General features: G+C 41.3%; 4 protein-coding genes across 8 annotated transcripts in view; all 4 read left to right on the top strand.

The window, feature by feature from the left end:
- The window catches only part of LOC135257092 (protein c-Fos-like), a 3,494-nt gene extending 2,054 nt beyond the window's left edge, over window positions 1-1,440 (top strand). For both annotated transcript variants that reach the window (XM_064339516.1, XM_064339517.1), the window contains exon 4: window positions 12-1,440. In XM_064339516.1, the coding sequence (XP_064195586.1) occupies window positions 12-683 (672 nt within the window). In that variant the 3' untranslated portion in view covers window positions 684-1,440. The remainder of the gene's footprint in view (window positions 1-11) is intronic.
- Window positions 1,441-13,849: 12,409 nt separating this feature from the next.
- Window positions 13,850-28,396, top strand: LOC135257091 (jun dimerization protein 2-like). The gene is made up of 4 exons (XM_064339514.1): window positions 13,850-14,012; window positions 24,970-25,185; window positions 26,456-26,560; window positions 27,304-28,396. Exons 2-4 carry the CDS (start codon window positions 24,985-24,987, stop codon window positions 27,487-27,489), a joined length of 492 nt encoding a protein of 163 aa, XP_064195584.1. The 5' UTR covers window positions 13,850-14,012; window positions 24,970-24,984; the 3' UTR covers window positions 27,490-28,396.
- A 6,020-nt stretch (window positions 28,397-34,416) lies between these two features.
- Window positions 34,417-42,829, top strand: LOC135257090 (basic leucine zipper transcriptional factor ATF-like). 2 transcript variants are annotated; one of them, XR_010330590.1, is made up of 4 exons: window positions 34,417-35,602; window positions 38,036-38,140; window positions 38,501-40,137; window positions 40,826-40,967. XR_010330590.1 is itself a non-coding variant. In XM_064339513.1 (3 exons), exons 1-3 carry the CDS (start codon window positions 35,537-35,539, stop codon window positions 41,030-41,032), a joined length of 378 nt encoding a protein of 125 aa, XP_064195583.1. In that variant the 5' UTR covers window positions 35,254-35,536; the 3' UTR covers window positions 41,033-42,829. The 2 variants fall into 2 exon arrangements, 1 of the variants encoding a protein (XP_064195583.1); XM_064339513.1 differs by lacking the exon at window positions 38,501-40,137 and having other exon boundaries at window positions 35,254-35,602; window positions 40,826-42,829.
- A 1,115-nt stretch (window positions 42,830-43,944) lies between these two features.
- Window positions 43,945-66,999, top strand: LOC135257089 (heme transporter FLVCR2-like). 3 transcript variants are annotated; one of them, XM_064339511.1, is made up of 11 exons: window positions 43,945-45,289; window positions 49,016-49,157; window positions 53,295-53,435; window positions 57,008-57,075; window positions 57,248-57,351; window positions 60,440-60,550; window positions 61,593-61,698; window positions 63,711-63,822; window positions 64,349-64,404; window positions 65,516-65,627; window positions 66,686-66,999. In XM_064339511.1, exons 1-10 carry the CDS (start codon window positions 44,711-44,713, stop codon window positions 65,582-65,584), a joined length of 1,488 nt encoding a protein of 495 aa, XP_064195581.1. In that variant the 5' UTR covers window positions 43,945-44,710; the 3' UTR covers window positions 65,585-65,627; window positions 66,686-66,999. The 3 variants fall into 3 exon arrangements, 2 of the variants coding, with proteins under 2 accessions (XP_064195581.1, XP_064195582.1); XR_010330589.1 differs by having other exon boundaries at window positions 43,946-45,289; window positions 64,349-65,627; window positions 66,686-66,714; XM_064339512.1 differs by lacking the exon at window positions 65,516-65,627 and having other exon boundaries at window positions 43,947-45,289.
- Window positions 67,000-71,532: the final 4,533 nt, after the last annotated feature.

The following is a 71,532-nucleotide window of genomic DNA, read 5'->3' as shown; positions in this document are numbered from 1 at the left end:
CCTCTCTGCAGGAAACAGACAAGCTGGAAGAAGAAAAGGCAGCTCTGCAGGCAGACATTGCTAGCCTCCTGAAAGAGAGAGAGAGGCTGGAGCTCATCTTGGCTGCCCACAAGCCAGCCTGCAGAATTGCTGATGATCCAGAGGGTGAATTCAGGGAACCTTTGGGGTCCCCCCAGCTCCTTTCTGTCCTAGAGGATGGCAAGCTCCCAGAGGGCAGCACATTGGAAGCAACATCACTACAAGAGCTAGATGGATCCAGCGTCCCCCCGACCACTGCCATCTCCGGAAACTCCAACATCCTCTTGTGTTCTAGTGTGGCTGCAAGCGCCAGTGACCTAGAGCCTACCCTTGACCTGAAAGAAGAGCCCCTGGACAATCTGCTTCCGAGCCTGGGGAAGGTCTCCATGGAGACAGCACGGTCTGTTCCAGATGTGGACTTGAGTGGGTCCTTGGGGGCCACGGATTGGGAGACCCTCTACAAATCTGTGTCCAATGACCTGGAGCCTCTGAGCACTCCTGTTTTGACTTCTACCCCCTCCTGCACCAGCTACTTGTCACTGTTCTCGTTCACCTACCCTGAGTTTGACTCTTCTGGCAATGAGGATGAAAGCTGCAGAAGTGGAGAGGACAGAACCGATCTGGTGATAGATATTCTCAATTCTCCCACCCTCTTGGCTTTGTAATGTTGATGTCATTAAAGGTAATCAATTGGATTGCACCTGGAAATGACTTTTTATGGGATCTGCCAATGAGATCTGATCCCACCTAATGTGACATTGTGTTGGTTTGATGTGATCAAGCCTTTGATCCAAATGTTGCATTCATGAAATGTTTACTGTGGTCAAACCTGTATTAACTTCTTCCAAACACTTTGGTGTAGATAAAGCATGGCTATTTATTTCCTGTACAGATATCTTAAGTATACAGATGTATTACAAGCATGCAAAGAGGTGGCATAGAATTTGAAAGTACCCTTATATTTTTGCTTTGATTAAAAAACATTTTTTATGTTAGATCTCAATGTATTGTGGTGTCCTGTTTTGTGGTTCCATTCAATTGTATATTAATGTGAAAAAATTGAATATAGTGTCCAAGAGTAATCATGACATTTACTGAATTTGCATGGATAGCTTTTACTGTTCTGTGATTTACAGTCATTTAAACTCTTTAGTTTTCCATGAAAACATTTTGTCTGCTACATTATCTGTCAAGATAAATTTTATGACATAGTTTATTTTTCTACTTTCAAAGTTTTGACTTGTTTGTCAAATGCAACAAAAAATGAGCATTAATTGCTTACTATCATTAAATATATTTGAAGTGATGTTTTGTCCCTTGTTTATCTCTTTTTTAATGTCTAGAGTGAAAACTAAAGTTGTTTATGTCCAACCAAAGAGAATAGATTATGCTCAATAATGTACTATCAGGGTCCTGATACTGAATATAATAAAAACTTAAACATAAATTAAGAGTAATTGCTTATGACTGACTGAAATGAAGGAAAATCTCACAATCTGACACAAAAACCCCATGTGAAAACATTTCAAGAACCTTTGTATAGGAAATACCTGTCTGTGCCCTTTTCTTTATGATTGTCTACATAGAACCTTATGCAAAGAAGCTGCACCATCAAGCTTAAAGTGACCAGCTCCAGACCAGACGTGCAGGATGTTACAAATGTTCTACAAAATCATGCAATATGCGCAAACAGGACAGTTTGACATGTACACTATTTCACAATCAGTGTATTGGTACATTCAAGAGCAATAAGAAATGCCAGGTGAAAATTTTCCTTTGAGAAATAAAAACAATATGTGGATTGTATTTGATTTTTCCCCTAATAATAACAGGTTTTTTTTTTAATTAAACGTTTTTTTTTTACAGTGAATGCAGAAATACAGTTCAGTTGTTTGGGTTACTTATTCCTACTACATAGGATTGAATTAATTATTTGGGGCTGTAAGTAATATCTTGAGGTCAAATATTTACTTTCTATGTGTCTATTCTTAATTTATTTGGAATTAAATGTACCCATCATTCAGATTACCAACATTTCCAAGTTTTCTAAATGATATTAGTGATATGAACGTCCTTGAATTATGCTGACCTATAAATGTAATCTGTGCTGGATCCAAACGAAATGTCAGGAAAAGATAAAATAGGCAGCTGATATAACCGCGGTTATGGGTCACTTTTAAAATTTATTATTGGTGGACGTGGACGTTCGGCAAAATATCAGTCTATTTTCTGTCAGTTAAGCTACCCGATTGCTTGCCCCACAGCGTGAAGTGAATTACGTCAGAGCACGTTTGCATTCCTACGTTGCATGGCACGCGATTTCGTTTCACTTCCATGTACATATATGGAAGGGGACGTATGCGACTGACACCTTGACACGTAGTCGCTGGTTGGTTTTGGGCGGGTCGCTCCGCCTGAAAGCTGAAGATCGAATGGCTGTTCTGTTTGGTCTCCATGGGGATGTGCGGAATAGGGTTTCACACTGGGCAGGGAAGCTTTTCTCGGAAAAATACAAGGGAAAGCCGACAATCGGACTGCTGCCCTGTTTACGGGAAATAAACAATTAGGGCATCCAGTTTATTTCTGGAACCGCAACGTTAGATTCTCGGACGTTTGTCGCTTTCTTGTGCGAACGAGTCTTTTTTCCACAAAAGCAGGCTAACCTAACATAAGCTGGCAACTTGCTAGTTTTTAAGCTAACGTTGTATGTGCGAGAATAAAATAATCGTAAAGCTGTGCATGGCTGTAGCTTGATTGTAATCGTTAATTTAAGTATTTTTTTATTGTTGTCTATTAAACCTAATATGACGGGGCACACCAAGCTTTAGAGAATAGTTATGAGGATTGGAGTTAGCTTGCTAGTAGCCAACGTTAGTTAAATGCGCCGGGCACTAGACATTTTTGGTGCAACACATAGGCGTTGAAATAATGGCTGTTGTCATGGCGCCGATTTGAGTTTGCTTTAGAATGGTTTTAGATTTAAACGTAGCCTGCGACAATTGCACAACGTCATAGTGATACAATCATCACCATCTCACGAGCTACGCATCAAAAATGCTCTGCAGGTTAGTAGCATTGTCTATGACAGGTGACGTTCAGGTTGTTTTAAATCAAAAGAGCAATGGCGCAGCAGCCACAACTTGCGTGCACAATGGTCTGTGCTAAAAAGACTCATCGCCATGATTATTAGAGCTTTTTCACTGCCAGTGTGCTGATGTCAAAGACAGAACACTTATTAGTGTAGGATTGTACAATCGCGTCATTAACCATCACAAACCTTTTGAGCCAAGACTAAAGACTTATGATAATATTAAACATTTTGTAGAATCGGTTAAGACGGAATCGTATGTCGTGACGGGGGTGCACATCAACTGAGGCAAGACTGGCGTGATTTTCTTCTAACATAAGACTGAAATATTGTCTAGTGTAAGGTCACCCTAGAGAGCAAAAAAAGCCCAGTGTGACTGAATCAACACCAGAGGGGGTTGTGAGACATCTAAAATAGCTTTGTCCCATACTAGTCAGTTTGTCTTAGCCTCTTCTCTGGATGGTATATTCCTTGTTTTTATTTTTGGTGCAGTTTAGTACATGTGGACAGGCAAGCTCTAGTTTTTGCAGACTTACTTTCAAGATGGTAATCTGTCTTAACTCATAACATAACCACATCTCAGAAATAAAAATAAATAAAAAAACAATGAAAACATTACCAAATAAACCAAGAAATACAAGTGGAAAAAATTACTAAATGAACAAACACAGGAGAAAAAAGTAAAATGCAGAAAAGCAAAAGGAACATTTTTATACTCTGTTCACACCGGTATTATGAACAACAGACCAAGGAAAAGAGATGATAGTGAGTTGAGGTGTTGGAAATGATCAAAAGACACTTGAAAGGCCCACAAAGAGTCAAGGGAGAAGGTGGATTTGCTGACACGGCCTGAAGTCCTGAGCCATTTTGTAGGATGGTTGTGGTGTATGGTTAGTTTTATACAAACGTTCTTTCCAGGGGCTAATTCTTCCCACATCTCTAATGGCAAGTCATTGACTTTTATGCAGTCCAGCAGTGTACCATCATGGGTGAGATTTTGAAAACTCCTCATTTGCACAATCAAAAGTGTGGTGGCCTTTTGGTAGACACTTACATTCATCCTCACTTCCCACAGGCCTTGTTTCATGTTGATCAGGGCAGATTCTGGGTATAGGTGACAAGGGCAGTTTCTAGGGTGCCATCCACCTCATGGGTGCCAATGAAAGTGCAAAGAAATGCATACAATGTGTCCATGATGACACCCCCCCCCCCCCCCCCCCACCATCCTCAGTGTCGCCAAGGGTGGCAGAAAGGTCAGCACTATTCCTGGTGTTGGTACATTGTCCAGGAGGACTAGTGAGGATGTTCTTAAATGTCAAGGAGGACACTGGTAGCAATTTGAGGAGTTTGGAGGCGAACACTACCAAAAAAAGATCAAATTAAAAAAAGAGTTTAGTATCAGCAGCTATATGGGCGGTCCTCAGTAAGGAGCATGTTTCGCGCTATGGCTCTACTGTTGGGACTGTACTGCCTCTAGTGGTAAAATGTGATTACTGGTCACTCTGTGAGCAAACAGAATTTGCAGATTCAACTGAAAATGTCACTTCCTGTAATGAGCTTTATGGCAAACATCTTTCCGAGAGGGGTTTCATTTTTAAATAGATGCAATTGTTCTCACAGGCAAAACCAGAGGGGTCCTAATTGCTGAAATTGTGGACACCTACTTACTGACACAAAACCATTTCTGGAAAAGTACTTAGACAAAGCAAATGGAATGAGCCAATCCTATATTGTTAAAATAGGTTTATATAAAAATGGAGCATAACATGTTTTCAATTACCTAAATAAAATAGAGTTGCTACATTTGTTCAAATAATTCCATCCTAATTGTCTACATTTCCAGGGCTTGACTTTATTTATAGTGTCAGTGTCAAGTGATTCAAAACAAGTCAGATCTTTTCCACACAATTTCAAAGTAATTGGAACATTCATCAGGAGGTGCTGCAGATGGAATATATATGTAAGGATAAAATTCAACTGGAGTGATATTTTGTCACCTGATGTGTGTGATGACAGCAAATGATGAGTATTTAGTAGTGATTTAATTAATCTTCCACTGGTGCAAGTCATGTGACAAACAAGGGCATCTTATCCTGTTTTAGCATGAGGCTCAGTATGACCAGACATCCTGAATTATGAACATTTTCTGTCATCCCCACATTTATATATAATATTATATATAATCAGGACCCCGCATGGCCTGATAAAAATGTTAAAGGAGGCCTCTTGTAATTTGGTCACCCTCATAAGTGCACAGAGCAGCAGTATATCACCACATTCATAACACATAATCAATTTCTTCAGTGCAGAGTGCCGAGAAGGTACTGTTTTTGGTGGTCACCTAGTTGGGCACTGAATCCACCATGTTCCGCTGTCAGAGCTAGTGTTGAACCACAAAGTTACAATAGTGTGGCTATACATTCCCTTTCCAGACAAAACATTTTCTACTGGTAACCTCATATATCATCAGAGTCATTTGCTGTGCCACAACGGGCAGATGAATGGACATGGCAGCGGGGAACACGTTTACTGGTGGTTGCTGTAGTGGTGGAACTGTCTATTGGCTATATGATGTCTCTCAGAAATACCTTCTGTAACGCCAGATGACAGTGCAGCACAGCTGATGGGACATGGGAGTGACAGGCAAGGACAAAAGAGCCAGAGGCATTATTGGGTTGAATGGAGCCACAGGTCTACCAATCTGCTGCCCGATTGACCTGACTAATCAGTACCACCTGCATGCTGTTTGTCACTGCTGTTTGTGTACTTGTGTTCTTGTTCGTGCGTGGATGTGTGTACATGCAGGATTGTGTGTTCTGTGTATGCACATGTGTATATGTTCCTGTATGCACATTGGTAAATGTGCTTATATATTTGTATTTGCCTGAGAGACAGACGGATGGACAGACAGGTAGACAGAAAATAGAAAAAGGGAAGGGAGGGCTGGGGACCAGAAGAAAATAAGCAATAAGAGGAATAACTCATTAAAAAAAACAGCTGGACTATGAACAGAAAAGGCTGATGTATTCATGCTTTTCCACTGGCGACTCACAGATTCTGGGCTGATATACGCAGACGTGACCAGGCTGCCCTGTATGTTTAGTCTTATAAATAGAAGCCCCAGATGATGCAGATGTTAATTAATTTGACTGATTGGCGACATAGCTCAGGAGGTAAGACCGATTGTCTGGCAGTCGGAGGGTTGCCGGTTCAAACCCCGCCCTGGGCGTGTCGAAGTGTCCTTGAGCAAGACACCTAACCCCTAACTGCTCTGGCGAATGAGAGGCATCAATTGTAAAGCGCTTTGGATAAAAGCGCTATATAAATGCAGTCCATTTATTTGCACAAAATGAAGGACAGAAACACTTAAATAGTGAAGTACAAGCAAACACAACGCGCAGGTGATGTTAAAGAAGCCTCATGGGGCTTATAATGAGACCTCAACATTGCAAGTCGGCTGTTTTCCTGCCATTACAGTGCTGTCCCCAGGACTCCAAATGTGTGTTCCACTTTTCAGCTTTCTAATAGCTCTCGTCAATCAAGTCACCATACACTGTACCCTTGAGCGGTACCTGTAATTAACGTTATTTGTGTTTTTGCCAAGATTATTAGCCTTGTAGTAACTGAAATTGAAAATATGAAAATAAGAACATAAACAGTTACTGGAGTTAAAAACTGCCACATCAAACAATTTGACTAGATTCGAGAGGCAGTAGTTTAATTCTTTCATTGTGATTAGGTATATTTCTTTTGATTTCGGATTGTGATTACATAGATATCAAAGAATGCAATGGCTGTGAGTAATTTTGGCCAAAAGCATCAGATACATGCCCTAACTGTGATTTGCTAATTCAGCAGCTGGCGAGGATGGTCAATACCAAGGCTGCCAGAATCATAGCTATGGCACCAAACGTAATTGATTTTGACAGGCTTGACCCATATGGTGCCCCTGAGCTTTTGAATCCCCTAGTATCTCCAAAATAAGACATGTAGGACTCTGACACAGAGGGGAAAAGTTAATTGTGGTTGATCAACATGAAATACAGCAGGAGAATCATCGCTATGCGTTTTGCTTCCCTCCATTCACAAAAGGCAATTGTGGCTATTTCTGTCAGGGAAAACTAAGCATTGGCAGAAACAGAGAACTGCATTAATACCGGAGGACCCCAAAGACAAGTGGTGGAAGGAACTGGCCTGTACAAAGTGATGATGACTCGTGCACAATATCCGTTTGATGTTATTTTTGACAAAGAAGCCGGGGGGCGGGGCTAAGATGGAGCAACGCTATGTCTGGGTCTGGGTTACAGAAAGGAAATGATTCAGAGCCATCTGCAGCCAGTCCGAGTGGCCCGTTTTGGCACCTGTGCAACTCCACACCTGCCTCTGCACACATGCAGGATGGCTCTACAGTGTATAGACATAGGCACCATACTATTTCTAACATAACATAACATAACATAACATAACATAACATAATGATGAGAACAGGTCATCAGCTCAACAATACTCGCCATTTTCTAACTAAATTTTACTTAGTGCTCTGATTACCTACAGGCTAGATAGTATCACTGTATCAAGCCTGGTCTTGAAAACCCCTAGAGTTTCTGCCTCTATTACATGACCTGGCAGGCTATTCCATTCTGTGACTACTCTCTGCATGAAAAAATGCTTCCTTATGTCTGTGTGGAATTTACCTTTGTGTACCCCTTACCCCTTGTGTCTGGAAGGTGGGCAGAAATACAATCACTACATCACACTTGGCTGTGGATGTGATTCAGATAAGCAGCCAAAGACCTAATCTGCATTCCAGCTTCAGGCTAACTTTAATGGTCTTTAGTGTGGATTTTTGCCTTGCACAAGTGAATTAGATTAATTATCTACATAGCACATTCTGCTGATCCAGAAACATAGGCATTCTTTTTATCTTGTCCATGATTGAAAAAGATCTGTTTTAGAAAAGAGGCAAATGTAAATAAAGCCCTCTGTAGTTCATATTTATTGTCTTAACCAACAGTGCAGTTCATAGGTATATGGAGTGTGACACAATTTTTGTTGTTTGGTTCTGGACTCCAGCAAATTGGATTTTAAATGAAAAAATAAAGATGGTGTTAGAAGTGCAGACTGTCATATTTAATTTGAGGGTGTTTGCATCCATATCAGGGGAACTGTATAGGAATTACAGCTCTTTTTTTTATAAATAATTCCCCCATTTTAGGTCACTAAAGGTAATTGGACAATTGCCTGTTCAGCTCTTTCATGGCAGCTGTGTGTCATTGCATCATTAGTTCATGCATAAGAACACTAACAAAAGGTCCAGAGTTGATTCTAGGTGTGGAAAGGTCTCTCAACATGAAGACCGAAGAAGTATCAATGCCAGTAAAGCAGAAGGCACAACAATCAGAATAAATCGATGAGACATGCCCAAAACATTGGGTGTCAAAATCAGCTGTTTGATAAATTGTTAAGAAGCAAGAAAGAACTGGTGAGCTCAGCAATAACAAATGACCTGATAGACCACAGAAGACCAATGTACTTTCAATTGTGAAGAAAAACCCCAGTGTCAAACAGGTCAAGTACACTCTGCCTCAGAAGCCTCAGAAGCAGAACGGCTAGGTTAGATTGCTTTAAAAAAATAATAAATAAATAAATAACATAAACAACTGTAGAGCAAATATGGCCTCCAAATCCAAATCCCGCCCTGGTTTTCTTCTCCCAGGTAATTAACTGAACAATTAGTCCTTCCGACTGGCCAGACTATCTTCACACCTGATTCCAAATAAAGGGACAATAGAAAAACAGCAGTTCTCAACTCTCAAGGACCATGATTTGAGTAACAGGGCTGTAGAGTCTAATGGACAGATGAGATGTGTATTAAACCTTATGCCAAAGTGACAGAAAGAGGAAAGTGTGGAGAAAGAAAGGAACTCCTCATGATCTAAAGCATATCACCTCATCAGTGAACTATGGCTGAGGTAGTGTTATAGCCTGGACATGTGTGGCAGCCACAGGACCTGGCTCACTTGGCTTTATTGATCAGATGTTACTCCTGGCAGCAGCAGCAGGATGAATTCAGAAGTGTACATAAACATCTTACCTGCCCAGTTTGTTACTTCTGGGAAAAATCTTCCCACTGAAGGCTTGTTTATATGCAGATATGTTTGAGGGTGTGTTAGCTTTAATTATTGGTTGTCCTTTTCAGACAACCTTGGAAACAGAAATTATAACTCTTTATACACAAAAGGGAGAATCAGTACCACATAATCCATTTTTAAAAAATTAGCATGGCCACACTTTTGGGCTTCTAACATAGCGTATGTTTTATATAGGTATTTTCCACTGACACAGTTGGGTATTTAAGTGACTTGATCAAAGTTCCTGTATAAGATGTGGATCTACATCATTCTGGACATGATCCGTGTTTGCTTCAGCCACTCAGCTACAGTTCTGCATTTTCTCCCTGGGCACGTCAATCCAAATTCATCAATCTATGTTTAGAATTGACTGACACATAGTTTCTTAAAGGAACTGGACATAAATCACGACTGGACTCATTTAGAATTTAGAAAAAAAAAGGGAAACAGTGATATATTTTAAAATTGTTTGAATGACACAACTGTATTTTTTCTCAAGGATGATCTACAAAGAAGGTGGAACATTGTTATCTGGATGACACAAGATGACCAGAGATGACAAACTACTAGGGACTTCTGTTTGTTAAGGCGGCAGTGCAGTATAATGGGTTATAAAACTCTTGTAACCTAAAAGTCACAGGTTCGATTCCCCGGGAGGGCACTGGCGTTGTACCCTTGAGCAAGGTACTTAACTTGTATTGCTTCAGTATATATCCAGCTTTATAAATAGATGCAATAGATGTATATGTAAAAAAAAAAACGGTGTGTACGTCGCTCTGGATAAGAGCGACTGCTGAATGCTTGCAATGTAATCTAATGTTAAATTTGTTGAGTTAAGTTGGTTGGATGATTTTCGCATCCAGAGTTTAGTCCATTATCTATTGACAAACAACGGAATAACACTGACTGTGCAGTAAATTTGTCACACAGTGTAAACACTACACAGAGTATGTACCATACAACAGTGTTTTAACATAGTTGTTCAGTAATTATTCCACAGAATATGCAATGGTGTTTACAGGCTATACATGGTGCACATTGTGCCTCAACATTTTATTTCATTGATTTAAATTGGTGTGTACTTGTACAACTTTGATTCAGGCAGCACAGTATATATATATATATATATATATATATATATATATATATATATATATATATATATACATATATATAGTACAAGCCATGTGTGTTTTTTGTTTTATTTTTTAAAAACCTTAGGTAGACATTCAGTTAATGTATGTCTATCGAATAACAAACCAAACTATTAACTTTTTTTTCACTTTCTAGCCAAAAAAAAAGATGAGTTTTATTTAAAATAATCTTAGCCATGACTTTCCTCAAAATAGCTTCCTTACAAATGTACACATTTCTCAGTTTTCAGTGTAACTTCATAATGAATAAAATAATTTGAATATTTGAAAAGAACTAGGCTGCTGATAAACCTTTCTCTGGGAAATTTGTTCCAAAAAGAGTCTGTGTTAGACTTAGATTGTTAGACTTAGATTTTTGGCTTTACTATAAGTACACGCTACACAATAGACTATAAATTGGCTAAATACAATATATATTTTCCACTATTCCATCATAAAATTAGTTAAATTATGCCTGTGTGTTAGTAGATCACTCCTGCAGTTGGAGATCCTCTAATCCAAAAAACAATAAAAATGCTATTGACTTAACTGAATTATAATTACAATTAGGACTTAGTTTCTCAAGATGCACAACTTCATTCCTGTATAAGACACTAACAAAGACGTTCACCCAGAAAAAGAGAAAGGTAAAATGGTCTTATGAATGAATCTGCAATGTCCCAACAAGTCTTTTTGGAAAATAGTTCTCAACAATTGCAACTCAGCATAAATCTTAGTTGACCCATTTGCCACACCAGTTCAATAAACTAATAAATACAGTTTTGAGAACAAGCTGAGAATTATCTGCACTGGAGAGTTGGCATCATCATTCACTTTCCATTCGCATAATAGCCCTACCAATATCATGTTCATTTATATTAGGTGAATCTCATATACCAGCTGAGCTTTGACCAGAGATAGCAGAGAGCGTCTATCACTATAGAGATTGAAGGTCCCTGAATGACTGAATGGAAGCAGCCCACACTTGGCCTAAGCAGTCTAAAAATAAGCACTCTAAAAAAAATGGAGAGGCCTCTGATATGTGTGTTTCTTTTAGACACATAAGGCCTAGCTTTTTATTGCTGTAGCATGGCTACATATTGCCATGCTTGATTCCCAGGCATCTGGGATGAGTGAAAACTAGAAGGGGACAGCAGCAAATGCACGTCGGCACCCCAATGCAAAGTGATTCAAAACAATACTATACGATATGCTATGCTTTATTAACAGTTAAACAGCAGTATTTTCAAGTGATAGCCATAGGCATTATCGTTATTGTGTGTTATACATAAGAGGTATAACCACAGAATGCCTGGCAACGGAAGCAATCATGCAAACCAATGTACTGTACTTTGCATGGCACATTAACTGGAAAAGTCCTATTGGGGGTAATAAATGCTAGCGTCATGTTAACTATCACATGCCTGTTGTTCAATGCAATAAATAATGACAAAGATGAGCCTTCCGTGTCTCCAACAGAATTTCACAATAAAAGCTGAGCTGAGTGAACATTTTTCCCTGCTTATAGTATAAATGAGAAAAGTGACTGGACCAGTCTCCTGCTTGTGACTACAGAATTGCCAGATCAGACACAATTTCTTATTTACTGTAATACTTGTAATTATTTCTCTTTATCAGACAATGTTTTGACAATGCAGTGGTTTTGCCACATACCTAATAACAGGGATTTTTTATTTGACCTAAAATGGATATCTGGGGGAGGCTACAGTGTGATGGTACAGTATAACATGGATTCTGGTGCTTGAGGAAATGGAAGCATTTGGATGCAATCGATAATTCTCTGGAAAGCTTCCCAGTTTGACATTGTCAGATACTGCCAAGATTTTAATTGTCTACAGAGTCAATAAATGCATGTCACAGTCATGTGATGGTAAACACAAATTTTTGGCAAGAACTGCTCACAGACATTACAACATTACAATGCGGAAACTCTCAGCAACAAATGTGAGATTCTGGTTTCACTATTTGCAGAGCATCTTTATTCCAATGTTTTAAGGTATTTGGTTAAGTTTACTATTGTCTAATAAGTTTGATTTGCAGCAAGAAAGCAATTATGCTAAAGTGGAACTCTGTCTACTGAAACCAAAGCATAAAAAATTGTTTGGGAATTCAAGTTGAAGCCATTTAAATCCTTTATTGTAAGCAGATGCCATTGCCTGAAACAAAGTTGCAAAACAAGTGATTCCACAATTTCCCGTTCCAGAAACTGAAAAGATGCATTGATTAATGCACTTCATATGCAGGAGTGTTGTTCAATCTTAAACATACGCACCATGGTGAAAAATCAAATCAAATAAAAAAAGACTTTACACGCTAGGGGGAGACTCTGAGAGCACAGACAAACTTGTGGATTTCAATAGGAATGTACGAATGCGTTGATATAATCTAATTTTGATAAGCCACAAGAGAAGACTGGAAAGGATGGTTGTTCAAAGGTCACTCACTTTTAACCCTAGCTCTCACAGATGGTCTTCTGCGCAAGCCAATATGGACTATATTTACTGCTCAAGTCTGCAAAGACCTTTGCAAACATTTGGCAGGAAGGTAGGAAAATTCCACAGCGCTCTTTTAGGTATGCGTGCTGGTCGCTATTTCCTGTAACTGCTTATATGAAAAAAGGAAAAAATTATGTTCACCAGAAGAAATACTGTAATATGTAGCTGATGTTTGCTTTTTTCACGTTTCCCTCTGAAATGAGTTGTGGACTGCAGTATCATGTTTTAGCCACAGGTAACATTCCCCAGCAGTATGCACAAGGACTTGCTTAAGCACGGGCCTGGTTAGACTGGTAAGATATGTCTTTTGACATCTGAAACTGAATGACTAGCGTATTCATGAAGAAAAGAGCCTGGACCGGTGCAATGTACACACAGATTTCCTGTTGGAAGGTTGGGGATTCTAAGCCAGCATGGGTTGTGGCTATTCATGCCATAAAAGCTGTTTCTTGAGCTAATGTCCCACAGTAAAAATTGCAGTCCATTACCAGTTAACCCTGAGAACCCACTATTCCCACTATTGCTAAAGACCTCTGTGATTGAGTTTCTACAGATCAAACTCAGAAAGGTCCACCTGACAGTCTACACAAACCTAACATTTTATGTGAGGTTTATGTTGTTGAAAGGAAAACTAAAGCTAAATCACCATTCCGTGTGTAAACCGTTAAATTGGGACACAATGCATTATCTCTCGGTAATCATAATCAAACTAATATTGACCAAAAAAGAAGTTGAAAAAAACTGTACGCGTTTTCATAGTGTTAATTAATTTAAACAAAACTATGTATCATTCTCTATCTAGCCTACCATTGCAGTATAAATTACGTCAGGTGCGTGTGTTGATTTTGACAAGGAGTCGCTGGGCATATTAAAAAGCAGAAAGTTTTGTTGTGTGTTTTCTTGTTGCTAGGGGCGGAGAAAACAAGTTTTTTTCACCCTCCGACGTTGAGCAGTATTTTTACACCAGTGCTTACGTCTGGCTGGTAAAAACGGAGTTCCGCATTCTCAACCCTCGATACTATATAAACGGGCTGATGTAACAATTTTTGCTTTCAAAAGTCTGCATGAGAACTTCAGTTGATCGGGAAAAAAATTCTGTAAATCGGATTTAGGACCAACGACGAAGGTAAATCAAACTTTTTTTCTCGCTTGTCTTAACATATTTACGTAATTATGCAGACAGGACTCGTGAGTTTAAATAAAGTTAGATGACTATTAAAACTTTTTAAAACTCCCTATGAAGTTTGCAGCCTTGTTCTTTCGTAAGTTGCCTAACTGAATGCAAATACAAGCTACCGATAGCTTGGAAGTGAACTTACATCACTTTTGTTAAAGGCTTTATGGCTTCGCCAAAGCGCTTTTTTGTGCATTGTTTGCGTTTTTGCTGCTTTTAATGTTGTCGGTTGTCTGCAATTTTACTTACTCGGAATCATAGCATATATAACTAAGCTAACCTTCTAATTACTAACTGACTGGCTGACAAGTTAACCAACCAATGTGTTGCTTCACAAACAAGTTCCCCAGCTAACCTGCCAGGTTACATATGGGAAATTTATTAAATGGGAAAATTGTTACATGAAAGTTTAACTGGAAATCTGCGACAGCTAGACTACTGTACAAGTCTAGGCTAATTAGCCTAGCGTTTGCTGTCTTGTTATGTAACGTTACAGAACCAGTAATATCGCTAACGAGCTAATTTACTGTTGTGAGGTAATCTGAGCTTTTACTGTACTCTGTTCCCGAAATAATAAAAAAGCATCTATCTAACTCCATGGCGCAAGGTAACGATGTGATTACTATCGGTCCTGGATTTACTTAGCAAGTCACATCTTCACCTTACCAACTTGCAGCTCTTTTTCGCTTTGCGAATCAAAACGAAATGCGTTCAATTGTGATAATTGCATTGCGAAAACATGACTGTATTTGTCACACTGAGACGCGACGTGCTCAACGCTGTCACCAGCAGGCGAACATTCTGTACAGTCAGCCAGTTAAACCAAGCTATGACAGTCGAATGGTTATTGTAAAGAGCTTGCTAATTCACAATGTATGGAAAAGGAAGTTACTTTGCAACTATTTGCGTAACGATCTTCTTCGACCAAACGTTCGCGGGATAATTCCTTAATACATAATAATATGGCTAAATTAAATTGATTACAATTGGATGACCAGTAGTCATATGCTGTTTTCTGGGGGGTTGATAGCCAATAGTTTGCCAAGGACATACTGAGAACAGCTGAGTACCACAGTTCTTGGAATGTCCTTTAACCGGGGGCCGATCGATTTTAGGTAATTACAAACAGTGTATGCCGTGGAATTCACCTGGAAGCATGGATCAAATTAAATCCATATTCAAAGGAATTCTCTAATTGTTGTTTTCTTTTATGTGTGTGTGTGTGTGTGTGTGTGTGTTTGTTTGATAGCGTGCGGTTTACTGCCTATCTTTATGAAAACTGTTACTGTTTTCCTGAACTGCGGATGAAATGGCTATTCAATATATTCACAATGAATGTGTATCGAGTAAATGTTTTTTCAGCCTAATACAGAACATTATTTTATTAATTAAGAATTTCATACACCCCATTGTTAATCACAGGTAAAGTAGAGGTGAAAAGGACACTTTAATATCTTTCTTAAAAGCTGCCTTTTCAGTTTGTACTTTACCATTTTTCTCAGTTGACAATGTTAAAACCAATTGCAAGTAAGTATTATTTATTTATCTTTGTCAGTTGCACATCGACCATTCAGAACAGACCCATTATATGTAGCTAATGGAGGAAGCAGTATGCTTATAACCCCTGGTTAGATTTATAAGCTGTTGAGTGATAGTCTTAAACCAAAGGACAGTTTTCATTAGACAAGGACAGCTTGAAGGACATGGGGTGAGTTGCAAGACTTTTATTGGCTATAGCCACAGTTTGGGATGTAATTGGTGACTTTGGTTGTAGAGGGAAGATTCTGGCAGGCCAAAATGATCCTAAGCATGTGGCATAGGGGTCTTCAGGTGATAAAGGCAGAAACCATTTGTGCTCCCATTTTTGCCCATGTATTCATGAGGACAGAATGGCACCCTGGGACTGGTTATGCTTGTAATATGTGTCTTAATTGCTTGTTTCATGCTTGCTTGCCCCAGAGCACTCCCGCTTATCATGCAGGATAGTATGTTCTATGTTTTCTTGTAGTGTTTGTCCTGAGTCGGAGATCTGTTCCTCCTCTAGGTTTCTGTTATGTGAACACACAGATCTACAGTGCTGTGCAAAAGTCAAACGTTTGGTTTATTCATTTTCCAGTCAAATCAGCCCTTCAGTGCAATTATTTTTCAGTGTTAGACATTAATGCAGGAAATGTATTATGCATAAAATTAGAGAAAAACCTCCAAGACTACATAATAGCCTATATCTATCAGTACTTGTGTACTCTCATTTGTGCACCCTGCTACCACTTTAGGTCTTAGGTCACCAATCCTTCCAATCAACAAAAAGTTACAGCTGTGTCCTCCCAACAAATGTTGTTACTAAAAGCGTCAATGACGTTATGTTAGGTGGAGGATCAGTGCAAGTTTGAGGTTGTATAACAACATCTGGGTTTGATGATTTGGTTTTGATTAAAGGCACCATGGATGCTGATATATACAAACACATCTTAACATATCATGCAGTACCCTCTGGACAATGTTTGATTGGGAGCTAATTCGTTCTACAGCAAGATAATGGCCCCAAGCACACTGCTAAGAATATCAAGGTGCTGGCGTTCTCAGAACAATGGACTGGCCAGTGGCCACCCCAGAGTTCAGGCCTCAACATCATTGAACGTGTTTGGGATTAGGCTACTTGGATCGAGAGAAGCAGAAAATGCAACTAATGTCTAGGACTGAACTTGGGAGGTGTTTACAAGAGCTGTGGAAAAAATATCCCTGCAGATTGCTTTGAAAAACAGTAAGTAGGTCTCCCGAAAAGAATGGAAGCTATAATAAAGGTGAAGGAAGAGCGCACTAAAATATTTGATATATACATAGCTGTTTGAGTTTTTGTGTAATTTTGTGTTTGCTGCATTATTTTCTGACACTGAATAAAGTAACTTGCATTTAGTGACCGTTTTCACTGGGAAGTAAAGAAAAGAAAGGGTGGTCTCTGACAGAAGGAATGGTGAATGTAAAAGTTCAGTTAAATGTTCTTTTAAAATTTTATGAACAACATAGACTACAAAAAATTTATGTCCTGAGCTAGCTTGTTTGTAGTTGCTAGAATACTAGAATCCACTGTTTGTTGGAACTATTTTTTTTCAGGCAGAAGCTAGAAATATACAGATATTCATAATAAAATCTAAATACGATTTTATGGCAGATAATTGATTTCTTTGGCAAGTAGCAATCGCCTAAGTGAGAATGTACAGCGAGCCTTCAGCATGAATAAGACCCCTTCACTTTGTGTTTCAGGATCACCACCTTCTTAGGGCTTATTTTGAAACAATTTACTGGCTCTTGCACATTGTCCCTTACATATAGAAGCAACATGACTATATTTTCTTTCTGAACTATAGCCTAGTTCTCAGCATGCAGTTGTGCCCCTCAAGTAAATCTTTACTGTAATTCCTGTGAGTGCTTAGCTTGGTCATGGCATGATTATTTGCACAAAACATATGGGCTGTCAATTATACCTTTTTTTTTTTACAAAAATGAAATTCATTTTAAGTTGCAGTTATCTTTTATATTTTATGTGTATGATCATGGGTAAGAGTGCAGATCTTGTGTTGTGTGCTTTTGGTTTATGGTATAGCCTATAGCCTACATCATTTCCATGTGAAGTGTTACCAGTTAAAAATAAAGAAGTTTCCTGATAGTGTGGGATGCATCATTTATTTTTAAAGGCACAGAAAGAAGGTAGCTTTACTGGATGTGGTTTGGAGTGTAACGGCCTGTATGATGGATGGTGTTCCCGGTTGCTGGAATATATCCCAGACTAACACTCAGGGCGGCCTGCTGGGTGATGCATGCTTGGTACTCCGGCCAAACAGAGGCCGACCTTTTGTTCAATTTGTAAAAAAAAAGAAAAACTAACTGTAATATTTTCACAGAGGACTTTGAATTAAATCCGAATTAAGTTGAATGTCGAACAGTGTGTGTTTGTGCGTGTTTGTGTCACTGCCACAGCGCTTCAGGCATTACTCAAAGGTCAGGTGGGAAGACCACACCTGAGAACCTATTCCGTGTAGCCTCTAGGTAACAAGACAAGCTCCATAACTGCTACACCACACTGTGGAAACATTAATAGCAGCGTTAAATGGCTGTTCTCTTCCGGTTCCTTGAAGCACAGAGTATCCATGCCTGCAAAAGCCTCCAGAATGTCAAAGAGGAGGTGGGAGCACATAGGAGTTTTATTTTTTGAAATGCATTCTAAGGGCAGCTTTAGATGTGACTGGTTCTGTCTGGCTCCCAGTCAGGAAGAGGAGGTGGTGGGGTTATTATTCAGTGTATGCCGGGACAACAACATTGTATGTCCAAGTGGCTGCCTATGTGCTTTGTTGATTTAGTGCAATGGTTAGTGCAGTAACAATGGAAGCGAACACATCTAATGCTGCTCTCATTTGAACGCATTTCAATAAATAAAGCTACGTGCGAGGTGGGATCTGAGTGGCATTCAGGAAGTCATGCACCACTACTGTTTTGGCTATTTATTTTTTCTCTGTTTCCACACAAGCAGGCAGATTTGGGAGATTAAGAACAAAAGGACAGGCAAGGCACAGGCTGTACAAGCCAATGTGGATTTACTGTCAACATTATTGCCCTTCTATGAGGGAAAGCAGGTCCGTAGTTTAGCCTAGCTCCAGCCTATTCTGCTGGGCCAGACACGGAGACCTGCTGGTGTTTGACACAGAAATTGCTACAAGGCAATTTGGCTTCATCGCTGTAACCGGTTGGGGTGCTTTCATGCTTTGTCTTTGTCTTGGTGACATTCTGTGAGTGGAACATTGAACTTCAACATGTAGAAGGGCTCTTAGAAAACATTTGAACATTATGCTATTGTACTCCAACAATTTTGTCATGCAGTTGTGGTAGGTTTGAGATTTTGAGGTTCTTTGCTGTGAGGACTATTAGTGAAACTAGTTTGACATTTACCTGTGTAACATTGCGTACTGGTTCAGCAGAACCCCTTATCTTATGCTATGAGTTGTAGTCTTCAAGCAGTGAGATGGTTCCTTACCCATTACTCCAAACTGCTGCCAGAGTGGCATAGGCCTACTTGGTACATTTAGTTGTATTTTCATTGGTCCTTACGAGATCTGTTCCCTGTAGCACAAATGGGCGCAGGAATGTATATTGCAGCTGAAACAGGATAAATTAGGATAAACAGTTGGAGCTTGGAATGGAAAGTGAGAAAGCTGCTGTGGTCTGTCTAAAGTGGGCCAGTGAGGACACGCTCAGAACATGAAAGCGCACATAACATGGCAGAACCCCCCCCCCCGTTACATAAGCACCACGGCTGCTGTGAATGAAGGCCGCTTCCAATCGACCGTCAACTGCGGTTGCAAATGTGTGACTTTTTACGAGATTGCGTAAATTCGAGTTGGATATTCTCAGACCTTGTTGTGGATAATTTCAACTTTTTTTTCAATTTCATTTGCGTCTTTTTATGTAGTGGTGAGCATTGGTTTTTGTCTAAAATGTCGAGGGCTTTGGAGGGGAGGGTGGGGGAGAATTATTGTCTGAAGTTTTATTTGTCAACGCTTTCCAGTTTTTATAGCCTACTATCCGGCCTAAATGCTAATGAGTATTGTTCACATATTCTGGCAGGGCAGCGCTTGTTTTGCAAACGGATTGTAGGCTGCCATCTTTTGATGCATGTAAGGTTTGAAGCAAGGTGTGAGAAATTTAATTTGCTTCACAGTGGCTGCTGTTTGGATCCAGTGATAAGTGATGACTATATGTGAAAGTATGCTCTTCAGAATTATGCAATACCCGTGTTACACAACTTCGCTTTCTCGACTGGGGCAGTAGCCTCACTTAAGGCTGAACAATGTACTGACCACAAAAATGGTAATGCAACTGAGGTCACACTGGTCATCCTCTGTGCAATACTGCATTGTCTTGTTACAGCCCTGGGAAGATGACTTCCCACCCATACTGCACTTGCTGTAGGATACGTTCATAAATCGAGTGAATGAATAAAATAAACGACACAGTAGATTCCGTAGATATTTAAAGCTCAGAGCAGTTGGTGTAACCTTACGATTGTGTCCTGGGCATTGGTAAACAGTGGTGGTGTTCAGATGTATAACGTTATGGGAATGAAAGCAGGAAGTGATGTTCTGTTCCAGTGATGGATTGTTGAAAGCTGTTGATCGTGGGTCACTCTGGACTGTTTAGATTTATAATATCTGCTACATGACAAGAAGCATGGAAGGAACCCAGAGGGAAAGCAGAACTGTTCTTCTGAAGGGATGTCTACACCACAGGCAGAGAAACCTGAAATGAGTATTTAATAAGTAGGAATAATTAGCCTATAGATTATTTATTTATCAATTAGCCTGTAGCCTTCTATTGTTTGTAAATGAACCTCTCGCCTCAGACACATCAAATGGGAAAACAGATTGCAGACTATAAGCATAATTCTATGAAAAAATGAACCGGCTTTCCTTTCCATTAGAAAAAATATAGAATACACCCATGCAGCAGAAAGACAGAGGGAGAGCACATCATTGGAACAAATACAATTCATTGGAAATTCCTTTTTGTCTCAAGGTAGCATTATCTTCATTCACATGAAATCATTTTCGTGATCAAATTTAGCAAAATCAGTTTAGTCATCATAAACATTTTATCGTGAAGGGATACATTGCCCCATTAACATCCCAATAGCAAATGCAGTAATTCCTAGTGGAAAAGTTCATTCACAAAATGTATGCTTTTTCATCAGCAAACAGAATCAGCTGTTTTAATGCTGAGCTCATTATCTTGCGTTATCCAAAATCCTTCTTGCAAACACTGAATGAATACATCTGAGAAATAAAATGGGCTGGGAACAACAAGTTTCGATTCAACTTCCTATATTTCAGGCTCACAAACTCTTCCCCCCTTCAGGTCTGGGCTGCATCATTAGATAAGCATTTCTTTTGTATTTTCCAGGTCACCCAGCACCCTATAACCTTATCAAAACACTACTTCTTATTTTCAAAGGATTCATAAATTAATTCTTTTTACTAGGACACTTGCATAATTTGAAAGTATTTCAGTATTTTGGCTGTGTGTTGAAATATCTACTGCAAGTTGGACTAGAAGGAAACGAAGGGCATAGTGATATACCAGCCCAATTTACTATTTTTAGCCAAAGCAACTTGCACAGTATCCAGCATTTTAGAGCAAACACTTCTCTATGTTGTGTGCAGCGAGACATAAATATAGGGCAGGAGTACCGCAAAACTGTTTGCAGCGGGTCCATGTGTCCGCCTCACGCGTAGGCGACCTTATCCACTGGCATTACTATGGTTACGCCTCGCTCTGGGCCAGCTTCGCACGTGCCACACACGAGCCTTGAGTTCCCTGTGGGGATCAGGATATTGGGTCAGTGCGTGGGAGGACGAGATTGAACCTGATCCCACGAAACGCTGTCCCGTTCCGCCCCCGACCAGGGATCGCCCGCTGACGTGTTCTCATGTCAGTTAGGGTTTGGTTGGGTTTCCCAAAGCCGGTCATGTCCCGTCAGCTCACTGAAGGGCTTCTGTTAGATTTTTGTCAGTTATGATACCAAGGAGAAGTGAAAGATGAATTGACTGTTGCAATATTTTCAGTTCCATCTTTTCTTCATATTTGCAGTGTCTTAATGCTGTATGACCCTTGCCAGGGCAGGCCAGTGCTGTGGGAGCACTTTTTGTCAAGTTCACTCCTTGTTAAAAAAGGAACACCCTCTAAGATGCACAAAGGGTAACACTCCCCAGCTCCACTGCAACGAATGTGGGAGTTGTTAAAGTGCGAGGCCCATGCTGTGAATGTAGCTGAATCTTTTTGTCTCCACCAGCCACTGTGGCAGCCAAATACATTTTCTACTAGCCACCAGTTTTTTTTTTTACCAGCCACTTCTGAAAACCATGGGGAGAACATTACAGTTACAAAGGCCCTTTTAGAATTCAAATAGGAAATTCCCATCTAAAATAAATCAGTTGACTTTGGGCTTGTTTTTTTTTCCCCCAAAGCTGTTTGAAAAATGTGAAGTCAGGGATTGCATTACATTTTTTGTGCGTGTTTGGAAATCTAATAAGAAATATTTTGGCTGGTATTGCTCATTGGCACTAGCTAACATATTAATTTCACCTCCTCTGTCTCTGTCTCTCTCTCTTTCTCTTGAAAGTTTTGAAAACATCTCAGATGAAACCTATCCATGTATATTTTATAAATGACATATTTCATTATCAGTCAACCAGATGGATTTTTTCCAGGAGCACGTTGTTTGGGTAGACTGTCTCGGCTATCCGCACCTCGACATTTCCACCTGCGGTACAATAATTATAATTTTTTTTTATAACTGTGTGCTTAGTCGTATTGCGGTAAATGATATGCAGTATTCCATATATAATATAACTTGACTCTGTTGCATTAAAATTTGACCTGTAAAACTGCCATTGGGGCTATTGTCAATACTGTCATTGTATAGGCTGCAACCCAGCTATGTACAAAGTGGAGCTGTTTTGCTGCTAGGCTATTCCTGTGCAGTCTAGAGACAATTGTGCAAATGTAAAAAAAGTAAACCTAATTTGAGGGTACAGTGTTTTAAAGAATTGTAATTTTATTACATTTGTGATAGAATAGCATGGTCAGTGTTAGCATGGCGTGCTGGCATTGTGATGTCATACGCGAGGCTGAACGTTCTACTGCAGCGTTCTAATCACATCGGTTTGATTGATGGGCGCGCTCCAGAAAACACTCTAGAATGGTCACACCCATTTGAATGCACACCTGCAAATGTAGCTGGTGGCTAGGACAGTTTCACCCGCCACGGCCAACAGTTTACCCAGGGGTGCTCATTTCAGAGCCTGGTCACAGGAGGACCAGGGCCTGCAGATACCTTTTCACCGGAGGCTGGTCAGCCTGGAGACACATTCATGTATGCGTTTATTAACTCATGAATGCACTGATACATGTGCAGACACGCACGTGGCGAAAGCATCAAATGGGACGGCCCGATGCCAGTTTGCCTTGGGCACGGCTCTGTTCTGCAGCCCCCCCGCGTGGCCCTCCGGCACGGCGCCAGTCTGCGCGGGCCACTTCGCCCTGGGCAGAACTCAGCCACGGCATAGGCTTTTCTGCCCTCACTGCGAGAGCCAAAATGGCGGCATTGCATCAACGAAGGGCAGCTAATCTCAGCCAAGCGTCTGCCGGCGAGAAAAATCCCCTCCTTCACGAGCGGTCATTTCCTTCTGCGCTCTGTGAGTAGTTACAGTAAGAGCTCTGGATCGTTTCTGCCAAAGCCGGAGGGGAAATTTCTGTATTTTTGTTTTTCCTCTTTCCTCACATTCGAGGCTTTGAATACTTAGTGAACTCCCATTTAATTATATATTGTGGGAGGTCTGCTGCGGAATTTTATTTATTTATTATTTATTTTTTTGAGGGATGCAGAATATTTTTTGTACTGATTTGTCCGGGGCTATGACGGGAACTCTTCCTCCTCTTCCGTGGGAGGTGGGGATGGGGGTGGGGCAGGATATTTGGGCCACGAACTGGCGATTCACGGCTGTCGACTTCTCTCAGGCCTGGCCTGTGCTTCGGGGAAATGTTCCCTCTCAGTACAGGCTCTTTGGCCGACGCGGCACGCCTAACACTGGAGAAATGGTGGCAGGAGAGCTGGATAGGGGAACAGTGCCTGCAACTCCTGTGGCCACACAGGACGTCGCGTGTGAGGGAAGCTAATTTGGGGGGATGGGGGGGTGGTGTTCAGTGTTTCTTGGCACCGCTGGAAGCTGCTTTCCTCGTAGCTAAGCGGGGAAACGTGTCAGGGTCTGCTTCTGAGCCTGGCTGCCTCTTTCACTGACGTGTCCAGAAAAAGCAAACGGGCCCCACCAAGTGCTCTGTAAATGAGTCGAGATATTGCCTCGGGGAAGAAAAAAGAGGAAAGAAATGATAAAACGGGTAGATTTTGGACTGGCTCCAGCCTCATCCACCTTGAGTTGCAGACTAACAATTTATGCAAGGGCCTGCCTGCCTGTTGGCCAGGAGCACCTTCGCTATGACTTACCATTGAGCGTAATCAGGCTGATGGGTTAAGACAGAAATGGGGTGGGGCTAGACTCGATGGGAAAACTGACCAATGAAATATTAGTATCGAAGATCCGCCTGAAAGGGATATTGAAAGACTGCACTGGCCACACCTACTTGGAGCATTGGATTGTTGGAATATGGTTATGTAAGGTCAATTCTTTCTTTTTTTTTCCTTTCTGTTTTGGCTTTGGGAGCCGTCTGAGGGTTTACACCCTGTCTGTTTTGTGAAAATGAATTCCCATCAAAGTACTACAGCCAGAATAAAAAAAGAATTTAAAAAACTAACCAAATGCACATGCCCTCCTCTCTACTGGAAATACAGTAGATCATTAAATTGTTTATCAGATACTTAGCCTATGTTCTGGGGTGATCGGCAGTGAACATGCCTTGCATTTTACCCATTCAGCAAATTGCAGAACATTTCCTTAAGTAGTTTCAGTCCGCCAGGGTCAATCCATTCCCCTAACAGCCCCTAACATTGGCAAGTGACCCTACAGTTCTTTCCTCCATTGACCAGCGTACCCTGGAATAAAATTCTACATGGAAATGAAACGGATTATTAAGCATAACAGCAAACCTTTTTTCTGACCCCCCTTCTTTCAGTCCTTCTTTCCAACTGTTCATGTTTCCTCTCTTTGCTTTCCTTCTTTTCTCACTACTCTTTGTACCCTTTTTTATTCATCTGGTCCTCCTTCACTTCATCTCTCTCTCTCTCTCTCTCACTCTCTCTCTCTCACACACACACACACTCTCTCTATGTCTCTCTCTCTCTCTCTTTCAATAGTGGAATGTAGCCTAGTTGTATTAACCCCCCCCCCCCCTTCTTCTTCTCTTCCAGCTGGTCAGGCGTGACATGATGCCGGGTCAGCTCCTGGACCCCTCCCTGACGACCGGCTCCCTCCCCAACCTGGGCCCGCTGGCCGGGATCCCCGCCACCACGCTGACCGACCAGCTGAAGTTGGCCAACCTGCGCGCCATGGGGGGCGTGCTGTCCCCGCTCCAGTTCCTGGGCAGCTTGGGCAAGAGGCCCCTGCCCCTGCCAATCAAGGGGGAGGTGAGGACCTTGGCATGTGGTTGTGGGGCGGTGAACTGGAAACGAGCAGCTCACATTCTTTCCATGGCGAAATCGCATCTGCTTTGGCATCAATAAGTGGACTCTTGAATAATAATAACCCTATTTTAATAATCAGAGCCCCTTTGATTATTAGGCATTACTCATATTAGGATTACAGTTGTTATGCACCTGAACTGTAATTAATTAGTTGCACCAATGCACCAATGTCTCAATTTGTTAAATATCTGTGTACACCAATGTTGGTTCAGATTGGATAACATTAAAGGTTTTAGCGGGGATGTAAGAAATCTTCAGCTTACATTAATGAGGGATACATAAATGGCTAAATGCTCCCTGCAGCACTAAGATGCAGCATTCGTATGAATGACATTTGCAGAAGTGCAGATTGCCTTCAGAATGTAGTTAGACTTGGTTTTGCTTCAACGTGTGGGACTAACACAAGCATCAGGTCCTCAGGGAGTCGCATCCCCGCCTCTCTAAATGAAGTGGGAGCATAATGCACACACACAAAACCTATGTCCCACGAATGGACATATTGATTGTTGCCTGGATTTTAGTCAGACATATACGTAGATTTTGGGCAGCCTATTCCACGCAACAGGAGTAACGCTTTAAGGCCACATGTTTGAATGTGCATGTGTGAGTGCTGTACATTTCCCCCAAGATTCTTTGGAGTGCTGGTCAGAAGTCTTGGTGTTTGGCATGTTCACTGGGGAGGGAAGGCAATGTAACAGCCTTGTTTCATAACATGAGCAATGGTGTCCTCAAGTGGACAAAATTCAGAAGGCACCACAGAGGTTTTATGTAACAGAAATGTTTTATTATGTCATTCAGTGGGAGAGCTGAGTTTATGATATTGGCTCAGACCAATAATAATATATGGACAGATTTGGAATAAATGTACAGTAACTGTATGATTGCTTATGGGCAGGGAGGCAGTAATTTTACTTCCACTGTAGCTTTTATCAGTAGAGGCTGCAGTGCTGCAGGTGCATATGCCTCTCCAGTTGTGGCTGTGTAGGCTGCCAAATTGATTCAGCTTTCTCTGAGATGTTAAGAATTGCCATGGAAAATCATTTATGCAAGGTGATCTCTAAGTGAATTTGAGGTCTGCATTCATATTGGAATTGACAGATGATCTAGAATGCATTTGTTTAACATTTTTCGGTAATTATGGGAAATGCAGTCTGTGGAGAAAACGGTTAATGGTTTTGATAAGTGCGACTGAATGCTTCTCTTTCTCTGGCAGATGGAGGAGGACGAGGAGAGGCGGAAACGGAGGCGGGAGAAAAACAAAGTGGCCGCCGCGAGGTGTCGGAACAAGAAGAAGGAGAGGACGGACTTCCTGCAGCGGGTGAGTCTGGAATGGTAAAGCAGAGTGCGCCCCCTATCTACCTCACTTCAGATATCACGCTCTTTTAAACACACAGATTTGTACGAAGCACACCCTCACAGTGCAGTGTCACAATAGTGCCACCTGCTGGCTGCATAACAGTCTGGCCATAGCACACATTTTACCCCGCTTAAACTCTCCAGTGTGGTGATTTTTTTTTTAATTTTCAGTTGAACTGTAATGTAGGAGTCATGTCAGATTGATTGAGTTTATTTGTGGGGAAAAAGGCATTTCTCTCTATTCAGAGAAGGTGATTTGGAGTCCTCCATGTTGTGACTTAGCTGGTATTACTGCCTTTTGCCATTTTTCAGTATTCAATAATGCTAAATCTATTTTATGTGGTCTATCTTGTCCCAGTTGGGAGTGTAGCCTTTCATATGGAAATCCACATCATCACCCTATGATTAATATTTACATGGAAGACTTGGGTTTTAGTGTAGACCCACACCAGCTGTTTCTCTTTCAAAAGCACGAAAGAACAGCATACCACTTCTGCAGAACAGGATTCTTAAGAACTTCATCACTTCTAACACCTGACCCCTAAACTACGTATACTGTATGTAGTGGTTCCATGTGAAATGGTGGTCTTATCAGTTTAAGCCGCAGAGGAATGCAGTGAATCTAAGTTGCAGTCCCGCACCCCTGACCCGATGCAGTTTGGTACGGACACTCTTTTAACTGCCCCCTCCCCCCCCCGCCTCCAGGAGTCTGAGCGGCTGGAGGTCCTGAACTCGGACCTGAAGGCCCAGATAGAGGAGCTGAAGCAGGAACGGCAGCAGCTGATCGTCATGCTCAACCGCCACCGGCCCACCTGCATCGTCCGGACCGACAGCGTCAAGACCCCCGAGAGCGAGGCCAACCCCCTGCTGGAGCAGCTGGCAGCCAAATGAGGAGGGCGGAGCACCCCCCCCCCCCCACCACCCTTTGCCTCCATGGCGACCATCGCCACGGGGACTGTTTACAGAGCAGCCAGCGACACTCGGCTCAGCTCAGAGCTGCGTGCGTGTGCTTGTGCGTGTGCATGTGTGCGTTTCTGTTGCGGCTCCCACCCCGATGCCTGCCGTTTTGAGGGCTTTTATTTTGTTCTTCCCCTCCCACAACATTTATAAGGGCCGGTTGATGTGATTGACTTTTGGCTCGCTTTTCCTCCCCCAGTTGTAGTTAGCATCTTCTGCCGCGCGGTCGGCGCTGGCGATTGCTACGGACGAGCGGACGGTCGAGAAGACTCTTCCTAAATGGACTGCACCACGCTGTTGTTGAGGAAACACTAAATCAGTACGGCAGATCTGTCACACGTACCTGGATGGAACCCAGCGTGTCACTCTGTTTCTTGCCAATGGTATAACTGTTGGAAATACATGTGTAGTATTTTATAATGCTGATTTGCATTCTGCCTTTGACAAACGGCAGTCTCTGGTTTAACCTGCACTGTGGTGACGCAGGCGTCATGAAAGCACATATATAAATGAGTTGTTTACAATTTCTGTTTTTGTATTGCTACTTCCAGTTTTACACAATACATGTTTTTATATTGGTTTATATATGTATTATATAAAAGTATATGTGTATTCACTAGATGTGATGCATTTTATGTCTGTTACAAACCGATTGTTTTTTTTACACTATGTTAAGTCACCTTTGTTGCATTGTTGCATTGTTGTTTGCACGTTTATAAAAAAAAATGTGGTAAATATCCATTCCCGGCAGAGTGGCTTTTCAGTGCCCACATTTATACCTGTAACATGTATTTCTTTGTTACTCTGTTCTATAACAATTAAATACTGTTTTCAAATGAAACATGATGTTGGTTGGATTCTCAGTTCTCAGCTATGCAAAAAAAAATTCCTGTCGGACCGCCAGGCCTACGGATGTTTGTGTGCCGTTGAGTGCCTCCTCAATGCTAAACTTGCGAAAGTCAGTTGTTCTGGGTTGTTAGCAGGCATTCATAAGAAAAAAATTATTTCAGTAGATTTTACACATTTCTAAAACAAAAAACCAACCAACAAACAAAAAAGGTCCATTCTCTCAAAACAGCAACCACACACTTTCTCTTTTTAAAATATCCCAATCCCGCTGCAAACTGAAGTTCGGTTTTTATTTCCGATAACACATATAGAAACAAAGAAAAAATATATAATCACTCCTTCAGATCATATGGCTCTGTATCCACGAAAGAGTACTTTATTCTTTGTATCAGAATAGTTTTGATTTTTAGTTTAACTGTTTGAGTACCCGTGTTTCATCTGGTGTGACATCAATACCTTGTACCTCTGATCCAAGTTATGGGGAGGCTGAGGGTGGCGGATCACTTGAGTTCTGGCTGCAGTGCGCGATCCCTATCAGGTGTCTGCACTAGCAGCCATAAGCATAATCGTCAGTGCAGCAAAGTTCAGCGTTGCTGCTTGTTTTTAATTTAGCGGCGTATTTAGTAAGACTGGTTATGTAAAACAGTACAGCCGCAGCGAGTTCAAATGCACTGCCCGTATAAACTAAGTACACAGTTTTCATATTTCAGGCTGTTTAATTATTTATTGAATAGCTAACCATCTCCAGAGTCACCACCTCTCAACTTATCTAACAGGTAAATGTTCCTAAAGATGTGTCATGTGTTCAAAAAATATTTTAAAATATTCTCTCCTTTCACAAACGTAGGGGAGAGTCGCCATAAATGTAACGCTTGATAAAGGTAACAGTCAATAACTTAATGTACAATGCAGCTATCGTAGCCATTTCAGGTTTGTACGCATGCAGTTCAGTTCTCTATAGCCTCTCAAAGGAACGGAGAAATGTGATGTGTGACTGTGTGCGATACTAATACTGATTTTTCGAGTATAAGGCTTTATTTTTATTGGCAATCATACATAGTTTAAAAAACGTATCTGTTTTTTGAAAGTTTGTATGGTTTTCGGAGTGTATTCGAGTGGGAATTAGATGCTAGTTGACCAAAAAACGTGATGTCCCTGTTTCTATAAATGTAATGGCTGTTACGGAGTTACCCCACCTACTAGTTGCTATAACAAACGACGTGCTTTTTGCTGTTACATTTTTAGAGAGTGTCATCGAAATAGAAAATGAGAGGCACCCAGGGAGGTCATGGAGAGGGCTTCAGATTTGGAGATTAGGGACACTTTATCGTGTTGAAAATCTACAGTACATGTAGTGTCCTTTTGGGGAAATCTTGGCGATTTTAAATGGTGTTTAATATTTATTAAATAAATATTAAATAAATTAATTTTACTCATCAATGTGTTTTAAGTTCATTCAGTGTTTAATGTTAAATGTGTTCAACGAGTTTGCTTGTTGTGTTGAAATAGCCTCATCTTCTGCATGCTCCAAGTGGTTAATTGAAAGGAAAAAGTTACCTGGTCCAAGGCATTTATAATAAACATACATCACATTGACTATTTGCTTTGTAAAAGTTTACCTGGGTGTTAAGAAACAAACAAAAGCAGCTTCCCTCATCTATTTGGACTTTACCACAACTCACGTCATGGTAAATTACAAAGTTCCTTGTACGTCAATGTTTACACAGTCTTTTTTCAGGATTATAGCCCCATGCTTCATAATCTAAGGATATGGCTGGTCTGACGTTATCATTGAAAATATGATTCCTTGATAAACATATTAGTATGTGTAACAAAAAGCTAGTGTACCCATATAAAAATGATTTATCAAGAACGGTGAGGAAGAACTTGACTGGCCTGCACAAAGTATTGACCTCTACCCCATCCAACACCTTTGGGATCAATTGGAAAGCCAGCTGCGAACCAGGCCTAATCGCCTGATCAGTGCCCGACCTCACTAATGCTCTTCAGGCTGAATGAAAGCAAATCCCTGCAGCAATGCTCCAACATCTGGTATAAAGTCTTCCCAGAAGAGTGGACATTGTTATGGCAGCAAAGCGTGGACCAACTCAATAATTATTTAGGATGAATTGTTGGATGTCAGGTGTCCACACACTTTCGGGCATGTATTGTACATACTTATTAACCCAAAAATGCAAATTTTTCGTTTTACCAGCGCAAGCCTCCGATGCGGCACCTTAGTGAATGTGGAAAACGCTAGTTGTTTTGTTAGTGTCTACAATAGCCCCACAAATCCTTAGTAAATATGGCCCTAAGTTCGGTACTGGCGCATCAGGTCCTCTAAGAACTGGCCCAGGTCGTAAACAAAGAAGGTCAAAGCCCCTGTGCTGCTCAGTAGCGGGATCACGCCTCTGAATTCGTGCTGCAGAACAGTCTGCTGCAGATGCACTGGGACCCAGTCTATTTGTATGGAAACCAGAGTGTCATATTAATTGATTTCTGGAATATAAAATTTAGTGGGTGATAATTTGCCTGTGCCTATTATATATGTATTATATTTAGTGACACTCCGTTGCCTACTGGTAAAAAAAAGGTTTAAATGATGTGTATGCACAATTTGTGTATGTAATGCATCCAGAATCCAGTGGTGGTCGCTGTTTACAGTAAAGTCTTCAGAGTATTTTGGATAGCCAAAACCTGACATGCTCAATTCTAAATCATATTATAACTAAATAAATAGGTAACTGATATGTACAATTGTAGTATTTCGCATGGTTTCAGAGGAATCTGGTTTGTATGTGCATTATTTTACTTACATTACTTTTTTTACGTACATTAGTTTATAATTTTGCAATAAATACACTGGATTCAAAATGGACCTACTAACATTTCAGTTTTACCTGTTATATTTTGCTTCTCAAAATGTGCCCAGAACAGGTAGTAGGCTATATTACAGAGAGGTAGCAGGGATGAGAGGAGAAAGAAAGGAAGACATTTAGATGGATAGTTCACTGAGGCCCCAAAATAGACAAGCTTTCAATGTCATTATGATTTAGATTTTTAATTAGAACTATCAGTCAGGAAATGTTGCGTGCACATAATCTATATTCATGTTTTCCTGAAGAATGCAATGCAGTAATTATATAATGAGGCAAATATTAGGTGCCGGAATAACAGTTGAATCAGTATGGCCTCTGATACACCGTTTAGGTAGGCTAACAGGTTTGACTCATCTGACGTCAGGATTGAAAAGCTGTAAAATCTCGCCTCAATTTTTTCCGGTTGCGGTAAGTGCCTGTCCGTAATCCAAGTGCAGGAAAGCTGAGGCTGATGGGCGTTTGTGCTCAGGAGTTCTGAGCTGCAGTGCACTATGCCGATCGGGTGTCTGCGCTGTAAATGGTGCGTCAGGGGGAGCCTGGGACCACCAGGCTCCCCCAGGAGCTAAGGAGGGGTTGAACCGGCCCAGGTCAGAAACGAAGCTGGTCAATGCCACCGTGCTGCTCATTAGTGGGATTGCAACTGTGAATAGGTGCTGCAGTGCAATACAGAGGGACCCAGTCTTTTTTTATTTTATTTTTTTGCTATGAACTATTTTGTAATCAGATTTATTGTTGCTGGAAGCACCCAAATAAAACGGAAAGAAATTGGACTCTGGAGTTCCTCAGATATTCTGCAGTTTATATTTTGAGTAACATAGTCATTTTCTGAATGACATGCACATGAACTACTGTTCAGACATACAATGCACTGGTTTTCAGGTATTAAGTAACCCCTTCTCCATCTGACTGGCTTTCTCTAAAGGTTTCACTCGTGTACTTAGTCAAAGAAGCCAGCAAGAGTCACTCTCTACACCAAGTTGTAAGGACGATTGTGGACAATGGCTTGTGTGGGACATGGCTTATCTTGTTTTGTGTTACCAGACAGAAATACCATGCACATGCTTGTATATTTGAAATAAGCTGATGTCTGTTAGTAATATAAGAAGTGATGTGACCTTTTGGGGGTTAGTGGGTGAGAGTAAGGGCATATTTCTTGTTATCACACTGTTTTTTTGTGGAAAAAGGTGAAATATCTTGAAATAATATACAGGTTGCCTTGGATGACCATGTCTGCAAAATAAATATTAATATAATGAACAAACGTATGTGATGGTATTTTTTTTTGTTGTAATTTTGATTTCCAGTTATTTATTTTTACACATGTGCTTGTAGAATTACATATGTTTCTGACAAGATTTCCATTGCATCATCGTACACATCCAGCTGTATAGTCTCGTTCAGAAAAAGTGATTTTCCACCTGCCACATCCTGTTATGTTTTCTGCAAGACAGAGGATCACATATGATAATTATGTCATGGTAAACAGGATCAGTTTATTCATTGCAACCAGGCACACTGCGCTGACGCACAACGGAACATCAGCTCAACTGGAAGAACAAACACCAACAGAGTTTTGAACCCTGCCTGTTGCTACCACTGTGCTGTACCAACAGTCTCTTCGGAGGACATAAAATGAGTATGTCTGAATATCTCCAATATTTAAAGAAGTGGTTGTTTAATTTCTTACGGCTTGTGTTAAACAGCTTACAGGGAACTGCACTAACATTTTTTTCGAGGAGCACATGTGCTCCTTTGTTAAAATATATAAAACGAATACATTCCAGTGAGTAGATGCGCTCTTAAATTATTTTTTTCAGTTAGCGGCACACATCAATTTTCAAGAGCAAATACTCCTAAAATGTCAGCACTGTAGAGCACTGGTTTACAGTTAACATCAGCTACTATCTTTGGATTTCACATGTGAAGTTCAGGGCTTTTTTTGCTGAGCAGCACCTCTATATTTGGAGTAGTATCGTTACAGTAAGTGCTACTCACTTGGTTTGCCTTTGGGGTGATATGAGGATTGAAGACTATAGAGAATCATCCAGGGATGCACAGCTTGTCTGAAATGAGTAGCATCTACCAAGGGACAGTACTGTTTCACAGTGACGGGACAGTGAGGTGACATGCACCCCAAAATGAGTGGAGATATGAAATTCTACCAATAGCTCACTGATTTGGACCATTGTGGGGTTTTGCTGTGCAAAAAAATGAACATTAATTAGTTCATACATACCAGTGATTGACAGTGTGTCATGGCTCTGCCAACTATGAATAATGCAGCCATACATTCCCATCACTATGCTTTCACCTTCAGAAAACTTCAAATCCTAGACATATGCTTCTCATTGTGAAACAATATGACATATTTAGGTTAAGTGAAATGTGCCATCATAAATGACTGAATGACTATTGGTTTAAAATGCATTTAGACATAGTGGACTTCCAAGAGATTGTGATTTTCGCTGAATCTATCCTTCTACGTGTTCCTGTCACCACTCCTGACCTGGTGTTGTTTGTGAATGTAAAATATTTTTCCGTGAAAATAAGAGGTTCTCTGGTTGTCCTCTCATCTCAAATACGCATTTCCATTGAAAAATGTAAAACCACCCACTCCAATTTTATCGGAGGGTAGAAACTGAAAGGGACTTTCTTCACAGGGGTTTTTGGCAGAAATGTCATTCAGCCAAATGTGGACTGGACCTAATGTTACTAACTATCATTGCTCCATCAATCTTTGTCTCTGCAGCTTTGGTTTAATCTTGGTAAACAGAGCCGTCAAAACCAAATTCAGCTTGCATAAAATATCTGCCTCCTTCCCTCAGGCAAATTGTCAGATCTAAAATTGTCTTTATTGACAGCACACGTGTTTGTGTGTGGTCGGGCTGTGCTACCAGGCAGAATTCAGTTTTTTTCTGATGGGCGCACAAGGACATCTTGGTGCAATGCCACTGAACGCCAACTCACAGAACATTCAAGATGATAACAACAACTCTGAACCACAACAACAACAGAGCAAGCATGAATAGCAGTCCTTCTTTATGAAGCTAGCCTGTTTTACAACACTGTAGCATATCATTTTCCTTACCATGCAGCTTTATTTAAAGGCATATTAGAAGCTATAACTCAGCAAATCCATTGCATTTAGACATTCAGAAGGTTATTCATAAGTTTATTTTAGTCTACAAACTTGCCCCTCCATTGGAACCTTTCAGTTTTGTGTCCTGGGACAAAATGGCTGCCAGAAATCACCCAATTGTTGCTATTTTCCCCTCTTCTCTATGAAGTGCCTCATAAATGACATCTCTTAATATGTATCCAGTGTGCCCAGTGACCTAGAATCAGAAATGTTCTTGTGCTGTGGTAGGGTGCCGGTGTCTCAGTCACTTGCTTTAAATGTTAGTTGTGGGATCCTGGATGCCCCATTGAGATGTAGCTTGTATGGTAAATGACACTGCTGAGTTTTTAATGGGGAAGTTGCGACCGCTTGGTTCCCCCCTGCCCCTGCGATCGACTGACTTCATCTGCCTTGTTCTTGGCAGATACCACCCATGTCTGACATTACTCTGTTTAAAGGTCAGAGGATCATGTCCCTCACGACTGACACATCTGTAGAAAATATCCGGTTTTATGGCTGTGTATCTGGAATCCTTGGGCCCTGTGCTATTTTATCCCGAGAGCACTGATTAATGAAATGCTGGTGGATAGATACCAAGAAATATCACAGAAATACTGACTCTTGCATTCTTATTAGCCTATTATTTATTTTCATATGGCTGTATAGTAAATGATTATTATGCTAAATGATTATCTTCTCACTCTAACCCAAACAGAAGTTTCAAGCAACTCAAAATACTAAGTGTATTTTTGTGACGAGTTTCCACCCATGTGACTTCCAGTTGGGTGACACTTCTTGTGTGTTTACCAGAAACCACATCAGACGCTGTGAATTAAATAGAGATAAAAACTCACAAAGCTTGTTATGCATGCATGTGTGTGTGCAAGAGAGAAAGAGAGAGAGGGAGTGAGAGAGAGGGAAAGAGAGAGGCGGTGACAGAGAATTATTACTCACTAAGTACACGGCCAAGCTGAGCTCAGTGTGCACACGCGCACGCACACACACGTACACACACACACACACACACACACATACACACACACACATGCACACACACACACACACACACACGCACTCACACGCAAAGGACGCAGAAGTGAAGAGCCCCGAGGGGTTTTAGGCGACGCTGCTGGCGATGGCTCAGGGTTGTGACAGCAACGAACGAAGGTACTCCAAGTCCCCGTCGCCGGGCAACAAGCAGGTAATAAACCCTCTCTTTCCTCTCTCAGCCAATGCAAGCTGAGAATGCTCTCAGGATGACAGCCGCGCTGCAGGCTACCGACAGGTTGTTTCCAGGACTACAGAATGGCCGTGTTCAAACTGAACACCTTTCTGCAACACGTGAAATAGTTTTTTTTTTTAAATAAACGTTACAATGATGTTCCCTCAGGCTTGTGGGAAATGACTGGTGTTGTTCCTCAGTTCTTCGCTCTTTTTCACTCTGGGCGTCGCACCTGAAGGGATATCACAGTTTGGGTTCTCTGTAGGGTCACAGAGCTCCAGATCATAATGCACATGAGGTGCTTAGAAAGTGGCAGGAGGGTAGAGGACTCTGCACAGCTTATCAAGAGCACAGCTTGCCTGAGATGTTGTACAAACCACAGGCCATCTGGCCCAGATCAGTGAAAACTGGAAGGTAGCAGGCTATGATGCCCGTGGAGTCAGATATTGAGTAGGGATGATTATTATTATTGGTCTGGATGAAATTTTCCTGTGCAGTATAAAATGAGTAGTTTTGTAAACACTTATACTGAAGGTTGGCAGCAACTGGTCAGCTATGAACAGGGAAGGTTAATAAGTTACTTTTATGTGATGATCTTTCTAAATCTGTTTTTGATTACTTACTTTGCATAATTAACATTCTTGGAAATTAAGGTGAAAATTAACCTACCATAATTGCTTTTTTATTTTTTTACTTCATTACAATTTACAGCCATAGTTTTGTTCACTTAATGTGAGCCATCTAGTTATCTATAATGCTGTCTACCAATTGCCTGTTGTTAAACATTTGTTAAACTGTTAAACATTTTTGAGTAAGAAGGAATCAGCGACTGGTGGGTGGTCTCTGCTGGAATGGACCATACTGTCATTCATGATAAACAGAAACAGGTTCAAGGTTCATTATCATTTCGCTATGCCAAGGTGGCAATGCTTTCTGTCTCCAGAGTATTAGCAAATCACCACTGCTACTGCAGATTGTGAGTTGCTCTTCAAAGGGGACTGTTCTGTGACTGTTATCTTCAGCGGAGTTAATTTTCGGTGTAACTGCCTGCTATAGTCATAATGCACATGGTGCATCATAGTACAGTAGAACGATGCCAAATCAAAGCAAAATGCTTTTTTTTTCAAAAGTTCACAGGTACTTCACTGGTTAGTGCTATCTAATTGAAAGGCTTATGACCTGTTACCTAAAGTACAATCATTATGATACCGTTCACATTGTGGTGTGTGTTTCTGTGCAGTGCATGATGGGGATAGGAGGTGAGTTCTGAGGAAGTTTTGGAACGGATGATGCTAACTGACAGCTGTTGACAGCCCTGAAGCATCAGCCGCTCCACCTTGCTCCAGAGGCATGTTGTTAAGGCTGGGTACATTGCAGGGACATTGTGGTTGTGAAGATCACGGCTGCAGCAGCTTTTGAATTCCACATTCATTCTCCTTAAGAATGCCGACACGGGCCCCTCCCTTCTGCTGGCTCCAGTGTAGTATATTTCTGAAATGCCTTTGCAAGCCACGGAGTGCATGCCGACTGCTCATAGAGCTGCAGAGAGAGCTTCTGTCTGCAGCGCTTAGGGTTCTCGTCAAAGTTATTTTGTCTGTCATGCCATTAATGAGAAATGGCACACTGTCTCATAAAATTACAGCCCAGAAGTTAGCTACCCTGTAAAACTTGGCAACAATTTGGCAGGATTTTTGTGATTCTGGGCACATTATTTGTTCAGGAAGTATTTTACAGGTACGACACGTTGCCAGCATAGGTGAATTAAGAGAACATTACTGGTGTATTACAGAGGCATTTTGGGACCTTCCAGGGAACGTTACTGCAACAGAGAACACAGCTGCATTTCAGGGTCATTTAAAGTAAAAGGTAAATTGACAGGTATAAAAGAAATTGGATAATACAGCAGCGGGATGTAAATGCATATAAATTACAGAATACTCCAGTGACTGTGTTGGTTGAGAAGGGCATTAATGTGTGTGAGGTGAATATTAACACAATACAAATGGTGCTGATCACACTGTGAATCTCACCACTCACCACTGATTCCTCGCAGGCGCTGAGCATGTCAGTGAGGGAGGGCTGGATTTAGTGGTGCCTCCAGGAGCTGACAATGATACATTAGCAGAGAGCTGTGGGCAGTAAGGAAAACATGGGCTGCTCTGATGAACCAGCATTGCCGGAGGATGATATAACACTGGATACTGACTTATGTGAAACATCTTTGTAGCCCATCTTGGTTTCTGCTTGTCCTTTGCAGGGGCTCTAGTGATGCATTTCAGATGCATTCTGTGCATTAGAGCACTATACTATATATCTATATAAAATATCACTATAGATCTATATAAAATCCTGTCTTTTTCCTAAAATAGTAGGGCCCTGTAGATAATGACCCCTAACCTTTGATGTCACCAGGATCCTTCAGATGATGTGAAGAAGGTGCTGAGGAGGGAGAAGAACCGCATCGCAGCCCAGAAGAGCAGGATGAGGCAGATGCAGAAGGCCGACAGCCTGCACCTGGTGAGGAGCGCACCCACCCCCTTATTTCACAGCCAGCAAGATAGGTTGAGGACATGCAGGCCGCAAGGCCCCACTGGCCTAAGTAATAAGCGCAGTGACACAGCCAGGTATAGCCTATCCACAGGGGTCCACAGAGACTTAAGAGCTCAGATCCAGCTTATTTTGCTGGGCCACCCTTAACTGCCTGTCTGTCTGTCAATGTAATTCTCAGCAGTTTTTAAGTTCAAAATGATAAATGATTGAGTTGAGAAAAACCGTAACTGATATGGATACATTTGATTAACTTGAACGCATGGTCAGTGCTGTCAAGTCAAAAAGATATTTCCTGCCCTAACAGTCTCTCGAAACACCCACTACTAGTTGTCAACCAGGTTGGGGGGTTCAGATGGACTGAACTGGGGGCTGATGTTGGTATTGGTGCCCAGTTTCCCGGTACTCACCCTGCAAGAGTCAGATAAGCATAAACACAAGTTTCTCGCACTGTTCACTGTGACTGATTGCATCTGCAGTACATTTTACAAGTATCCCAAAAAACAGCCTTTGATTTATTCATCATTGGCTTGTCAAAATAAAGAGCTGAAGGTGGAACCAACTGTCCTCTACCAAGTTAGAAAAAAAATCGGACAATCTGTGAACTCCTGGCTCACCGATGATGTTGCTGGTTATGAATTAATCTCTGCCAACAGGCTTGTCTAGTACTGACCCTTGTATTCAGTCAAACCTGCCAACATATGGGAAAATTCTAATCCTACTACGGTAAAAAGAAAACAACATCTCCCCTCAGAAGTATTTCACAAGGTGACTTTATTCTCTTACAAAGGCTTGGTGGATTTGGTTAAATCTGGGCCATAATACAGACTTTACTTAGGCTGTTCTTTTGTTTGCTTGAATGGCAGTTTTTTTTAAGATGACTTGGCTCTTTTCATTGAATCCAGGGGCCTGTTGTAAGACACCTGAAGCCCAAAGGCAGCTTCTTTGTCAGATGTGCCAGTCATTTGGCTTACATTAAAGATGTCTGAACCAGCCCCATTAACATAACCAACCAAGCTTAGCAGAACGTGCCCCTGGGCTGATCCGTGCTATGCTAAGACTGTGAGGGACCATGTGGGTCTGTGTCATCCCCATAGCTTCTGTCGTGCTGGGCACTTGGAACAGCCTTCCCCATGCTTACAGCTGACTTTGGCACTGGTTTTCAAATCGTGAGCACCAGTCCCTTCTGGGCAAAATGTGACATGCTGCATCATTAGCTAGCATGCTAATCCAAAGGCACGCTTCGAAAACGCAACTCTTAGCCAGTACCCACTTCTACCTGAAATGTAATTTGAGATATTTAAAAAAAATTCAATGAAACTTTATAGCTTTGTGAGTGAAGTGAACACTTTGTGTTATGTAGTGATGATTCCATTGGAAAATACATATCACTGTCAGTGATGTCACAACCGACAACTCGGAGGACCGGGGGCCCCCCATCTCTACATATTGCATGACTTTCAAGAATCTTCCACCCACACTTATCGGTGAGGGTCCACTCAAGCAGCGCCAGAGCGAGCCTCAAATGAGAGTGGAGAGCATGAGTGCTTAATGTGTGCTGTGGTTTCGGTCTCTGCACTATGCCGTGATAAACAGGAAGCTCAAATTTCCCTCTGGGTGACACACTTCCTGTCAGAGCAGTTTTACTTGTTCAGGTTATTTTTTTTTCTACAATGAAAATGAGCTGTGGCATGATAGTAGGCGGAAGGGGGGCAAGAGTCAAACATTTCTGGTAAGGGGTGTACCACGAACAAGCCAGGACTACAGACTGTAGAAAAAATATGGACAAAGTGACTGTGATGTTACCCACTGACTTTCCATGGGCTTGTAAAAAGTGTTTTGTAACAGCGCAAGTGCAGTTTTCTTGCCACCATGTAGTACAAATTGGAGCCAGAGACTGTGCAGTACGGAAAAGGGGGGACCCTTATGTGCCTTACATGACCCAGTCTGGATCATCCACCAAGCAAGTGAGATACCGGCCCCCACCAGTAATGTGCAGTGACTTGGTTGTGATGCAAAAGTCCCTGATTCATCCACAAACTATTAAATAGTGTCCAAATTACACAATATTTCAATAAACTGGAACATTGGGCAACATTAGACAAAGAAAAATACCTATTGTGACTACATATTTTTGCAGGGGAAAATAATTGACTTTGTATTTTGACTGTGTTAGTATCATCGACTAATATTGAAACAGGTTGCTGAAAGACCTATACTGGAGCCAACTGCACTGGCGCTAGTAAGCAAAGTTTTTTTTAACAAAACCAGTAAGTAAGCTTCAAAACAAAGCCTGTTTTTGGCCACTTGGCTAGGGTAACCTTGGGTTGTGGGGGTGGGGGGTACCTTGATGACAGTGAGCCTGGTGGTGACATATCCATCCCCAGAGAAACTGACTCTCTGTTTCCCCCAGTCATCAAGCACACCTTTGAAAGGCCACAACAATAGGCACCAACACACCTCAATCACATGATCTTTGTCTGCCGTTAGCGAAAGCGAATGCTTTGTCTCCATACACGTATGCAAATGAGGGGTAGAATGGTTGAGAAAGCCCCTGGTCATTTTAGAAGTTTTGTTTCACACACACAGATGGCCTATTTCATATCTACTATGAAATTCCTGTTAATTCTAACAAACCCAGCCCTGTCGTTTAAGGAGAGCGAGAACTTGGAGAAAGAGAATGCAGCCCTGAGGAAAGAAGTGAAGAGGCTCTCAGAAGAAGCCAAGTACCTGACGACCGTGCTTAGCAACCATGAACCTCAGTGCCCTGGCCTGGGGCCCCAGTCCTCCAACATCCTCTACACCCCCCACCACGGGGTCTACCACCAGTCGCACATGACCTCTCCACGCTATCAACACTGACCACCAGAGAGGGAAAAGAGTGCTGGAGCATCTCCTTGTCAGTACCGGTTATGCAAATGCTTTTGACTGAAGCGAGCTGCTATCTTTGAAGAATCCTTGACTAAAGGTGACCAAGTTCATAAACTGATGACCACATCTGAGTGTGAAATGTCAAAATGACATGTTGCTTGACTGTTGGGCAGTTCAGTTCTGATGGTAAATATAACACATATTTGTACAGTTGTAGAAGAGCAGATGGACAACTTATCCAACTGGAAAGATCCTTACAGCAAAATTTCCTGTATGATTCTGGGTCTGCATTTTCCCAGCCATGTGCATTTTCTTTTGTGCTCATTTTCCTTTTTTTTTTTTTGAATGTACATAATATACTTTATAAATGAATGGTATTTCTGTCCGTAAATGAATTTCAGAATGTCAAATGTGAAAATGAAATTTGGATTTTGTATTTGTCAATTTGTCTGATATTTCTCATCTGACATGGTATATTTTAGATTGAAAGTGTCAGACTTAAATAACATTTCTTTCTTAAAATACTTCCCTATGAATTATATTTTTTGTTATACGTCTTAATGTCAAGCATTTTGACTCAAAATATTTTATTTATTTTAATAGTGGTCCTTTGGGAGTTATGAGAGCTGAATTTAAAGTGTTGGTTACCTGTGAGATGACTCATTTCTAGTGTACATTTTCTTTTATTGTTTCAAATGTTTTATTTTACTGAATAGTGCTTACCATATTATTTTTACACTTTATCAAATTTACAGTGTGGATACAATTTGTATGGCTAAGTTCATCGTGCAAGGCTACATTCATTGTAAAAGAATAATGATGGGGGAATTTGAGATATAACAAAATACCTCAGGATTAAGCACAAATTAATGACAATTTAGATTTGTGTAAACAACGTTTTCCAGAAAGTGAGCAAAATCACTATTTTGGAATTTAAAGAAAGTAAACAGTATGACCTCCAACATATAATATTTATTTGTTGAGGTTATCAATGCCATGTGAGAATAAAACACCAGCATAAGAGTGGGTAAACCCTTTAAGATATCAGCAAAGGAGTTGGCAATCCCTTTTCAGGAGTGACACAGTACCAACAAATGTTGTGCTTTTTTCTTCATTGTGACTGCGCAGTCAGAAGGAACTATTATTGTTAGGGTTAGGGTTAGGGTTAGGGTTAGTTTTTTGTCTTGTTTAATCCCATAGCAAATGTACCAGTCACTTTGGCAAAAGTGTGCCAGATAGCCATGGCCAACTTATCACTGTCCTACCAACACTATGATGGTACGGTCATTCCATCTGATCGAGCCATCCAAAGCTTTTTGAAGACAATACTGTGATACTATGGCATCCACTTCAGTCCTGCAAGATTTAGAAACACTGATCCTGAAGACTTATTAACTATATTTCAGTGATGAGCAATAGAAAAAGTGTTTTCAATGTCTCACCCAATCAATGGGTCCAAACTAATGATTTATATTTCAATTGGCTCAAAGTACAGAACCCAGATGTCGCTCACCAGTTGTTGATCGTAGGTAAATGGCAACACTGGTCCACCAGGAGTGGCTGTTTTCGTGTAACTGGGAACTGGTTTTCAATACCTTATTCTGCTAAATATCATAGATTTCTGAACGTATTTTCATTGCCATTATAATAATGAAGATGCTTCATTGTCCCTCCACCTTGATATTTTGATTGTTATAACGTGACTTATTGAATGTAGTGATGTTGTTACAATTTGGCACCACCAATTGATTGTGCTGTACTCTTGGAAATAAAGTCATAAAATGTTTATTTTGTTTCTATGCCTTTAGTGACCGATGCCTAATCCGCGTGCCAGCCAGCTTCCAAATGAACCATTTGCTACAGCAAGTCTGTAACCCAGACCTTCTTTCTTGAATCCACAAATTTGCCTACCGCATCAGGCGTCCGACGAGCCTGGAACTCGCAAATGACAACATCGAAATGCGGGCAGTGGTATTCAGGGTCAGCGGGACCTTGGTTGCTTCCAGCTTGCCTAACACTTGTTTTTGCTATAGTTTAGGTTGTGTATTTGCTGCGCTTGCACTTTAAAATGCATCTTGTCTCGGTGTGATATTGGATTTAGGGAACATAATCAGTATAATCGAATTGCTCGTCAGGACGGGATGTTTCAACGTGTCTCTTTTAGATACTGTTTATGATGGCTGTTGTTGTTTACATACACTGTCAGGAATGAGAATTTGGATGACTTGGCGTGTGGTGAATTGATGCCACGTGACGTGGCATGATAATGACTGATTTTTTTTTTAATCGGCAGAAGACACTAAATTCGTTTCACACATTTTGCCTATGATTATTTGTAGTCTGTGCTGATATTTCAGAACGCATACATAAAGACCCAATCATTTTTGACGAAATTTACACTCAGAATTTTTTCATTTTATTGATTTTTGTTAAATTTCGTCTCATGCTGGTTTCTCGTCTCACTCGGGCGCAGCTGAATGAGATCTATCTTTACACTGCGAAATATCGAGATTTCTGAGAAAAGTGAAGGAAACGCGTAGCCTACTCATTTAAGGCTCGAATATACTTAACATACAAATTGGCTATTTCCATAATCCCACATAAGCTACCGCGCACGTTAAAGTATTACAGACATTTCATGAGTGAATGGCAGTAGGCGAGGTGAACAGAGTAAACGTCCTTTTAACGAAATATTTCGCTAAAGTACTTGCATTCACAAACTACAATCATCAATGACGAAATGACTACAGGCGGTCGATGTCAACACGAGTCCTTTGTGAATCACTTAGTTATTCGTTTTTGTTGCAAAATAGTAAATTGCAACCATGTGACCTGTCAGTGTAGAAACTCGTCAGCTACGTGAACGCCCTCCAATGAATTCCAATGAAGTTACAGTATTGGTGAAAGTTCATAGGGTGGAGGTCATCGAGAAATGAGAGGGGAGGTATCTTTTGCTTGTGACTTGGGAGGTGTGCGTTTGGGGTATCACGTGGTTACAGGACCCGGTGTTCATACTGGGTGACAACTTCGGTAGGAATCGGGAAGCGCGTACATGGAACTAGAAGTGTTATTAATGCTTTACATTATCGCCACGTAGGCCGTTTATTGATCGAGGGAATATAAGTACGGTAACGTCGCGTCATCCTGAAGTTGTCTTTGTTCTATTTGTCTAACTTGCAATTTTGTTGTGTTGTACTTTATCGACCAGTCCAACTAACTTGGTTGCAACACTACAGTCGGTCAGTAGCCTATATTAAGCCGAGTATTATGGGCTGTATGTCTTATTCCTGATAATCAGAAGAATATACGACCTTCATGTATAAAGTCTTGTTTATTGCGCCTGCAAATTGTATAGCATATCTCGGTCTTGATCATGCTGACGGGATTTGGAAGGAAGTGCTAATTTAATAAATCACACGGCTGTTAATGAAGAAACACCAAAACAAACAAGTAAAATGTTGTCATGCTGTTAATTCTCAAATCATTCGGTGATTTTCTTTACTTTCTTTCATTCGGTGATTTTCTTTACTTTCTTTAGTATTTTAATCAGAGGTTTTCTAATAGCCTATTCATTTTGCACTTGGTTTATCTTCCTGGACACTGTTCTTGATAGTCTATTTTAGTTTTTACTCGGCTGCTTCTAATGATCCCATTCATCGACATAACAACATGAACGAAAAGTCTGATTTGGTTGGTAGTACGGACAGTGATAACAAAAATGTTGATTCGGAAAAAATGAAAATAACCAAATATGATGACCCTGACGCGTTCCAGGGGCACTTTAATAATGGCACGAGAGCTATACCAGCCACCCATCTGTACAAGCGGCGATGGTTTATTGTGTGTTTGTTCAGCTCGTACTCCCTGTGTAACTCTTTCCAATGGATACAGTATGGAATTATCAACAATATTTTTACGAAGTTCTACAGTGTCGACTCTTTCACCATTGACTGGATGTCAATGGTCTATATGTTGACATACATCCCTTTCATATTTCCCGTCACCTGGCTTTTGGACAAAAAGGGATTGCGGGTAATCGCACTTATAGCGACCGCTTTGAATTGCATCGGGACGTGGATAAAGGTGGCAAGCGTAAGAACTGACTTGTTTGGCGTAGCGATGTTGGGACAGTTTACCAGTGCTCTGGCCCAGGTGTTCATACTTGGAATGCCATCCCGTATCGCCTCGGTGTGGTTTGGTTCCGAAGAGGTCTCTACAGCCTGCTCGATTGGAGTCTTTGGAAACCAGGTGCGTTGCAATTATGCAGTTACTTTATAAAACTAATTCTGCCTGCCATGTATTTACATTTACACCACATAAGAGGAACATGAAAATCATTAGTAGCAATTGCTTCCATCATGATTTGACTGATCCTGGCCCTGTGCCTCCTGATTTAGCCTGCATCTTTCTCCTTAAACATCAAAAACCCCAATTGTCAACTTCTCTGTATTGTCTTCCTGATCTGCCATTTTTACGAGAAAAAGCTTTCCCCATCTATCAGATATTGTGGTGTAGCCTGCTACCAATCTCAGTTGATCTTTGGACTGTTGACCATATTGAATATATTTTAAGAATGAAATCTGATATTAATGCAAAACATGACGTTAATGTTTGTTTGCTTGTTCTGGTTCTTCTTGACAAATGTTCAGTAAGTGATTAATTGCACGCAAGTCATCCAGGTTATGTTTGGTGCTCCATTAAAACATGGGGTATTAATTGCTCTGATTTCCATAACTAGGCCTATGTCAATGGACGAAAGGTTAGCATTATGTCTTAATTAGGGCCACCCGTTTGTCTCCCCTTGTTTTCTCTCATTGTACATCAGTCCTCCACCAGCTAGAGGTCACAATACCCTCTTTGTCAAGCCACTTCTAAAACCATTATTCCATTTGCACCATCTAAATGATATAAACTGAAAAAGTAATTGCCACTAATCAAGCACAGACGATGATTGACAGCAATGTTTGCTAGTAGTGGGAAATGCCTACTAAAAATGAGAGCAGTTATATAACATTTAACTCGCACAAACACATTTTAAGAAATCATGATTCAGCTAACCATGATCTTCAGTCAATACTTTAGAATCAGGTGTCTTTGTGGTGGGCTGAAACAAAAACCTGCAGCTGCTCCGGGCCTTTTTGGATAAGGTTGGACACCTCTGCAGTATATGGATGCATTTTTATTTTTACTGCAGTGATGCTCAATGGAGAAATCAAAGACCTGAATGGATTGCACAGGCTAACATGTTCATCCACTTGTACAACCAATAGCCTAGTTAGATGAATTGGAACACCGACTGCATGCCAGGCCTTATTGCCCAAAATCAGTGCCCAACCTCACTAATGCTCTTGTGGTTGAATGGAAGCGAATCCCTGCAGCCATGTTCCAAAATCTAGCGGAAAGTCTTCCCAGAAGAGTGGAGGCTGTTCTAGCTGCTAACGGGGGACCAGCTCTATGTTAATGCCCATGGTTTTGGAATGAGATGTTTAACAAGCACATATCGGTGTGATGATCTGGTGTCCACATTCTTTTGGGTATGTAGTGTATTACCAGTGTTAGTAGTGCTAGTTGTGTTGTACCAAAGAATAAGGGGTTGCTCTAGCCATTGACTGTCTACCAGTGTTTAGATAACAGCACATACAAGTCAATTGCAGATAGATTGCAGTCTTGCAGGTTGGACCACATTCATTCACCCTACCCCTTTCAGAAGAAATTGTTGTGCCTTTATTTCACCTGGGTGCTGGAAGGCAGAAAATGAAGTTGTAAAACCACGATGGTTCTTGATCTTTTTTGTGTCCAGTGAGTTCGAAGAAGCATCTTTTTGCTCAGTTCCAGCTGAGCGAGGAAAAGCTACTGAGATGTGCCCATTTTATGACGTATTGCTTGTGATTTTATAATATCCTGTTTGACACTGCCCCTGTCCTCATATTCAGCAGCTCCTCCTGCTTGTGCTGGGTCACCCAAGTCTTAAATTCTCATAGGGCAGCATGGTTGGTTGTGTGTGGTATAAGCACCTGCAGTATTGTGTCAGACTGGCATTCCATCCAGTACATGTATACCTACCGGACTCCTATTACACTGTTATGCATGTGCATGTTTCTTTCATCGGCCTGTGTCTGTGAGTAAGCGGTAGGTACTCTAAATTAAGGGATTCTCCTGACAATGTAAAACCATTCCCTCTTTTTCAAGATTAGAAATGCCTCTGTAGTCCCTTCTTTGAAGTTCTAGATGCTTGGTAACGGCTGATTTTTTTGTTGTTGTTTCTTTGGAGATGCATACTGTAAGTATAACAATATGTGTTCCTTTCCTATTTCCCTCTCTTTTCAGAATGAGTGGGTTCTAAGCATTTTGGTCATCAGGAACAATGAACAAAACAATAAGACTAATCCATTCCCAAATGAATGGTTAACAGTGGACTTGGATGCGCTTGTCTGAGTTATTGCATCATTGCTTTTTCTCAAAACAGTCTAGACATGAAGACCATATTAATGTGGTGCTGTAACAGTGCAATTTGAGACCTACTGGGGCCTCAGTTATTTTAAATTTTAAAGTTTAAGGTTTAAAAAACATAAAACAAATAATGAATAACAAATAAATTAAAATTCATGTATCTGACCAAATTATGTCATGTGTTGGCTGGTTCAGTTCTAGAAATGCTAACAAGTTTGGTTAAAACAAAACGAGCTGCAACGCCAAGGAAAACTCCCTGGGGCTGAAGTTAACATTTTCGTATCCCAGAGAACAACATTGCCTTCCCCGTAGCTGTTCTCAGTCAACAATTTACCTACAGCCTCCTCAAAACAAGTTCAGTTGGTTCTCTTGGGAAGAAAAAATTCATAGTGAAGTTCACTCTCACACATTGATGTGAAGGGAAGAAAAAAATCTATAGTATCCACTATCTAACAACTAGCTATATATATATATACATGAGTAGCTAGCTATACATGAGTAAAGTCAGTTAAATATTTTATATTTTTTCAATATTATATTTGGGTACTTGTTCACAGTGGAAGTTGAATTCATTACCCTTGGCAGAAGCCATTGTAAAACACTCCACCCTCCATTCTGTCTACTGTCCTTGTCATTAAAGTAGTAATTTGTCAACATTATGGCATGTTACAGATGCTGGTATGTTGCAGTTTTGAAAACTGCCATTTGCATGATACTGTATATAATGGCCTGTGGCCAGCCAAGGGAACTAATTGTACTGTGCTTATTTATTCATTAATTTTTTATTCATTTATTATTACTGTTCTGCCTCTATGATGGCTCAAACCATCTTTTATAGCAGACTCTGTCTACCCCAGTCCACTACACTAGCGGGCTACAGTGTTATTTTATGCCTTTTGTAACACTATTGGCCACCTTATCTAATTCAGGATTAGGATGTGACAGACATCGAGTGCTATTTACTTGGTTTCTCGCTTTGAAAACATCTTCTTCTAGGTTTTGATTTTAATAATACTGTTTGATTTCCTTGCAGTTTTGCTCATACTCTGTCAACTCCTCACCATGAACGTGTGTATCTAAAATCAATTTTTTGTTGTTGTTGTGGAATTTATGGGGAGTCTGTTGGTAACAGTTTAATGTGGAGGTATTTCCTTTGGTATTTTGCTTCCTTTATTCGCTACTATTGTTAATCCCAAACAACGCATGCCTTGTACTATTGTTCTGGAGAAAACATTTTGTACATTGTCTTGCTTTCTGCTTGTTCGTTGATATTTCTGTATCCACTTCCCCTTTGCATGGACCCTAAGTCAGCTGATGTCACATATGTGACTTTTTTTGGTATGCCTCCGTCTTTAATCATGGGTGAGTCCTTTTTGCTGTCTGCTGAGCCACATTGTGAACTATGTCTTATGAATAAATCTCAGCACTGTAAAATGTTAACCAGGTGCTGAGCTAGCCTGCCCCCCCTCCCCCCTCGAGCACGTGTAACAGAGTGGTGTTTTGCGTTTCCACCCCCTCCAACAGCTGGGCATAGCCATCGGGTTCCTTGTCCCACCCATGATGGTGCCCAATGTGGATGACATGGACATGCTGGCACATCACATCAGGATCATGTTCTACATGACTGCTGGAGTGGCGACCCTGCTGTTCATCCTGGTGACCCTAGGTAAAGCTTTAAACACCCCTTTGATCTTGACAGCACACATGTTCTATAGCCCCCCCCCCCCCCACAGACACACAGACCTTAAACCTTTCCTGTTTCACTGCTTTTATTTTTCCATACTTGATTCTAAAATGCTGTCCTTTCTTGCCCAGGAACTAGAGATGGAAACAAATTAATCGGCAAAATCTGGAACCTTTAAATTGCCAGTAATCTGTATTCACTTAATAACTCAATTCAAATGTGACTATTTAGTTCAGATTGTACAAAAATAAGTGTACAGTGCTCTGCTTGGAATAGGCTTGTTGATTTACCTGTCTCCAAAAGCCATTTCAAATTATTTTTAAAGGATAATCTTACCCAAGCCATAATCATACCCAAGTCATAACATCTATAGCTACTGATGATTGTCAACCAATATAATCTTTTCCACCTGGGAATAGAAGTGGCAATGGATTGTGAATCTTAATGAAATGGTCTCTATTGATTTATTTTATTTAACAGAAATCTGTGTTATAACACATTAATGTCACATTGGTTATTTGAGGTTACTTTCTGAATAGTAGCTTCTCCCTGTGTTGCAGTACCTAACAGAAGTCTCTTTTACAAGTAGCCTGGCCTTCTGTTTTATGTATGCTTCCCTTTGTGTATGGAGTCTACCCGATTCTGCAAATTCCTCTGTGGGTGTGTGTGTGCGTGTGCGTGTGTATGTGTGTTTGTGTGCGTGTGTGTGTAGGTTTGTACGTTTGCTTGCTGCTTGCTGGCTTTTGGTGCATTTGAATTTTGTTTGCAGTACTTGAGTACTTTGTTTGAGGGCTCGAAGTTCTGGGATATTCTTACCACAGGGAAAGGCAGGTTCTGCTTCAGACATTTGGTGATTTTTCATTTAGGGCCACGTTGTGGGGAAGAGTGAGCTTTATTGTTCTCTGTGGGGGAAGTAAACTGTTCCTCAGCTGTCCGGACAGGAAGCCTGTTTGTTTACTGTCCTAAAGTGGACAGGAAAACCTCTGGACGCACCAGGCTATTGCTGAGTAGTGCTGAGAAAGACTGCTGCTAACCCTTGCATGGCTTCCCTCCCTTCTGCTGACTATGAGCAGGGGTTTGTTGCACGTGCTGTCAAAATTGCAACGGCCTGCCTCTAGGATGGGCCAGTGGCCAGGGCACAGTCTGAGCCTTTGACTTTTGTCCAGCCAATGAGGGACCCGGGTTGACCAAAGTGTGCGAATGGTATGTGCCGGTAACTGAGTCAGTGTCATGAATACTGTTGTTTCATGGGAAGTGAATCTGGTCTGCTCTTTTGGATTAATGCAACGGAGGAGAGCGTTCATTTCCCTGCCTTCCATTGGTTACTGTATAGGTTAAAATGTGAAGGCTTACATGTTTTTACTGTATAGGAAGGGGACTTTTTTGCCCACTTCACAACCCCCCCCACCCCCCCAAGTTTATCATACAGACCGACAGCTTGTTCCTGGGCTCTCTGCCTGAGATGGCTTGTTCTGCACGCAACATCTGATGCGTGGACTGCCTCGCCATCTGCAGCTGTGAGTCATTTGTCACGTGCCCACGTCACGACAGGAGCCTGGGCCATTTAGCTGTGTAGCTGCTGATCTGGGGTGTGCGGCAGGCGAGTGTGGGTCGAGGGCAGGCCGGGTGTTTGGTGGTGGATGTTGGATGTTGGAGGATGGGGTAGGGTGTGGTTGAAGTGAGGGAAGGCTGGAGCGTGTGGTTTGTTGGATGATTGGCTCTGGCTCTCCTCTGCTTATTAGAGGTCCCCTTGGCACTTGCTGTTCTTGGCTCATTGCCAGCGCAACAGCGCAGTGCGATGGTTGTCTAGTTCTTGTTTTTGTTCTTGTTATGATGTTTAGATGTCACTCTGTTCTGTCTTTATGGGCTGGTGAGAGAATTATGCTAATCCACCGTATCTAATTTTGCTCTTGAATTCATGTACTTTGCCCCGTACTTTATTTTTCTCTGGTCTTTGGTTTCTACCTGTATAATATATTTGCTTGAGAAGGTTTCTTACCAGGTTTAGATATATAATGTATTTTTTACAGTATATTATTGGTCATACACTGCAGTCTGTAAGTATTTGGTATTTAGTTTCGGCTTTGCTTCATAGAATTCAGAGAATTTTATCTACATAACTCATCCAGTGTGCTCAACTTATATGCTCAGTAGTAGGCAAGTTTCAGACGTGGCCCAAATGTACCACATTGCCACACACTGGTCATTTCTTCCTGATCCTTCTTCCCTTCTTCCTGTCTCTCCTGCCCTGTTGATTTCCAGACATTTTATAGTATATTGTATATATTAGGTTTCCCTAATTCATATTCAAAGACATGCTCTTTACTTGGGGGGACATTGACAGGGTGCTGCTGCTGAAGATCATGAGTACTCAGTCAACCTATCCTATTTAAATTTGCCAATAAATACAGCCAATACTGTAGCTACAGAAGTGGTATCATGCTAAAATGTGATACATGGTTGGAACAATCAAACCTTCCTTTTTCGGGGGGCACTGTGAACACATGGGGGGCTGCAGCTGGTGACATGTTTGACATGCTTGGCTATTTTTGGCTTCATTCACAAAAATAATCTTGTGAAACATGTCTGTAGTGCCTGTATTTTCTTACAGCTCTCACCTGAAAAGGAAGATTTTTACACATTTACTTCCCATGATTACACCAACCTACTTAAGTACATATCCTTAAAGATACTGCTAGCATACTAGAAATCTATTTTATTGCAGCATTGAGATCAAGACATTGGCAGAATGAAGTGTAACTACAAGATAGTCTATAATTGTATGCAAATGACCCACTACTCAAATAACGAAGAGAATTTAAATATCTAGCAGCAAATTTGCATGAGGAGCAGGTTTGCTCCTCATGCAAATCTGGCAAATTAATGTCTTAGCATAGATATATCCATGCAGTGGGAGAAGGAAGCGTCAATGCAATCCACACCATGGTTCTGCTGGCCCTTCCTTGTGTGTCTCCTTCTGCCTTTTCTTCTGCCATGTTATTTTACAGATGTTTACCTTTACAGTCCAGGAATGCCTGTCCCTAAATATGACCCATCCAAGGAATAGTAATTGAATAGTTTCATAATAAGAACCAAGGCTGTTCTGTCGCAGCAGAAGTGGTGTGATTTTACTGTTAGGTAAATGTTGGGACCGGTCATGAAACGGTCCTTGTTGGGAGCACTCTCTAGACACTTAGGGCTTGTTCCATTCGCTCATTTTAATTTGCACTCCTCGCTTCTCTTCTGGAGGACACGAGAAAGAGATACACGGATGAGATACGAGGTTGGAGGAATCAAGGCAGTGTGTATTAGTCAAATGGTGTTTCCTTGCTCAGTCAAGCGTCAAGGCTTGTAATGGATTGTTTTGTACTGGTTTTAAACGACAGGGATTAGCATTGGGCATTGAAGGTTGTGTTTTCCAATGCTGTAACAAACAAACTGAATAATGTGGGGAACAAAATCACCAGAAATGTAATTCTATGTTTAATTATAATATTTTTGGGCCTTTGTTAGTCTTAAAGAATGAGTGTCATATGGATTAAAGCACTTTATAATAAATGGAAAGGAATGACAAGATCTTGCATTTGTGTAGGGGTGTTCCCATGTTTAAAACTGTGGCAGATGTATAGAGGTAGGTCATTTATTTGTCACACATTCTGAAAAAACACTTGTGTAACCTTACTGAAACCTGCTTCGGGAGCCTCCTTGCTCCTCCAAGGAGCATTTGAGGAACTGGAATGTCCTTAAAGATGGCAGACCTCTATCGATTTCTGGGTCACGAAAGAACAGATGAGACGAGGATGGATAAAATAAGCGCTTGGAAGGAGCCCTTGGCACGCCATGATGTGTGTATTTTCTAACATCACAGCTTGTGGGGTCAGATTGCATGTTTGGGAGACATTCTGTCATGGGGTCAGATTGCATGTTTGGGAGACATCCAATCAGCCCTAGGTACTGCCTTATGTGAAACCTCTGTGAAATATGCCTATTTTTGTGCTTATGAAAATACAAAGCTACTGGTAGAACTTTGTCCAGTGTTGGCCTACTCTTGGCCCTGATTGTGTACTCAAATTCTGTCTCTGGTGTTTGCTCAGCTTTTGTGTTTGTTTTATCGTCTAGTGTTCCAGGACATACCGGAAATTCCACCAACGCAGGCCCAGGTGACAGCCCGGAGCATCCCCCCAGAACAGTACTCCTACATGGCCTCCATCCTCAGACTCCTCCGCAACAAGCCCTTCCTCCTCCTCATCCTCACCTATGGTGAGCTGCTCCCTAACTACCCCACTATCACCTCGGCACATTCATCTTCATCACAATCAGCCATCACCATCTTCTTCTTAGTGCAGTGACTAAGTAGTCGAATCCAAACTACATCAGGTTGAGAGGCACCCCTAATGCAGACCTTCTTGTATGCGTTAAAAGGTAGCAACATTGGCATAAGTACAGCTATGGTTTGGTTAATGCACATTTTTAATTGTGGGATATCTGCCATCATTGCCTACATTTCACAATTAATTTGTCATGCCACCAAAATTACTGTGCAGTGTGAATGTCATCTTAATGATGCACGGCACTAGTGCTTCCACACTACATAGCTTACACAGTTGAATGAATGAATGCATTTATATGGCACTTTTCCAGATGCTCAAAGTGCTTCGCTGAGATCAGAGGTAACTCACCTCAGCCACCACCAATGTGTAGCACCCACCTGGGTGATGCATGGCTGCCATTTGGCGCCAGAACCCTTACCACACATCAGCTGATGTGGAGTGGTAGAGGACATTTCTTTTACCAATTAAATCAGGGGATGATTAGCTGGCAGGTTGAGCGAGCCAGGTTGGGAAGGTAGGATACCGGGGAACCCCCTACTCTGCGATGAGTGTCATGGGGTTTTTAAATGATCACAGTGAGTCAGGACCTTGGTTTAACGTCTCAATCCGAAGGACGGCCTCATTTCCTGTAGCACAGTGTCATCATTACTGCACTGGGACATTGGGGATTATTCAAAGAGATGGAAGATCGCCCCCTGCTGGCCTACCGACACCACTTTCAGCCGCAACTTAGTTTACCCAGGAGGTCTCCCATCCAAGTACTGACCAAGCCCACGCTTGCTTAGCTTCAGAAGTGGTATGGTGGTATGGCTGCTGGCAGAGGAAGTGAAAATTCTCACATGCCATTTAGATTTTTGGGTTTTACTGAGATGCACTGTGTAGGTGTATTTTGTATTGCATTCATTCACATTAGGCCTCATTTATCAGTGTATCGGTTTGTTCATAGGAACAGATTTTTTCTCATACTGTCTGCATAAATGGGGGGCAAAAAACACTTTTGTGTTATGTGTGTTTGTGCTGTTATTATTCCATTCATTCATTTTTTATTTAGATTTTTTTTAAATGGTAAAATAATTTGAATTAACTATTGACCTTTGGGCCAGAGGAGCGCCTGCATCTTGGACTCAAAATGGACAGAGCTTTGGGTGTCTTGGCAGAGGCTGCAGAAGTGCCAGGTTCCTCTTAAAAAATATATTAATTAATGAATTCATTTAAAAAAATGTAAAGTTTTTTATAGAATCAAATTGTCCTGATTTATTAATGGTCATCCTGGGGTAAATGTTTAAACAAAGCTATTTGCTGGTATTAAATGTACAAGGCTTGTATACAAAAAACTTATCTTTGGGGTTGAATGGCCATAGATTCAAGGGCATGGAAAACATAGCGCTGGCACTCGCCGGCGTAGTTCCAGGCAGTGACTTCTCCTGTAATTTGACCTATGTGTTCATCCAGCGCAGACAACTAGGCCAAACTCTGACCTCCCCTGTGGCTGACGGTCTTTGTTTTTTGTGGGCTAGAATGTTCTGCTTTACATCCAGTTTCATGTCAAACCATTTTCATTTTAGCAGTTGCATAAGATGCAGAACTTGAGACAGCGTTTACAATAACAGCTCTATCTTGCCAGGCTTTAGTCTTTATCCCTGGCCCTGGCACTTCACTGCTTATACTACTGAATACAATATGTTTTTGGTTGTACTTTCATTAACAGCACTTTCATCTCTGTTCAGAGATGTTTTTTTTTCTTTTGTCTTTTCTCAGCCGTCGATTTAAATTGCCTGCAATGGAATTCCAAACTCCTCATAGGGTATTTTATGGATTTTCATGTATGTGAATCACAAGTTCTGTGCACACGTTTCATTTATGATTGATTGGTATTGATCAAAATATGCACGTGTGAATGAAAATAGCTGTGTTTATGCGTGTTTGATTAGTCTGGTGAAATTTGTTGGTTTGTTTCCTATTATGTGTATATCTACACTCGGTTTTATGAAAAATATTGATAAATGAGGCCCATTATACCCAGCAAACCTTGCTCACTGTGAACCTTGCCCACTGAAAATCTGGCGTTTAGCCAAGGGGGAAGGCAAGCCAATCATGGCACTGGCTTTTCTACAAAATGAAATATTTCTGGAACATTTATTAACGTAAAAAAAGCATTAGAACAACAGCACATCAGCAAAGAATACATATATTTCAGTTTTATCAGTTTGATGATCGTAGCATTATGTAGTTGAACGACCTCACAGATCTGAGTGGCTATTAGATATAATGTTCTACTTAGTGTCTGTAGAGTAAATACAGCTAGCCTGGGTCTGGCTCACTGTAATCTGATTGACGTGAAGAATATACAACAAAATCTGTCCCTTTCCAAATACTCTGTATTAGCGTCTCTAGCATTCCCTTACTTCCTTGTGTCATTTCAAGATGTAAGATTTTGAAGAGACTGCTGATTGGATAGGTTTTTGCCATATTCACTGTTTCATGTTCTAAATATCAGGTGAAGGAAAGATACAGCAAGAATTTTTGTGGACACAGCCCTAGTAGCACGCCAATGAGTAAGCAATTACTTATCCCAAAGGTCATTATTGCTTGTGTGCTGTCTGCACATACAATGATATATAACTATTTCACCTATTTCATCAATTTATATGACAGCTATACAACAAATTTGTTTGAAAATGCTTGTTTAAAAATTAGACATACAAGGTCATGTTCTGACTGGATATTAGGAAGTTTTATTTACCAAATTTGGCAACACAAATGTTGAAATATTGCATAAGTCTAATTGTGGGTTTGAAATGTGGCAAGGCTGCACTAATGATCTGGGATATTCTGAGATACTGTGTCATTTGATACAAAGGGCAAGATTTGAAGGTTTTATTTGCTTGGAATGCAAAAGACAAAAAAAATGCAGTGGCAAGGGCCGTGTCTGCAAATTAAATTAAAAATGGCATGTAGGAGATGGTCTGTTTAGAGAGACACCAATTTTATGTTCTGGTTTTAAACTCTGCCTAACCTCCAAGACTCTCCTTTAAGTAACCCCATGATTCTTTAATCTAATTGTATCAAATTTAATTTTGAAGCAGCAATTTCTCTCCCTAGCTTTGGGCAGTTAGTCTGTTGGATGGATATTTTCTTTGTAGACTGATGGTAAAGAGCTTCACTAAGGGTATATAATGGGTAGGTACACTTATATATGATTAAAATGTATTTCTGCTTCCATTTTCTAAAACCTTCATGGCAACCAGACTTCACTTTGAAGTTGAAGAAAGTTGAGAGTCTTTTAGTTTTTTGTCTCCTTGTCTACTCTCTGTGAACAACCCTTCGAGGTTAGATATTTGGGCTTTACCCCTGTCCCATTTGCACAGGAATCCTGGTCAGGTTCAAACATGTGGGACCTCCTGCCATTTCCTGCGCATCCTGTGGATGAGGGTATCTGTATCTGTTCAGCAGTGCTGATGCGAATGACCTCACTCAACTGTGACCTCATTTCTCCCACAGGTCTGAATGTTGGCTGTTTCTATGCTGTGGGCACGCTGCTGAACAGGATGATCATCGAGATCTACGAAGTGGGTCCCGCCCCTCCTCCACAGCTGCCATGCCCCCAACTGCCTCCTCATTAGAAAGTGCAGGGTCTCAAATCCTTCCTCATGCAGAAATGGTTCCTGGGCCCCCAAGCAATTGTGTGCTGCAGTCTGCTCCCCTGGGTCAGGTGATTAACCACATTGGTTCTGCTTTCAGGATGAAGAGGTGAATGCAGGGAGAATTGGCCTCACTATCGTCATTGCAGGCATGCTGGGCTCACTCATCTGTGGTTTCTGGCTAGACAGAACAAAAACATACAAGTAAGACCTGAGGCAACCTCATCCTCAAGGCTGTTACCGTGATAATCCCATTTTTCCACTGTAGAGCTGGAAACTGGCTGACGCTTTGTACCCTTTTCCAACTGCAGAGCATTTACCAGGCTGGCTCTTTATACCCATTAGCCACTGTAGTGCTTTAACCAGGCTCAAACTTTATACCCATTCTCCTCTGTAGATGAGAATCAAATATTGTATTCTAATATGCTATAACCTGTGTATTTGACCCGCCCCCCCCCCATTTTTTGCTGTGCAAAAACAGTTAATGGAAGACTGACAGATGTTAACTGTAGCTCAGGTGTTTCATTTTGCATAGATTGTTCACAGATTGTTCAAGAGCAGTGAGTGTTTTAGCCATTGTTTTCATCTGTGGAGACTCCATTTGAATTCAGAAGGCATACACCACCACCAGGTCCAGAGGACTAACTATGGCTAGAAAAACACCTAATCTGAGAGGACAGAAGAATTCATTAAGACGGATAGCACAGAAACTGCATATATTTAACTGTACAGCAGTTTGGGACATCTTGAAAAAGAAAGAAACCCTGGTGGACTCATAAATAAACACTATACAGGTTCGCCAAGGAAGACAACTACAGTTGATGGCAGACTAATCCTAAAAGCTGTGAAGGAAAACCCCTAGAATAATGGTCAGTGACATCACCAGCACTCTGTAGAGCACAGGGGTGAGAATATCACAAGCCACCCTACGCAAAACACTTCAAGAGCAGAATTCTAGAGGCTACACTGAAAGATGCAAACCTCTCATTAGCAGCAAGAATTGAAGGGCTTGATTAAAATTTGCCAAAAATACATGAGCCAGAACAGTTCTGGAAGTTTTTTGTACAGATGAGACCAAAACAAACCTTTACCAAAACGATGGTAAACCAGAAGTGTGGAGAAAGGAAGGAATAGCCTATGATCCAAAGCACCCCCCGCTCCTCTGTGAAATGTGGAGGAGGTAGTGTCATGGCTTGGACAAGTATGCCTGCTGCTGGAACAGGCTCGCTTGTCTTCATTGATCATGTAAGGGAGGATGGCAGAAGTAGGAATTTGGGAGTGTACAGACATATTTTCATCAGGCTATGTATGAATAAATTCCTCCAAACTGATCAGCCTGCACTTTATCCTGCAGCAAGACAATGGGCCTCATTCACAAAACTCAAAAAAACATTCTTACTTTTGTTCTTGAAAATGTTCTTGAAAAACCAAATATGGGCATTCATGACACATGTGCAGACCTTTGTTTGAATGCTGGCTGTAAACTTTATGCACAATCCTGTTCATGTGATTATCGAGATAACAGCCATGAACAAATACAGATAAGAAAAAATGATGATTGCCAAAGTGTTCCCAGAAATGTTACACAGATTTTACGATCAAATGTGATTGTACTCCAGTATCATGAATGAATCCCAGTAACCCCAAAGACACTGCCTATGAAACCAAAGCATTAATCAATGGGGAAAACTGTGGAAAGTTTTGGACTGGCTAAGACAGTCACCTGATTTAAATCAAATTGAGCGTGCGTTTCACTTGCTGAAGAGAAGACTGAGGACACAAACCCCCAAAACAAAGATCGACTCAAAGCAGCTACAGTGAAGGCCTGGGAAGGCTTTTTCAAAGAAGTTACCAAACAACTGGTAATGTCATTGGGCCATATGCAACCAAATATTAGACTTTATTGCTTTGATTGACTTTTGAGTTCATCAGTTTTGTGTATGCGTGTGTGGGTGGAAGGACTCAATCGTGCCTCTAGACAAGCTGAAGTGACCTGTGCTGATCCAGCCACAGTACCTGGTAGGCAAATGCACCAGGACACCGCGTCATTCAGAATGGGCTGCGCTAATAAGGATAGGGCCCTGCAGTAAAAGCAGGTGCACGCCTCATGACAGCAACCGTTTGGAAGCAGGGAACGCATACTAGTTTCTGTTTTGTACATGTACTTTATGGGCCCTCTTTCCCCACGGAGCGAACAAGGGGTGCATTGTGGGTGATTTCACAGCACTCTGGACAATCTCCAATTGCAGTCACAGTGTGATAGACAGAGGAGAAAGGCCTGTAACTGGCAGGGCCATGTAGGACATGGGAGGGTATTGAAGACCTGCTGCTTTAGCATTCTCAGTCGGTGCCTCGATGAACCCCAGGCGCTGAGCTTCCCGGCCAGGTCAAATAAAAGCATTTATTTGATTTTTGACTGGGGTAGTATGTAGAATTACTGTCGCTGGCCCACCCACACAGCCTCCAGACATGTGCTCACTCTTCAAGGAAGTTTCACTCAGGCTCCTCCGTGGCCACCTCATTGGCTCTCTCTAATTAGCAGGCATAGAAAAAGACCCAGACACTGACTTAAGGCTGACTGAGCAAACAGTTCCTCAATCCTCAACCGAGTGTGGGCAAAATTAAACCTCATGAGTATTGTGGAAAGAAATGGTAGAACACACACACGCATACACACACGCACACACACACACACACACACACACACACGTCCATGCTTACTGAAAATGATGAAACTCAGGTTATTTCTCAAACTGACTTTTCAACAGAGTCTTCAGCTATTGCATAATGCCTTGAGATCTTGCCTAGTGTATCAAATGAAATCTGTGAACATCTCAGCTCTGTGTATTTTCTTTCATGCTTATCCATGTCATTCATTATGGAGTTTAATCATATGATCTCTTTACAGCTCTGGCCAAGCTTAGTTTTAAATTGCTGTTGTGTACCTGCAAAGCTAATATGATGTAGATGCTGCTCATAGATCTGTGTAGTTCTTTATGATAAAGCATGCAAAGTTCACCGTGCTGAGCAGCTTGGTGTGGATGAGCACATGTACAGAACATTTAGAATTGGATTTAATAAACCATATGGAGCCTTAAAGGTGAGTTTAAGTTTACTGTTATGCGACTATATCAGCCGGTCTGTGGTTGACTAACTCTTGTTGCGCAGTAAGAGTGTGGTTGAGAAGATCATGTTGAGCAGTAAGAGTGTGGCTGAGATGATCATGCTGAGAAGTGTGAAAATGGGGAGGTGGAGCAGTGTATGACTGGATGGTTTCTCTTCCCTCTTTCAGACAGACTACATTCGTCATTTACTTCATGTCTTTCCTTGGGATGGTGGTATACGCCTTCACCCTCGACCTGGGTCACCTGTGGGTGGTCTTCATCACTGCTGGTACGCTGGGGTAAGGGCCGACCAGTGACCACACTAACCAACACTTGTCACCCTGATGCCATTTTGGACAGATGACTGGGATTTGTGCATCAATGTGCAGGGGACACATGCTTTTGCAGTAGACCACTACCACAACACACAACAGTACTGGTATTCATGGAAGGAACTGGAATGCAGGAATGATGATTTTTTGGGGTTCCAAGCAGCAAGGCTGGTGGAAAAATTTTGTATTTGTGCTCAATTTTATATTTGTTTCTTTTTTCTACTTCTTAAAAATGGCTGTGACATCAGTTTAAGAATTCTGATAATAATAATAATAAGGTGGCTATCTAAATGAGCAAAATGCTAATTATTATTACAATCTAATTTAATTCTAATTATGCTGAAACATTGTTAGTTATTAAAATGACCTAAATGCTAACTATGCTATGTCAGCCTGTATAGTTGCTTGCATGCAGACTGTCAACTCTGCCACGACACAGGCTGTTAAAATCTCTCCAAATCTCAAGGTCCAGGGTTCAAGCTCTGTAACAATCTTTTTGCTTTTATTGAACTGTAGAATGACACTATAAAACGTTCCACGTTTTTATAGCAAGAAAAATATGGAATGTCATTGTATTTGTTTATATTTTTTTCTTGTTTGTTTCTGAAGCTAGGACCCCTTATTTGCTCTATATTTGTTATTATTTTGATCCAATAATTGGTTCTTTTAGAAGGCTACTTTGTCATAGCATGTTTTTCCATGATACTCCATAGCAGATGCATTTGACCTCAGCTGAATTTTATCTTTGGTTTTCTTCATGGAAGGTCCACGTGGAAAGTATTTGGATGACTCACAACGACGAACACAGATAATAACGAAACATTACTATTACCACAGATGTTTTATTGTGCATTTAAGTTACATATTAAATCTGTATTACCGCTTTTCTTTCTCCACATGCTGGTAAAATTAATATAAATTAAAAAAAGACTTTGACCCACAGTTTTTTTTAATTAGAGGTGCTGATATATTTTTTGTGCCCTGTGTATTTTTAAATTCTGTCCCTCAGGTTCTTCATGACAGGGTACCTCCCCCTGGGGTTCGAGTTTGCGGTGGAGCTGACGTACCCGGAGTCAGAAGGCACATCTTCGGGCCTGCTTAACTGCTCGGCACAAGTAACTGCCTCAATGCCCTGGCCCATTATGAACAATGACAAACTTCTGCATCTCTATTGGCTTGTTTGGGGTTCACCCGTGGGGTAGTGTGGGTGTTCCTGCGACTATCAAACAGAAAACCTGATAACCGCCACCACTGTTGTTGGTTCTGTAGTTTGGAACGGACTTTCGTTTTACATTTAACTCAAGGCTATTTGTGTAGCTTATGTGTGCAGTAGCGCCTAGTAATTGCCATGAAACCAGCGGCCCTCTGATTATAAACAATAATCCCTAACAGTTTTCCCCCACTTCTCTTTCCTTGCTACCTCCTGCTGCCATTTCGAAAGCCCCTCTGCGCACGTATACTCGTGTGGGTGTATGCGGTTGTGTACGTATTGTCACGGATGTGTTCGTGTAACTGCACACTTAAGTGCCCTCCGTAAGTATGGGAATGGTAGAGTGAAATTATTTTTCCTACATAGTTAAGGCATTTGGATTTGCAATCAAAGGATGAATGTGAGACCAAAGTGTACAATAAGCTTTTATTTCATGCCATTTGAATAAGTATATGTTTCACCATTTTACAGAAACGGCAAATGCCTTTCCCAGCCTGCTTTCAACTAGTCTTTGTTTCGGGAAGATTCTGTCTTCAGTCTCCTCTTCAGAAAGTGAAATGCATGCTCGATTTGATTTTAATCCGGTGACTGACTTAGTCCAAAACTTTCCTCTTTTCCCCCTCATTGGTATGGTTGTGTAGGCAGTGTGTCTGGGGTCATTGTCTTGCTGCAGGATGAAGTGCTGGCTGATGAGGTTGGGGCAATATCTTTGTATAAAATGTGTCTGTGCACTTGTGAGTACGGATGGAAGATATGTCGTGATGATAATTATTGAATGCAATAATTAGCCACAGCCACAGTGTGAAGTATTTTGGTCTTTTTCTCTAATTATACCTGATGCGGTAGTAAATGACCATGCTTCAAAGGCCGTATGAAATGCTTCCAGAAAAAACATCACCGGTGTTATCTATACTGCATTTGATAATTATCATTGCGATATATCGCCCATCCCTACTTGTGAATTCATCCTACTGCTGCCAACCTCCATTACATCATCAATAAATACGAGTGAGCCTGTTCCAGAAGCAGCGATATCTATCCAGGCCATGACCTTCTCCATATTTCAAAGATGAGGGAGGTGTGCATTGGATCATGAGCTGTTCCTTTCTCCACACTTCTGGCTTTTCATTGTTTTGGTAAAGGTTTATTTTGTCCATAAACCTTTGTTCCAGATCTCTTCTGGCTCATCTGTATTTTTTGGCAAATTGTAATCTGGCCTCTCGATTCTTGCTGCTGGTGAGAGGTGTGTGTTTTTCAGTGTATCCTCTGTAATACTGCTCTTGAAATCTTCTGCGTATGGTGGCTTGTGATATTTTCACCCCTGCCCTCTGGAGACTGCTGGCAATGTCACTGGCTGTAGTTTTAGGGGTTTTCTTAACAGCTCTTTAATATTCACCAGTCATCAACTGTAGTTGTCTTTGGCTGACCTGTACGGTGTTTATTTCCGAATCCACCTGTAGTTTCTTTCTTTTTCAAGATTTTCAAACTGCCGTAGTTGAATTCTTCTGTTTAGCTTACAGATTAGTTGTTTTTCCGCCATATTCAATCCTCTTGATCCATATTCACAAAACGTCTTAAGGCTAAAAGCTGCTGCTACTCTACCATTCTTGTTCCTACTCTACCGTGATTTGTTTTTGCATGTACATGCTTATTAGAAGCATGAATACTTGTGAATACCTCACTGTGTACAATATGAGTTGTGTGTGTATTTGTAATTTACGATTGTGTATGCGTGCGTGTGTGTATTTATGTACAGTGCATGCATGCATGTATAGATCTGTATAACAGAGTGGTTATGCACTTGGATGGATTTCTGTGTGCATGTGTGTTTACAGATGTGAACGAACACTTGCACAAGAATGCTTGGGTGTAGGAGGAGGAGCTGTGTGTCTGAAAATTTGCCTCTCTTGTCCTCAGGTATTCGGGATCGGATTCACCATCGCTCAGGGGAAAGTGATGGATGCCTTCGGTACACTTGCTGGAAACATCTTCCTTTGTGCCTTTCTTTTAGTTGGGACCATTCTTACAGGTACACTCCTCATGTCAGATTGAACAGGGAGGTCAGTGCTAATTGTAACTCCAGTTACATAATAACTCTTATTGGAAGGTTCATTGAGTTTTATAGCTAAGGGTATAGTCCTTGTAATCCTAGTGGAAAATTACCCCCCAAGCAATTTACTGGTGGGAATCTTCTGTGGCATTCCGCTGCCCTCTGGTGGAATTCAGCTCTTAGTTTTCCGCTGTCACACTCATTCACTTCAATTGGCAGAATGCCACAGAATATTTCTCAAGGTGATAAGGAGGTGGAGAGCGTAAGTCCTTAAATCTTTGTATTAAGGACTTTATCTTCTATTCAGTTTTCTTCATATTAAGTGTTTTATTACAGTCTGCCTTTTGGGTATGACCCACCTTTCATCCAAAGCATGGCATTACGCACATTGATTTTAACCTGTTGTTCATTTTAAATGGATTATAGCTGCAGCAGTGTTGCGTCTTTGCCATTTTATGACAACATAACATCTAACGTGGTCCTGTGTCCATTTTCTCTACTGTAGGATTTATCAAGTCAGATCTGAGGAGGCAAAAGGCGAACAAGTCTGCTGAGGAGTGTGTAAGCATTTATGTGTGTGGTGTCTGCAATGTGATGCTACATGCACAGGATGGCCTTGGATGGCTTCTATGCCTGCTTTGAATGTGGGTATCGTTTGACGGCGCTTCTAAAAACTCCATTGACTCCATGCTTGCTCAGAACATCGTCTCCATCCTCCTCGGCTTGGCTGTCCTTAACCGCTACCCCGCCGTTTTTGAATTTGAGCACCTTTCCGTGCTCGGCTGTACCGCATCTCCCACGTCATGAAATGCCTTTAAATGTGCACTGATGCACTGATGCATCTTTGCTCGGTTTCCTCCAGGTATGACTGATTTTGACTAGTGTTGCCATCAGATTTGGAACAATGTGTGAAGGATGAACTTTCACCTCACAAAAACTCTGCCAGTGTAAAGCTGGTCGCATCGAATCACTTTATGGTTGCAATTAAGTGATGACTTTGTGGTGCTGCTGCCAATTGATGATGTACAGTAAAACATGACCATTTCTGCTCGCTTTACTAGTCAAAATAGGCACTTGTCCTTTGGACGTCAAAAACAAATCACCAATGGATCATTTTCCGGATTTCACCAGCATTTCTTACACATTTTTAACAGCTGGATACAAATCATTTTCAGTTTATGCCTGCAGTCCGTTTCTCTTCATCAACTTCCTCTACGATCACTTCCTGCTCTTGCATCAGTTCCTGCTCTTGCACTGGTCTCTGGACGGATCACAGTCCCTCCAACCAGTCAATTACCCATCAATCCATGCTCATTCATCGCTGCTGGCGCCTGTCTCAGGTACCAGACTTTGTCATAGCAGCAGAAAAACAACTGCCTCTCCACATTTTTGATATTTCAGGGCTGTTTTTCTTGTTTGAGCATCAAGCTGCTGTCACCATAGGAGCAAAGTTTAAAATCTTGCTAGTTTAGAATGTTCTAGAATGAGGGCGTTCTGCCCATTGCACACCGTGCTGCTGAGTTAAGCACGTTAATGTGGACGACGCTTGCAGTCGTCGACCAATGAAGTCGGTGACGTAGGCGGAATTACCAGAGGCACAGGCGTGTCAACCCCCCGCACCTCCACCCGCCATCACCGCCACCACTCGTGACTTCCCCCGGTGTTGTTCCAGGCGGTGCATACCCAGTCGTCGGTGCAGGACCAATGGGCAGTGACCCCCATGGCTGGGGCACAGCCCTGATCGCTAGCCTCAAACCGTCAAACCCAATCACAGACACGCCCAGGTACGAAACCCCACGCGGTCAGCGCACACCTGCTTCTGGTTCCTCACTCGCCCTCGCATTTAACGTCTCAAGAGCTGCGTGCTGGCTTGCTAGCTTGGGGGCTTACCAGCATTTTCACCTGATAGCGCCTTTAAAGTGACCACTCTGTAGTTGAGGATCCCTACCTCAATAAAATGGTTTTTTGCAACTTTATCCAATACCAACCACAGGATGCAATACAGAATAACACCTTAGGACATGGGTAAATAAGTTGCCTGAATTGAAGTAACTACATTATTGGTCTGCTTAAGGCATAAAGCAATTTAGTACAAAATATAGATGTTTTAGTAAACATCCGCCATATTGCCAAGGATGTGTACTGTACATTTTTATTTATTTATTTTTTTTTACCTTCCATACCCCAATTTGGGAACCCCTTCAAGTTGGCCCCTTTGGCTATAAACCTTGTTGTTAGCCTGGTAGGCTAACACTGGCTAATACATTGGTGCCCAATGATCCAAAAATCTAATCCAAGATTATATTTATCATGATATGTAATGAAGAAAGTTTACCTGCCAATTAACATTTCTCATGAGGAACACTATGACCAGTATCAGTTTGGGGTGAACATATGTGTTTTGTAATGTTGTTTTACATAACACAATGTGATCATAATTTAGCAGAAGTAGTAATTGTAGAAATCTGATAACTAAAGTGTAATCGTAAGTGTAATGCATCACACACACACACACACACACACACACACACACACACGCACACACAACCAATGCAATAAAGCATACACAATAAAAGCACCCATGTACAGGGCTGTTGTATTATTGCTGTTGGTACTTCTCCTTCTCTGGTGTGTGAGTTCAGATACTGAACTGCTTGTGCATTGAATAGTCTTGTGCATGTGTGAGGAAATGCTACAGTTAAAGCATGATGCGTGCCACAGTGTTGCGCCTTTTTAATGACGACTGTCGCTGTTGTCATTGAAGGTGCTGTTTTGGTGTGTTGAGAACATGTTATTGTGGTGTGGCCATTGCTTGTTCATGATTTTTGTTGTTCATTGACAGGAGCTGGAGGATGGCCTGGAGAGGGACACGTCTTCGCCTGTTATCCTGATGGAGACCAAGCTGTAGGCATGGACAGCCTCCTGGATTGAAATGCAGACACGGTCCCATCCCCAAAACTTTGTCCTGTGCTGCTCTTCATACAGTAACACACACGCGCACGCACACACTAACAAGAACAAGAACAAGGGAAAGATCAAGTCCCTCATTTTCAGTTATTGAATAACTGAAGATGACAAAACACTGTTCAGAAAGGACTGGTTACCCAGTTTTGTATAACTATAGCTCCCGATGGGCCTAATCTCTAGTTTAAAAGTTTTCTGATAATGACCTTAAAAACATACTATGCAGGATTTATTTCCTGGCTTAGCTCCTGTGTTTACAATCAAAAACATTGCCTCCCCCGTTCAGCACCTGCCTACACCCCCAAGATGACTCCCACTTCACTGCCAAATGTAACAAATGTGTTGGGTAGCTAGCTGAAGCTTTGTGGTGATGGAACGGACCTTTGCTAGCCCAGCTCCAACGAGTTTCAGTTCTAGCCTGCTGGCAAAATACTGAAACAAGCATGCATATTTACAAGCTCATCAATTCATTGTCGCTTTTATTTATTCATTTAGCACCTTTTCTTAGTCTAGCTTCTAATCTATTGCACCAAAGTTGTATGCCTCTCCCGCCGCATAGCTAGATGGGTGGCCACCTAGATGGCCACCTAGAAGACCTCCAGGCAGGGCCTACCAGCCGACCCTTCTGGCAATAGAGGCAAACGATCGCACATTCAAAACTATTATTGAACTACTAATTTATTGAAAAATGCAACTTCTCTCTGACCATGGATACTGTAGTAGTCCAGCTGCAGTCATATTAGTAGAAAATACCTGACTCATACGGTATAGTATCATTTTCCGCCTGGTGGACTGACCCCTATTAGCTAGCTAACAATAGCATATATGAGCCGGGAAGTGGATTGGAATCTTGTTCTCCAGCCTTAAGTTGTTGCAGTACTTTGTAAAATATCGAACCCACAGCAAATTCAAGGGCCATCATGGTCAGCCGCAGTTAACGTTGCTGAACGTTACTGAATTTAGTTGCCTAAGCGCAGCAGCTACCAAACATTACCAAACACTGACCGACCACATGGCTAGTGTTCGGTTCTTCACCTAGGTGACCCTGTCTCTCCAGCACTAACCCAGCTGAAAAAGCAGCTCTGTACGAGCCAGTCCATGCCTGTTTCTCCTTTTCTTCTCCTTATATTGGCTACATGCTTTTCAGATGTAGCCCACAGAGAAAAAAGGGTCATGCGTGGTGACTGGGCAGAATTGCACACACAAATTGCCAGTGCAATTATTGAGCATGGTTGTTTTTTTGTTTTTTTTAGTATTTTCAAGGAGAAAATCCTGCATAGTATGCCTTTAAATGTTTGTTACTGCTCATTGCATTAAACATGCACAAAATCCCTCTCGTCGGTTAATGAGACAGCATAGGCCTGGTAATGTAGATGGCATAAAGACATACAGTGTCCCCTTCGCTCCACCAGTATGGTGACCAATTAAATCTATATGTTGTTGTGATTGTCTATATTTCTCAGGATATGGCTACTAAAAGCTGAAAGCGGATTCAGTTGAAAGCCTCTCTCAGGGATACAGTTATTATCTACCAGTCTTCCACAGTGTACTGGAGGTTAAGTTAAGGCTATCAGACAATTCTGATCGCTAAACTGATGCCGTCAAATCCAATTGCAGACTCCCCAGGCACAGAATCCCATGCAGCTAGTGCACACTCTCCTTTGATTCCTGTGTAACGAGAGGACTCCACAACTTGGTGCTTGTCGGCTAGTCTGCTGTACCTTGTGGCCACATAAATAGGCCAACCTGTGGCTGAGAACTGCCCTGAGAACAATAAAACTGTGAAGATACTTTTATGGAACACCCACGGCACGCTGCAATTCAATTACTATTTAGTGTAATATAAATGTTTAATTATAGTGATCCTGTGTAAACTAGGTCTATGTTTATTTTATCTGAAGGTCTAAAATAAGTAATGAAGTAAATATGGGAATATGAGCAAAATGTTCTTAAAAGGGAAAATGGTTCTCTCTCTGGCTGAGGAACCTCTGAATATCAGGAACAACAACATCTCTTGGGTGTTAAGGCAGCTGTTGCTGTGCATCTGCGTTCATCTCAGTCGGTTGATTTTCTATCACTCTGCTCCAAACTTTCATGCCTTTAATACCTCTTAACGCCACACAATTAAGAGCAAAGCACAAAACCGATCTGCACTTTTATGCCATACTACACTGGGCTGAATTTGAATTGACAGCTTTAAAATGGTCCTATGGTAACCAACTGATAAATGAAAGATCACTGAACCAGGCAACCTAGAGAGAACATTGGCTGTTCAGTGACACCTTTTGCCATTTGACACATTTTAAAAGCTTACTCTGTAAATAGGTCTGTGGTGGTGATGGGCCTTTAAGCAATCAAGTTAGAATAAACCATGTGTAAGGTACCTGTAAGATCTGTTTGATGATGGAAAAAGAAATGAGATTCTAGAAATTAGTTTTGGCTTTACCCCCTATTTTAATTGCAGCTTTTTTATCTAAGATTTTTTCTAACAATCCTGTCTAACAAAGCCCCGCTTTCCTAATGCTGCAAATTATTTTGCCAGTGAAGAAATATTTGTCCAGTTCTGTTCACATCTGTGTTGAACACAACAGAAGTTTTAAGAAGTTATATAACTGCCTTTGTTTTAATTCTAATGAAGAACAGCATATCAGTATGCATTTTTGTGGAATTGTCCATGTTGTACTATAAATATTTTCATACCTGTTATTTTAACAATATTCTTTGAAATAAATTGTTTTTAAATTTCAAAACAGCCTGATTGTGTCTTTAAAAATATGTCTGAGTGGCATGGTTACTAGTGAAAAATCACACTAATGAAAGATAATGAAAATTTAGTCCCCACAAATTAATCTTTAAAGCAATCCAGTGCTTATTTTAGGACTGGGCACATTAGGATTAAAGATGGTAAGTATTTTTATTTTTTAATGAGTGAATTTCCTCAATCTTGTCACCCAGTTCTGGGTCCCGGATGATTAGATGCAGTATTTATTTGCAGCAGGGAGGGGTCGCCATAACGCCACTTGTGAGAGGAAGTGTGTTGAATACGAACTGCATTGAAGACTTCAGAGCGTAAGAGCGCCGGCGCCAGAACAAATGGCCACGGCGTAATACTGCGGAGCCGGCAGGACACTCAGGACGCCGCTGGGTAAACACGGAGTCAACCCTCTTACCGTAACTCGGGCGAGGAAATGTGAATCAGCGCTGCAGTCGCGCGCGGAGGCCGGCCGCAGACGGACGGGATGTGCTTTTAGCATTTTGTTCTGGAAACAGTCATAGCGACGAAAGCAAGATTCCAGATTTAAGGCCACGTGCTTCAAACTATACACTGCAGCGAGTTAACAGAAAACTCAACTTCCTGTAGTCCTTTTTGCTTTGATAACTTCTATAGTTTTCTCTTGCTATTGTCTCATGCGATTCTTCTCGATATAGATGTTTACTGCTTGACAGGGGTGAGAGGAAGGCCCTTAAAAAATATTGCAATGTAGGATTTTATGGGGTGGGGCCCCAAATCCCTTGTGGCACCCCTGCTGCTTGATATAGAACATTTACTGAAATAATGCCATATACCATTAACCGCTCATGACTAAAAACATGCTTCCTTTGTAGTTACAATATTGGCGTAACTTGATTAAAAGTATTTCAAAAATACATTTGTTAGTGTGTGCTTTCAAATATGGTCTGTTCATGAAAAGCCAACTGACTGAAAACTGAGAATGCACTACAAGCCTGCAAACTAGCTGGGTAAGAGCAAGTCCACTTATTCAGTCATTCTTTTGTGAATTGTGTAGGCTATACTTCACTTGCAATCCATACTATGATGCTATGTAAAATGAAATTTGTTTGATTTGTCAGGGAGGAGCTATGTTAGGCACACACAGAATATTTTGATTTAAATATCACGGTTCACAAATTGTACAGGAGAGTGTGCCCCAGTTGTTATACCTAGGTTACATTATACTCTTGAGTTACGTGTCATGTCATTTACGTATTGCCAGCGTGTTCAAACATCTGATTGAAAGAAACCTCTCTCTGAAAAGCTGTAGGAAAATCAGCGCTGGCAAGGATGAAAGGGTTATAAGCAGATTCATGATAATTAAGGGAATGTATTGTGTCATTTTTCATCACAAAACGCCATTCTGACCATTGACAGAATGAGTCCACTTATGCTTCACGTAACTGGTTAAGTGATATCATGACTTCAGTGCAGTGAGCAAACTGGACCCAATTAAAACGAGCTGGTTTCAAGATTTGCTATGAGTCTGCAGCAGATCTCAGAAACCACTTATAAAAGGAATGGGGCTTGGCCCTGCATTAAGTCTCTGTCACACAGAAAGCTGTTTAAATAGAAATGTTCATAGATCCTGACACATATCATGCCTGAAATCTTTGAATTATTATTTTAAAATTATTTGTCATTACATTACTGATTCCCATAAAGGCTGTTTTTAGTGATGTAGTACACTGTGTGGAATGGAAACAAGTGTCGGATTTTTTTCCGAAATGCTGCTGGGCTGGTGCTGCAGGGAAAGACCCGTATCAGCATTGCAGCAGCATGAGTCACTGAGTGAACACAGAGGGGATTCTGGCATACATACCATCTAAGGTGACACAACTGAGAGATGGTCTGCTGAAAATGTAGACCAGGAAAAAGAATTGGCGCAGCGAAGCGAAGGGCTAAGAGATGGGCCAACCTTTTTCCGTGAGAATGTTTGTCCACAGGAAGTC

This window comes from Anguilla rostrata, chromosome 6, assembly GCF_018555375.3.
Source record: "Anguilla rostrata isolate EN2019 chromosome 6, ASM1855537v3, whole genome shotgun sequence".
Lineage (NCBI taxonomy): Eukaryota > Metazoa > Chordata > Actinopteri > Anguilliformes > Anguillidae > Anguilla > Anguilla rostrata.
The sequence above is the reverse complement of the archived record's forward strand: the minus strand, read 5'-3'. Positions and strand labels throughout refer to the sequence as shown.

Bases quoted from the DNA above. Each gene is read 5' to 3' on its own strand.
- LOC135257091 (XM_064339514.1), top strand. From the start codon at position 24,985: ATGATGCCGGGTCAGCTCCTGGACCCCTCCCTGACGACCGGCTCCCTC. The intron at 25,186-26,455 runs GTGAGGACCTTG...TTTCTCTGGCAG, and splicing joins CCCTGCCAATCAAGGGGGAG to ATGGAGGAGGACGAGGAGAG. The intron at 26,561-27,303 runs GTGAGTCTGGAA...CCCCGCCTCCAG, and splicing joins GGACGGACTTCCTGCAGCGG to GAGTCTGAGCGGCTGGAGGT.
- LOC135257090 (XM_064339513.1), top strand. From the start codon at position 35,537: ATGGCTCAGGGTTGTGACAGCAACGAACGAAGGTACTCCAAGTCCCCG. The intron at 35,603-38,035 runs GTAATAAACCCT...TGATGTCACCAG, and splicing joins CGTCGCCGGGCAACAAGCAG to GATCCTTCAGATGATGTGAA. The intron at 38,141-40,825 runs GTGAGGAGCGCA...CTGTCGTTTAAG, and splicing joins AGGCCGACAGCCTGCACCTG to GAGAGCGAGAACTTGGAGAA.
- LOC135257089 (XM_064339511.1), top strand. From the start codon at position 44,711: ATGAACGAAAAGTCTGATTTGGTTGGTAGTACGGACAGTGATAACAAA. The intron at 45,290-49,015 runs GTGCGTTGCAAT...CCCCTCCAACAG, and splicing joins TTGGAGTCTTTGGAAACCAG to CTGGGCATAGCCATCGGGTT. The intron at 64,405-65,515 runs GTAAGCATTTAT...GTGTTGTTCCAG, and splicing joins ACAAGTCTGCTGAGGAGTGT to GCGGTGCATACCCAGTCGTC.